The 64,367-nt window shown below is 36.5% G+C and overlaps 3 protein-coding genes across 4 annotated transcripts; 1 reads left to right on the forward strand and 2 right to left on the reverse strand.

Moving 5' to 3' along the window:
- Positions 1-31,167: 31,167 nt before the first annotated feature.
- Positions 31,168-42,108, forward strand: LOC144441491 (uncharacterized). Its single transcript, XM_078131074.1, has 4 exons — positions 31,168-31,370; positions 40,899-41,010; positions 41,260-41,382; positions 41,844-42,108. Exons 2-4 carry the CDS (start codon positions 40,899-40,901, stop codon positions 41,948-41,950), a joined length of 342 nt encoding a protein of 113 aa, XP_077987200.1. The 5' UTR covers positions 31,168-31,370; the 3' UTR covers positions 41,951-42,108.
- Positions 42,109-42,301: 193 nt separating this feature from the next.
- On the reverse strand, positions 42,302-49,991 carry LOC144440932 (cysteine-rich secretory protein 1-like). Its single transcript, XM_078130400.1, has 10 exons — positions 49,264-49,991; positions 47,291-47,397; positions 46,732-46,825; positions 46,270-46,355; positions 45,811-45,896; positions 45,049-45,084; positions 44,447-44,539; positions 43,722-43,835; positions 42,947-43,069; positions 42,302-42,765 (listed from the first exon to the last, which is right to left on the reverse strand). The coding sequence occupies exons 1-10, from the start codon at positions 49,507-49,509 to the stop codon at positions 42,578-42,580; spliced, it is 1,173 nt and encodes a 390-aa protein (XP_077986526.1). The 5' UTR covers positions 49,510-49,991; the 3' UTR covers positions 42,302-42,577.
- Positions 49,992-50,175: 184 nt separating this feature from the next.
- Positions 50,176-60,747, reverse strand: LOC144440930 (TNF receptor-associated factor 2-like). Of its 2 annotated transcripts, XM_078130398.1 has the most exons (7): positions 60,334-60,747; positions 59,399-59,471; positions 57,586-57,687; positions 56,663-56,827; positions 56,252-56,326; positions 54,548-54,634; positions 50,176-54,207 (listed from the first exon to the last, which is right to left on the reverse strand). In XM_078130398.1, the coding sequence occupies exons 1-7, from the start codon at positions 60,471-60,473 to the stop codon at positions 53,194-53,196; spliced, it is 1,656 nt and encodes a 551-aa protein (XP_077986524.1). In that variant the 5' UTR covers positions 60,474-60,747; the 3' UTR covers positions 50,176-53,193. The 2 variants fall into 2 exon arrangements, with proteins under 2 accessions (XP_077986524.1, XP_077986525.1); XM_078130399.1 differs by lacking the exons at positions 59,399-59,471; positions 60,334-60,747 and adding an exon at positions 58,167-58,290.
- Positions 60,748-64,367: the final 3,620 nt, after the last annotated feature.

A 64,367-nucleotide genomic window follows, 5' to 3' on the forward strand; every position in this document is an offset into this window, starting at 1 on the left:
TCAGCTCACTACGGTAGTAGTAAACTAAAGTCGATGTTGCAACATATTGATATAAGCTTTTGAATGGACGTTGGTTTAATTATGCTCATATTTCTGTGAAGAGTTTCTGATGATGACATACATGATCTTATCGTCTATTTTGAGTACTTATACAAGAAAGGCACCACTACCACTGACTAATACCTTTAGGTTGAGGTCTTAGCCAAAACTTTGGTTTCCACAGTAATAATAGTCAATCAAATAACACGTAAACTAAAACACATTTTAAAACCTACACCTTTTAAATTTTTAATCATTACAAATTTCTGAATAATTTTTTTTTCAAACAATATATCATTATTAGATTATCAAATATTCCATACTCAAAAAAATGAAGAATAGCCCAAACAATATAATCACTTTTGTCATTTCATGGAATATACAAAAATGGCCGTTTTATCTTTTATAAATGTTGGTGAAATGTTGTCCCATTACTAAACGAATCATACATTTTGTAAAAGAGGTAGAACAGAATCTTAAAATACACGGTAGTAGTACATGTTACCTCTGGCGTATGAAACGACTCACTTTAGGGACAAGATCAGTAATGTAGGATAAAAGCCTAAATTCTTCACTTTGGGGGTGGGGTGGTAGTGGGTGGTTGAGCCATTTTAGTTCTATCGTACAAAGTCAATTTTACTTTTAATTAATGGAATCTGTTTTGTACCCCAAAATACAGAGATCAAATTGAGAAATGGAAGAATTTTCACTATGGTAAATGCATGGTACTAAAATGACATTAAATGTAGTAAAGTGTTAACAAAAGACCTTTTTGTCCTCACTGCACACTGCCTTTCTATTCATAACACTACATACTACTACATACTGGCTTTGTATTCACAGTACTACATACTGGCTGTGTATTCATAGCACAACATACTACTACATACTGGCTTTGTATTCATAGCACTACATACTACTACAAATGGCTATGTATTCATAGAACTACATACTACTACATATTGGCTTTGTAGTCATAGCACTACATACTACCACACACGGCTTTGTATTCATAGCACTACATACTACTACATACTGGTTTTGTATTCATAGTACTACACACTACTACGTACTGGCTTTGTATTCATAGCACTACATACTACTTCTTACTGATATGAAACTGATTTGCTGTCTGAAACAATTTTCAATTTTGCCCAATTTAGTTGGGGGTCTGAGGCCTAAGTATAAGAGTTTAGTTTTGTATCCTACATTGAAGTATTGATCTCGCCCCTTAGGAAATTTCACAGCAACTATTTTTCCCTGTGAATATTTTGTTATCGTGCCAGTCTGAAAAAACATGGGTGCAACCATTTAAAAGTAGGTCCTTCTTACGATTCAAGCTCTTATAAGGTTTGAGTGATTAAAACTGTAACTACATGACGTTGATCCTGTAAAAAACATTACTATAAAACGAAAAATAGAAGATCATGTTTCAAGAATGCATCCTTTCTGAATAGTTAATTAGATCCCAAATTATTGTTATCGACGAAATCATTGAAATTTGTCATAAATCGGGATCCTTTGATTTGATATATATAAGTTGGTAAATTTGCTCTGGTACTTTCTATTAGGAGGTACACTTTATCGAAAATACAAATATTGAGAGTAAGCAAAGAACTTGGAAGACTTAGGAACGATCGCACAGTGTCACACAAGCTCAGTTACGTAAGCGAACTTTGTTCGTTTAGGAGGGAGGGGGTTTGGCGTCAACACGATTGCTGAACTTCATTTTCGCACTTCAATTCAAATTTCGACGGAAAACGTTACGTTCAATCCTAGAATGATAACAGCTTTTGTATTTACTACTGAGATGTTGATAAGTTGGTAAAAAATTACTTCTAATGTGCGATATGGTGGTGGGTTTTTGGTAGTATTTTAATGTGTTTACAATCATGTTTTTTACATTACGCCGATCGTAGAGGTGTGACCGCTGCAGTTTTCATCATATTTTACATCATATATAAACGTGTGATGTCACACTTGTGAACATTCGTTCAGGGGAGGAGGGTTTTAACCTAAACGAACGATGTTGGTTTGTTGAGCTTGTGCGATCGCCCCTTAACACTAATCAATATTCCACTGTAGTAAATCTGTAACAATCAAGATCATAGGGTTATGTCTGAAATATTGGTCTGAAAACGCCGCCCAGAGAAAGTCTGGGCGTCTATCCACGATCCCATAGTGCAACTGCTAGAGTGTAACTGCAACATTGTTTCACAATAGTGATAACCGATTTGGGTTACCAGACATAACACTTTCAACGCCAGATACAGTTGGAATGGCTTCAACAAATAATCCATGGCTGAGAAATGTGACATTGTAGCATTCTGTCGACAACAAATACAATATCATTGATATACGTTTACAACTATTTTCAATGACGTTCCCACTGTCGCGACACAGTCCAAAAAAAATGCATGGCTCCAGTTACAATGTTGTTGGGTAGACAAAAATATGATCTTGCTTGTAGACATACTTAGTGGACTCCAAAACTATTTTGAAAAATTAAACCTGAATCAACAAATGCATAATGCATAAAAATATTACTGAATAAAGGGAAGAAGTAACCAGTAAATACTTTCAGATATATATATATATATATATATATATATATATATATATATATATATATATATATATATATATATATATATATATATATATATATATATCATACATGGTTTCACTTTCAAATCATGATCATATTTTAGATCTTCGTTTACTACTGTTTTAAAAAACAGGTATAACGTTGCTTTTTCCTCGATTATGTTCCGAATAGAATTAAATGGGATTATTCACGGATTAAGATAAGGTATGTTAATAAATTCTAAAAAAGTGAAATTCATCATTTTTTCTGTTTTAATAATCGCAATAATTTTTTTTATACATTTAAAAGGCTCCATTTTAGTGGTGTTAACTGAAAATATGACAACTTGGGTAACATTTGGAATTTAAGACATTAATATTGCAGCTTGTAAGATTGTTGTGTGAGTCTAAGAAGGGCGATGTTCAAATTCTCGTTTATATTCTTTACAAGCAGGAAAAGGAAGGGAGTTATAATAAGACTCGCGAAGGGTTTTGGTGGTAGATTTACCCGGAAAGATAAATGTGTTCATATGCTGCAAAATATAATGACCGATTGTGAGCGAGGTCATTACTTACGGCATGTGTTCAAATAAACATTGGAGATAAATGGATTTAGTAAACGTTCTCGCTGTTGTATACGTTCCCTTTAGCTACGCCATCAAAAGAACGTATTTCAATTTCACCTGCCGAAGCAACGCTTGCATTCTTCTTTTTCAGATTCTTGAAACTGTTAGATAAAGAATAAACAAGCTGTCATTTGCAAGGGGCAAAGGTGATACTCGAAAATTTCATACAAGTAGTATTACTACCTGCATGTCTTTTTACTAATAACGTGCCTAATTTAAGCTGATTGATAGATCAATATTATATATTAAATCATTTCAATAAATTAAAAAGATGTTGAAGGCGATGATGATAATGATGATAATGATGCTGCTGCTGCTGTTGACGCTGATAATTCAATGGTGATGATAACGAGGACAATGTGATATATATATATATAAAAACAAACACACTTTCGCCTGCTTCGACATATGCGACTTTTACCCATCCATAACCGAAAAATTGTTATTAGAATCCCTCAAATTTGCCGGCCAATACACCACCATATCAGATGAAGACAAACAAATTATCATGCACGCGCGGAAATCTCTCCTCTTTGATAAAACCAAACCATGGGTAAAAAAGAATAGCAATGGATCATTTGACGTCACAATGGGAAGCAACGACGGGGCCGAAATATGCGAACTGGTCGGAATATTCATGCTACACAAATTAGCCAAAAAATACGGTAAAGAAAACATAGGTCTATATAGGGACGACGGACTAGCCGCCTTCAAGAACATCACCGGAAGTAAATCAGAAAGTATCAGAAAAGACATAACTAAAACCTTCAAAGCCATGGGGTTAAAAATAACCATACTCACCAATCTGAAAACCGTCAACTTTCTAGACATAACGCTCAACCTCAACAACGGTAAATATTACCCTTACAGGAAACCCAACGACAACCCCATGTACATACACACACAGTCTAACCACCCACCCAGCATCATCAAGAACATATCGTCAGCCATCGGCCGTAGAATTTCCGACATATCATCCGACGAACACATCTTCAACCAGGCAGCCCCACTGTACCAAAATGCACTAAAAACCAGCGGCCACAAAGAGAACATCACGTACACCAGCACCCCGACGCAGAAAAACAAGAAAAACAGAAATAGAAACACCATCTGGTTTAACCCACCATACAGCAAAAATGTAGCCACCAATGTAGGCAAACGATTCCTCAACCTAATCACAAAACATTTCCCAGCAGACTCTAAGTTACACAAAATATTCAACAGAAACAATGTCAAAGTCAGTTATAGCTGCATGCCAAACATGGCTACCATAATCAAAGCGCATAACGCCACCATCTCCAACAGCGAAACTAAACCCACTCAAAAACCCTGTAATTGCAGACAGAAAGACACCTGCCCTCTGAACGGCGAATGCCAAACGGAAAACATCGTATACCAAGCCACCGTCCACGGAAAACAAACAAAAGTATATATCGGTCTAACAGAGAACAACTTCAAACAGAGATACGCCAACCACAAACAGTCATTCAAACATGAAAAACACGAAAACAGCACAGAACTATCAAAACACATTTGGAAACTGAAAAGAAACAATGAGCCTTTTTCCGTATCCTGGTCCATCAACAAGAAAGCCCAAGCATACACCAATAAAACAAAACGATGCAACCTGTGTTTAACCGAAAAACTAACTATTATTAAAGCAGACAAAAGCTCCACACTAAACAAAAGAACTGAGTTGTTATCCAAATGCCGACACGAGAATAAGTTTTATTTGTCCAACTTCAATAGAGCATCTATCACCTAAACTATTAAACCCGTTAACTAACGGAACATCAAAGCCCAACATGGAACAACCCGCCAACACTTACTTGTCCGCACCCAATAACCCACACAATAACAACCAACACCTCCACACATACAACACCTACCCACCGACACAGACAATAGTGATGGTATTTCTATTGTCTACACTCTATATATACAGCACACCCAGAGAGTAGGCCTCAGAGTGTCTGATGATCGCAATATGCGTGAAACTCCGAGTTACACCCAAGAAAGAGTTCCAGTACTACCAAAACTATTACGCTCTGCCACTGCGGTATAGAGCACTGTCTTATAGCAGATTGATACTCACCGAGTTACATACGCTCCTCCTCCAAGTCGAGCACTCTACTCAACCAGCTACCAGACCCAGAATGGAACAGCCACGTAAGGTAAACCTGAACTACTCTCTAAAGAACATTCCCCTCCCACCTTCGAACACTTACACAAAAAAACTCATCGAAAAAACTGAAAGCGTCATCCGGAGAATGCGATGGAAGGCATTCTTCTTTCTCAAAAAACAATCAGGCGAAAACGATAGCACCACTACAAAAACAAATTTCGGTTTCAATAGCAAAAGATGCCCGCCACAAATCGACGAACTTCGACCATTCGAGAATGATATGTTAAAACTCATAGAAGACATCAAATTCCGTAAAATCAATGACCCATTCCAAACCACACTTAGAAACGATGTTAGAAAAATCAAAAACTCCCACGAAATGATCATCCCAGCCGATAAAACCAGAAACCTTTACCTCCTTCAAAAAGATCAATACAACAAACTCCTTAGAGATAATATAACCAAACACTACAAACCCGCCAGCGATAGAGCCTACAACAGCATTAACGCAGAAGCAAAAAGTATAGCACAAAACTCGATTTAGACGATAGGACTGAAATACTCGCCAAGAAAGAAGCTTTTATAACGTTAAAAGACCATAAAGACAATTTCGAACACAGTTTACCTTGCAGACTAATCAACCCCGCAAAAAGCGAGATAGGCATTATTAGCAAAAAAATACATGACACCATCCTACAAAACATAAGACCCATAGTCGCCGTCAACCAATGGAAAAATTCTATGTCAGTCATCGAATGGTTCAAGAACTTAGATGACAAAAACAAACACACTTTCGCCTGCTTCGACATATGCGACTTTTACCCATCCATAACCGAAAAATTGTTATTAGAATCCCTCAAATTTGCCGGCCAATACACCACCATATCAGATGAAGACAAACAAATTATCATGCACGCGCGGAAATCTCTCCTCTTTGATAAAACCAAACCATGGGTAAAAAAGAATAGCAATGGATCATTTGACGTCACAATGGGAAGCAACGACGGGGCCGAAATATGCGAACTGGTCGGAATATTCATGCTACACAAATTAGCCAAAAAATACGGTAAAGAAAACATAGGTCTATATAGGGACGACGGACTAGCCGCCTTCAAGAACATCACCGGAAGTAAATCAGAAAGTATCAGAAAAGACATAACTAAAACCTTCAAAGCCATGGGGTTAAAAATAACCATACTCACCAATCTGAAAACCGTCAACTTTCTAGACATAACGCTCAACCTCAACAACGGTAAATATTACCCTTACAGGAAACCCAACGACAACCCCATGTACATACACACACAGTCTAACCACCCACCCAGCATCATCAAGAACATATCGTCAGCCATCGGCCGTAGAATTTCCGACATATCATCCGACGAACACATCTTCAACCAGGCAGCCCCACTGTACCAAAATGCACTAAAAACCAGCGGCCACAAAGAGAACATCACGTACACCAGCACCCCGACGCAGAAAAACAAGAAAAACAGAAATAGAAACACCATCTGGTTTAACCCACCATACAGCAAAAATGTAGCCACCAATGTAGGCAAACGATTCCTCAACCTAATCACAAAACATTTCCCAGCAGACTCTAAGTTACACAAAATATTCAACAGAAACAATGTCAAAGTCAGTTATAGCTGCATGCCAAACATGGCTACCATAATCAAAGCGCATAACGCCACCATCTCCAACAGCGAAACTAAACCCACTCAAAAACCCTGTAATTGCAGACAGAAAGACACCTGCCCTCTGAACGGCGAATGCCAAACGGAAAACATCGTATACCAAGCCACCGTCCACGGAAAACAAACAAAAGTATATATCGGTCTAACAGAGAACAACTTCAAACAGAGATACGCCAACCACAAACAGTCATTCAAACATGAAAAACACGAAAACAGCACAGAACTATCAAAACACATTTGGAAACTGAAAAGAAACAATGAGCCTTTTTCCGTATCCTGGTCCATCAACAAGAAAGCCCAAGCATACACCAATAAAACAAAACGATGCAACCTGTGTTTAACCGAAAAACTAACTATTATTAAAGCAGACAAAAGCTCCACACTAAACAAAAGAACTGAGTTGTTATCCAAATGCCGACACGAGAATAAGTTTTATTTGTCCAACTTCAATAGAGCATCTATCACCTAAACTATTAAACCCGTTAACTAACGGAACATCAAAGCCCAACATGGAACAACCCGCCAACACTTACTTGTCCGCACCCAATAACCCACACAATAACAACCAACACCTCCACACATACAACACCTACCCACCGACACAGACAATAGTGATGGTATTTCTATTGTCTACACTCTATATATACAGCACACCCAGAGAGTAGGCCTCAGAGTGTCTGATGATCGCAATATGCGTGAAACTCCGAGTTACACCCAAGAAAGAGTTCCAGTACTACCAAAACTATTACGCTCTGCCACTGCGGTATAGAGCACTGTCTTATAGCAGATTGATACTCACCGAGTTACATACGCTCCTCCTCCAAGTCGAGCACTCTACTCAACCAGCTACCAGACCCAGAATGGAACAGCCACGTAAGGTAAACCTGAACTACTCTCTAAAGAACATTCCCCTCCCACCTTCGAACACTTACACAAAAAAACTCATCGAAAAAACTGAAAGCGTCATCCGGAGAATGCGATGGAAGGCATTCTTCTTTCTCAAAAAACAATCAGGCGAAAACGATAGCACCACTACAAAAACAAATTTCGGTTTCAATAGCAAAAGATGCCCGCCACAAATCGACGAACTTCGACCATTCGAGAATGATATGTTAAAACTCATAGAAGACATCAAATTCCGTAAAATCAATGACCCATTCCAAACCACACTTAGAAACGATGTTAGAAAAATCAAAAACTCCCACGAAATGATCATCCCAGCCGATAAAACCAGAAACCTTTACCTCCTTCAAAAAGATCAATACAACAAACTCCTTAGAGATAATATAACCAAACACTACAAACCCGCCAGCGATAGAGCCTACAACAGCATTAACGCAGAAGCAAAAAGTATAGCACAAAACTCGATTTAGACGATAGGACTGAAATACTCGCCAAGAAAGAAGCTTTTATAACGTTAAAAGACCATAAAGACAATTTCGAACACAGTTTACCTTGCAGACTAATCAACCCCGCAAAAAGCGAGATAGGCATTATTAGCAAAAAAATACATGACACCATCCTACAAAACATAAGACCCATAGTCGCCGTCAACCAATGGAAAAATTCTATGTCAGTCATCGAATGGTTCAAGAACTTAGATGACAAAAACAAACACACTTTCGCCTGCTTCGACATATGCGACTTTTACCCATCCATAACCGAAAAATTGTTATTAGAATCCCTCAAATTTGCCGGCCAATACACCACCATATCAGATGAAGACAAACAAATTATCATGCACGCGCGGAAATCTCTCCTCTTTGATAAAACCAAACCATGGGTAAAAAAGAATAGCAATGGATCATTTGACGTCACAATGGGAAGCAACGACGGGGCCGAAATATGCGAACTGGTCGGAATATTCATGCTACACAAATTAGCCAAAAAATACGGTAAAGAAAACATAGGTCTATATAGGGACGACGGACTAGCCGCCTTCAAGAACATCACCGGAAGTAAATCAGAAAGTATCAGAAAAGACATAACTAAAACCTTCAAAGCCATGGGGTTAAAAATAACCATACTCACCAATCTGAAAACCGTCAACTTTCTAGACATAACGCTCAACCTCAACAACGGTAAATATTACCCTTACAGGAAACCCAACGACAACCCCATGTACATACACACACAGTCTAACCACCCACCCAGCATCATCAAGAACATATCGTCAGCCATCGGCCGTAGAATTTCCGACATATCATCCGACGAACACATCTTCAACCAGGCAGCCCCACTGTACCAAAATGCACTAAAAACCAGCGGCCACAAAGAGAACATCACGTACACCAGCACCCCGACGCAGAAAAACAAGAAAAACAGAAATAGAAACACCATCTGGTTTAACCCACCATACAGCAAAAATGTAGCCACCAATGTAGGCAAACGATTCCTCAACCTAATCACAAAACATTTCCCAGCAGACTCTAAGTTACACAAAATATTCAACAGAAACAATGTCAAAGTCAGTTATAGCTGCATGCCAAACATGGCTACCATAATCAAAGCGCATAACGCCACCATCTCCAACAGCGAAACTAAACCCACTCAAAAACCCTGTAATTGCAGACAGAAAGACACCTGCCCTCTGAACGGCGAATGCCAAACGGAAAACATCGTATACCAAGCCACCGTCCACGGAAAACAAACAAAAGTATATATCGGTCTAACAGAGAACAACTTCAAACAGAGATACGCCAACCACAAACAGTCATTCAAACATGAAAAACACGAAAACAGCACAGAACTATCAAAACACATTTGGAAACTGAAAAGAAACAATGAGCCTTTTTCCGTATCCTGGTCCATCAACAAGAAAGCCCAAGCATACACCAATAAAACAAAACGATGCAACCTGTGTTTAACCGAAAAACTAACTATTATTAAAGCAGACAAAAGCTCCACACTAAACAAAAGAACTGAGTTGTTATCCAAATGCCGACACGAGAATAAGTTTTATTTGTCCAACTTCAATAGAGCATCTATCACCTAAACTATTAAACCCGTTAACTAACGGAACATCAAAGCCCAACATGGAACAACCCGCCAACACTTACTTGTCCGCACCCAATAACCCACACAATAACAACCAACACCTCCACACATACAACACCTACCCACCGACACAGACAATAGTGATGGTATTTCTATTGTCTACACTCTATATATACAGCACACCCAGAGAGTAGGCCTCAGAGTGTCTGATGATCGCAATATGCGTGAAACTCCGAGTTACACCCAAGAAAGAGTTCCAGTACTACCAAAACTATATATATATATATATATATATATATATATATATATATATATATATATATATATGAATAGTGTGAACTATTTCTTAATATTCCAATAATTATTAAAAAAGGATAAAAATGAGATTGGAAATGGAAACTTACTGCTTCCAGATACACCAAATTGTCAGTGCCATCAGCACAACGGCAACAAGAATAACGACAATAGTGATAGGTATCAACCATTTCTTATTTCCACCAGATCCACAGTTAACATCTATAAATTATAATAATAAATATTCATTAAGCGATGCACATGCAATGGCATCGTAAACAGTTGTTCTCGATTGATAAAAGTAATTTGAAGGCGCACAGAGACAGACCTAGACACATTTATGACACAAGACTGTCGTCATCACGGGCTAAACGGTCACTGACAGCAACACATCTACTGGTACCATTTAGGTAACTGCAATTGTTACATCATTGCAGTATATATTATTCAAATATTATACATGCTAGTTTTCCACATTTAAAATAAGAAAACCCCTTAAGAACGCAACAACTTTAGCTTATATCTGATATGTACGTACCCAGTGTTGAGCTCCAAGAAGTCGCACTTAATTCCGGCATACAGGATAAGCATTCGTCATAGGGATTGGTATCGAACGGTGAATAGCACAAACCATTTATCAAACACGTATTTTCCTTAAATAAAACCAAAGAAGAAGTACTAACATGAAACCAAAACAACTATCCTAATACGAGGTTTGAATTCAGTCAATTGCAAGTGCTGGTTAGGTGTACTTCAGTAGGTACAATAATGTGAGTAACTTTTAAATATACAGTAAAACTTTGCCAAAATACGTATGAACTCAGCTTTGCCCCTTTACTTATATGTAAATTGCATGTGAATTATCACAATACTTCATCCACATTGGCTGCTTCCGGATCCTCAACGTCCTACTGTTGCTCATCCTTGTCTTTGCACGACACGCCGATGCAAATAAATTGTCTGAAGCCGACAGTGAGGTCGGGGGTTATCGTGAACGATTTACAAAAAATCAAATCTGCCCCAACTGAACACTAAATTTTAGAAATTTAGCTTTAACTATTCCCAACTACAGCGATGTGTAAACTTCAGTTTGACAGTGGAAAGTAAGTGACTGAGCATGCGTAGTGAGACACTGTGACACACCATTAATTCACAGGGGTATCATAAAACATACTCGACTGGCCAAAGGTATTGGGCAGTAATTAAGCTAAATGACACATTTTTAATCAATTATCACTACACTTTGTTAGTCCTCCACTGTGCCATACAGCCACAACATACTTTTGCATACCTTTTGGAAACAAGCTGCATCACCAGTACAATTTACGCATAATGAATCGAAAATCTTCAGAAACACTTGGTTGCTGTCCACCTCTCCGTCGTTGCTCAGTGAAATTGCAAAATCCCTATACATGTTGGTCTGTGCGACATTTGGAGTGGAACGTTTGTTGACATGGGTCTTTGGCATATAACAATATGCTGTGAATGCAGTGATAAACTCCGCAGACGTTTTGGACATCTCTCCAGTCTCTGTCCATGACTTCGAATCTTTCGAAAACTATATACGAGAGAGAGAGAGAGAGAGAGAGAGAGAGAGAGAGAGAGAGAGAGAGAGAGAGAGAGAGAGAGAGAGAGAGAGAGAGAGAGAAGCATAAGTATGGTAGAGTCTACTAGTATCATCGTTCAAGTGATAGCTTGACGTAATTGATCCAGAAGCCATAATATACCGTGATCTATAGATTGAGTTACTTCCAATGTATGTGGGTCAATGTAATTCAGAGGACGATATCTGATATACCATTCACCAAGAGCTTTTAGAGTGTTTCATTTAACACGGTGAAGAATTCAGTAGGTAACCTCTGTTATATATAGGCCAAACAAATTATTATTTACAATGTATATCTTTTATTGAATGAGACAGAAAGAAAACGCATGAAAAACAGAATAAGTTATCTGTTTTCCCAGCATTATAGTAAATAAATATGTTACACTCAAATGCTCTGAAGAAAGAGAGTGGGAACTATATTTAGTAACTCATTCTTGAGATAAAAAAAATATTTTGGTGACCTACCTCCACTTCTATTATAATACACGTAAAGTTATTTGAATCAAGATGACCACTTGCAGCGAGGGTAATTCGTTCGCATGGTCTGGTTCTGACATCACACAGATCACCAGTTACAATCTTGTCCACTACAGGTGGCACACCAATCTCAATACTACAGTCTACCGCAGTGTAGCCCTCATCACACGTACAGTTGCCATCAATACCACACTGACCATGATCACTGCAATGACCCTCACAAACGGCATCGACGATGTATGTTGGTGGAGCGAAAACACCCTCGTCATTCTTTTCCCATCGCCTTGGATTACAGTAGATCTCAAACAGACAGGCATTCTCCATAACTGTACGTGGATCGTCGGCAATCTTTAGGTCGTCCATCACCTGGGTGTTCAAAAATAGCGCCAATAGCATTGTAGCACAACTGTACAGTTTTAAAAATGTTTATCCACATGGTGGGCCATGCTAGGTATAGGTGTTCATTTGCTGATGACTATCCAGTTGCCTATCCAATGCTGTCGTTATCTTTGCAATATACGTGATCATTTGACTGTTGCTATGGGCGTGGTTATGTTGCTAGACATATTTGCATACATTTTTAAAAAAATGTTCGTTCACTTATCTATGAATCCCTGATGTTATCTTTGCAATACACGTGATCATTTGGCTGTTGCTATGGGCTTGGTCTTGTTGCTAGGCACATTTACATACATTTGTTGAATGTTTATTCATTAATCATACATCAGGCCATTCTGCCCAGTAGTTTAGGAGTTTGAGGTTTTGGACCAAAAATGATGTGATTTCTGGTCAAAAAACTTAAACTCCATAACTCTGACCCAAAACACATCTCTCTCTAGAAGTGATCATTTTCTTTTGAACAATTTTCCATCTACACGCCATGCCTTTAGCACACTGATCCTCAGTCTGGTTGTGCTATAGAAAATATGTTAGTGATAGAAAATAGTATCCGCTTATTAGTCTCAAAACTCACATTTAACTTATGAACGTACCCCTATATCGAATATGCAATCATCTATGGCAGAGTCGATGACTAATTTGATAGCTTCAATTTCTTTGCACACAAGGTATACATTAGAACGAACTACACTTTCTTGGCATTTCTGTGTAGCTTCTATTTCGGTAATACCAGAAGGAGTTGGCCAGGTAACGTCATTGTCGTGAAATTCGTCGTTATCTTCCTCAACTTCAAATAGAAAAGGGTTATACACGTCGTTATCATTGTACCCTAGTTCGGGACTAACATCTCCACAAGAACTCCTAGGGGTTCCACCACTGAACCCACCCATAGGATCCCCGATGCTTCTATCACAATTTGCTATACCTTCCACGGTTTGGTCATTCTCTGTCTTAAGACATTCACATCTTGGCCGAGAGGACTGCGACTCGCTTGAAGTATGTCCGACGGCATTAAAAAACAGACTAGTTCCATAGTCTAACCTGAAGACAAAATGTATTTAAAACATTAATCATGAGAGAGAGAGAGAGAGAGAGAGAGAGAGAGAGAGAGAGAGAGAGAGAGAGAGAGAGAGAGAGAGAGAGAGAGAGAGAGTGTGTGTGTGTGTGTGTGGGGTGTATGTGTGTGTGTGTGTGTGTGTGTGTGTGTGTGCGCGCGCGTTTTAAACGCCACTCCAGGAAATAGAGACATTTTCATAAAATTTGGGATCTGGAGAGTCACTTCATGATTTTACATCACCTAACAATTAATTGCGATTTCTGAGAAACGTAAATTTGATCTTGTGTCGTTATATGTTATCTTTGCTATCACCTATTGCATCATGGATGAGAGTTATCAGCAATAATATATTCATGGCTGAACACTGAATTTGTATGAGTTGCCTATTCCCTTCAATGTAAAACATCTCTCATGAATATACAGCCATGAATATATTATTTCTGCCGATTGCCATGATGCAATAGCCCATTGCAAAGATACTTGTATCTTATATAAATACTCTAAATGAACTTGACATTTCTTCGAAATTGCAAAATCACCAAATAACTCTCAATAATACATAGTTTATGAAAATGACGTGATGTCCTGGAGTGATGTTCTCCTATAATGATGTAATAGACAGTAGTAACATTCCAACTGCTACTACTTGAAATACAACAACAACAACAACAACAATAATAATAATAATAATAATAATAATAATAATAATAATAATAATAATAATAACAACAACAACAACAACAACAATAACAACAACAAAATATAAGAGAGCTTGAGATTGAGTGTAAATGTCTAAACATTCAACATCTAACTTTACAGTGAGGTCAAACACAAGCACTTTATTGTGCTTATGTTTCCAATGGCCGCGGGTCTCGATAATTATTTCGTCTAATCGCCATTGTGTGCCTGTAAAAATACAATCTATAATGACGTTGGCATCGTGAATAAAGATTGATGCTGCATGAATACGGGTTTTCATACTAGTTTGGAGTGTAGTATGTATTTTTATCTAAGGGAGGGGGGGGGGGTTATACGAATGTCTTGTATCTTGCATCTGACTTTTTGTGAGTTGTATTCGGTTGAAAACACCGACAAATGAATTGATGGATTGACGGCACCTTACATTTAGTAAATTTACAAGGCAGTATTTATATGATCACTACATACTTATATGCCTTCGGAAATTCTTTTGGTAGACATCTTCCGCCGCTTCCACAGGTATCTTGTATCCATTGGTCCGTTTCGTCATCAAAATAACTAAGGTCATTGCTATAATCACCATCAAAAAGTCCGCAAAGACCTTCTATTTTACCAAACATGGCACCATTGACATCGACAAACACGTTCATGTAGCGACTGCGAACACTTATACGCACTCTTTGTCCACTCGGAGTATTTATCTAAAATGATATATAGTATTTGAAAACATATATGGATAAAAAAAAGAGATGAGCTATACGAAATCATCCGAACAAGCCATCAAATGAAGGCTGCTATAGACAATTATTCGTCGAACACATAGTCTTCAGTCAAGCACGTGATGTAAATATGTATAAGCGAATGAAATGGTTACCAATATTGGTCCTGTGATTTAGAGTACATGTATGTATGTATGTATGTATGTATGTATGTATGTATGTATGTATGTATGTATGTATGTATGTATGTATGTATGTGTGTGTGTATGTATGTATGTATGTATGTATGTATGTATGTATGTATGTATGTGTGTGTGTGTATGTATGTATGTATGTGTGTATGTATGTATGTATGTATGTATGTATGTGTGTGTGTGTGTGTGTGTATGTATGTATGTATGTATGTATGTATGTATGTATGTATGTATGTATGTATGCGTACATGTATGTATGTATGTATGTATGTATGTATGTATGTATGTATGTAAGTGGTGTATGTATGTATGTATGCATGTATGTATGTATGTATGTATGTATGTATGTATGTAAGTGGTGTATGTATGTATGTATGTATGTATGTATGTATGTATGTATGTATGTATGTATGTATGTATGTATGTATGTTTGTTGGTAGGTAGGTACAATGTAGGTAGGTAAATTACACGTACGTACGTGTATATATATCATTATATATGTATATATATATATATATATATATATATATATATATATATATTATGATAATAATAATAATAATAATGCGGATTTATAATGCGCCTTTCCTCTAGCTAGAGGTGCTCAAATATACATATTTATATATGTACCCTTATTTCTCTTCCGTTTCCTGAAGTTGTCACACTGAAGGCAGAATCACAATGCACCGGGTTACGGTAAACATGCATCTTCAAGTTCCTATTACAAACATCTACAATTGCGATGTCGTCACCTTCGCGAACTGCTGCAGCACAGTTACAGGAAGGGTTTGCTCGGCTCCTATAATTGCATTTTCTAAGACGAACATGTACCTAGGCGTATAAAGTGAAATAAAATTGCACTAATTACCACGAGTCATTATATGTGCAAGCGAAACAATAAAATTGTAAGCTGACACTGGGCAAAAATCAACGGATCACCACTACGAATTTACTATGTATTTGAGTAATGGTCCATCTGATGTGGTCTATTTATAGCCAACGCAACACGCAATGTAAACTTTCATAGAACGTTGGGTTATTCACGTTAGTATAGGTCACACCATACTATGTGTTTCCCAAGATCTAATTACCAAAAATATGCAAATAATTCGTCAACACTAAGATCTACAACAAATATATTTTCAGGACAGATGCAGTATGGTATCAGAAATGTACGTACCAAATTATATAGAATTTGAAAAAATTATTATTCCTAGGATATTTACCAAAATATAATCAGTTATTTCTGTTACCATAAGTGAGATGGGTAGCAATGTTCAATTTCATTAGAATCGATGTAACAGTTTGGGGTTTAAGTTTCTTTTTACCCAAAAGCGCACGTCTGATTCCATCATTTTCATTTGAACAATTTATTTCCCAACTAGACACCAAGTGTACTGTCCCCACCAAATACCAATGCAACTGGTCTTGTAGTTTTTTAAGTTTAAGACGTGCACACACATAGAGAGCCTGCCAGCCAGCCAGCCAGCCTGCCAGCCAGCCAGCCAGCCAGCCAAACAGACAGACAGGCAGACAGGCAGACGGAGACAGACAGACAGACACCGCACCATACGAGCAGCACTATTGAACCTCATCAGTTCAGTCGTGCTAAAAAAGAAATCTTATTAAAGATGACTTATTTACATACCATGAAATAGTTAACGTCATATCCTACTTTACCCTTAACCATAACATACTCAAAGGTACCATACCAATCATATTTCCTAATGATAATAACAAGATTGAGTAAAACACTGTGTGAAGATAAAATTTATTATTGCATATGAACCAGAGATTACTTGCACTGGTGTGCACGCATACTGGTGGTATTTTCAATGCACTGAAAATATTATTGCAAACCTACATGCAAATGATATGCAAATCAGGACCCGATCGTTCGTTCAACACGAAAGTCGAAAGCGCAAGATTGCAATGTGTCATTTTACCGAAATTTGTTGCTTCGGATAAACACATGTAATAATAACAGAACCCCGTGCTATGTGAGTTCCTGTGTGGGTACTCAGGGGTATTTGCACACGTGCTTGCGGTATTTTCTGCTTCAGTTTCACTCGCTATGTTCGTGAATTTACGACCCCAAAAAACACGTGCACTGCAAGCACTCGTGTAAATACCCCAAAATACGCCACACTTGCACTCACACGTAATGCGTTCTTTCTGTCATATTATTCATTACACACAAGGTGCTCTACAAATGGGGAATTTCACTGAATGTTGACATGTACAATCCTTTAATCAATTGAACTGTTCGAATAAAATGTAAAAAACAGAATATATCTATCATCTTTTCAGAAATTAATTTCAATGCTAACATGCTAATTCTTAGTACAGGTAACCTCGGGTACGCAGCCTCAACCCCAATAGTTCACTTGGAATCCTGAAATCACTTAGAAATAATAATAATTGTTTTTAATGAAAATTGCCTTTGTGCGAAGAATAACCGAAATAAGCTTATTCTCAGCACGAGTTGTACTACAGAGGTCATGCTGTGGGTCAGTTTCTCTGTGCAGTCAATCGCTGCTCGGGGTCTGGGTATCCGAGACTACCTAACATGGAGCTTGCAATCGAAACTGAACATGCTCAAATACAAACGACTATGGATTTACCCGAATTTAATGTAATACCCATTCTGTTGCATTCTTTACATCATCCTTGCATTAAGTTATTTGTGGTTAAGCAGAACATGACAAGATGGAATTGTGTTTATCATTCTTCGTATTTCCCACAATGCAGAATTCTGGATGTTCAAGTTGGCGGATTTGCAACTTCCTCTGCCTATTGCACTTACCTAGAGTCGAAGGTTCTGTAGTGAGGATCTCCCACGGACGAACATGTTGCTGATAGCTTGTCTATTGTATGAACCTGAAAACGATTTTATAATATAGTTATCACATGTATAAATGTGTCAAAATCTTCCAGGTACATGTACATGCTAACTTAACATGCAACCGTAATAAATAACAGTAAATGTATGTATTAAATGTAGATGCCTCTGACTGGTGAAATCTTAACCCCTGGACTGTCTCATATACTAATCTGGGTATTCATGTAGGCACGTGGTGTATTTCCCCTTACGAATGCCATTATAACAAAGATACTTTACGTATATGACACAGTTCAGGAATTAAAACGTAATGAGGTGTTAAAATTTAATCCCTGGAATGTTCGATATTTAGTATCCACATTCCACTAAATATTGTCCCCATGATAACACTCACCGAGAGAAACTATCTGAACTTACTATCTTTTTGACCTAGACTTTATCTAATGTTTGTTTACTGTAATTGCATAATCTAAAGTTCATGTATTTTAGTGTACATTTACGTAATTGAACTTGCAAAAATATTCTCATAAATACTCTCTTTCACACCTCTACAGTTCTCTTCTGGGTCGTTTATATTTACATGTTATGACAACTATCCCTGTTTCTTGACTTTTCAATTACTATGTATTTCGAGTTTGTGTGTCAGACTTGTCTCATTCAAGACATCATGCTAATCTCTTACGCCTCTTATTTCTCTTGTTTACTCTCCACTAACATCACTGCCAGAAGATCTAAATATCGATGTTCCATCATCATACCCAATATTGTCCTGTGTTGACTTACAGACTTATTTTCTCACTGGTTACTGATAGTTCAGTAGCAGTGTCTATGGAAGTGGGGAGATGCATTGTAGATAGCGCCCTCTGCGTGGAGAATGCGCATAGTATATGGAACGCGCATGCGTAGTCACTGCGCCGCAATGCATCCTTGGGTAAAACCACCAAAAAACTACACTTAGTATATAGGATATGCATATGTACTAGTCATTGAGCCGCTATGCGGCCGCTGCTTGAACTAATACAACTCTCATCACTGTAGTCTCGGTTTGGACCCACCAAGTGCTGGGCCAATAAAGATTATTCATGATTGTGTTTTGTTACCTTAATTGTTAAAATGATACTGATATTGATACCAATTGTTAGATATGTTTTGGAAACACCAAATCACAATTTGTAGGCCTTTTCAAAATATTACAATACAATTCTATCTAATAATAACTCACACCTCCTTCCTTTAAACCATTTGAAATGTGAAAGAGGGCACAGTGTCCATTCGATGACAGCAAATTGGAAAAAATTACCATAAGGCCTGAAGAAATTGTTTTACGTATTCGAGAAAAAATAAAATAAAATCGGGAAAGTTTTGAAGTCTCACGAGAAATAGTGGCTGTGGAACCTGACATCAACTTAAAAAGACAATATAAAACTATTCTTCCAATCATTAATGGTTGTACATCTGATGGGAAGAAACCAATAACACAGACCATAATATGGACAACCACCGGAAAACATAACTACCTGAACTAGACACTGACACATGAAAAAAAATCTACCTACCCCACCTATTGTAAAGTTGAGCGTAATCGGATCGGACCCACACAATATTTTAGGGCTAAGTATGTGTCACGCTCAACAGTAACATTTTCCTATTAGACTAAATAAAGGTCGTATCATTATTTTTAAACATCGTAGGAAAATACCATACATACCGTAATTTCAACTGGTTTGTGATTGTTGAAATATATTGCTGACCAATCCCTCGCCATGGAAAACTGTAGAACATATGTCTTGTCCTGAAATACTTGGTTTGGTCGACTGCTGATTGAGTAAGTCTTAACTGCATCCACAGCATCCAGGTTAGTAAAGGTGACGGAACAATCTTCTGCATTTGTCTTTTTCCCGTCCAACCACACTGGAACTATACAAGTCATATAGGGAAGCTCACACTCGACAGGGACTGTTGTGGTGAGACGTATAGACTGAGGAGGACCATTCTCTTCTAAATAAACAACATCATCGAGTGCCTGAAAAACATTAGAGCTAACAGTTACCATTACTTTATTTGAAGGCTTAATATTGTCTACAGTCTGGAGGTTCAATAATATCTGTACAATAAGAGTACAAAATTAATGAAACGTGAATGATATCACACTGAAGATATCTAAAACCAATAACATATACTAGATAGTCTCTTCTGACATGAAATTTGTTATACGATTCCATTTACTTTATTTCTAATTCAAACATATTTTTTCAAAAACACACCTTAGTGACATCATGTCCCAACATTCAGAACAGATTTAAATGATCTAGAGACTGGTACTGTATCGGAAAGTGTACATTGACAATTTTGGTGTAGACACGTGCACGTAAATCAGATTCCTGTGCATAATTTTTCCATAAAGTTTCGATGCACATATTCATGAATATAGTTCATTTTGAAATCTTCTAAAAATATCAGTGCCGAAAATTTGTGAATTGCACCATCATGGCCATTAGGTATGGCAAACTCTGAAACGAATGTTGTTACACTTTCTTAGCATGATCTACCTTTATATTAGCAGATTGTCGTCAGTTCATATACATTGTAACAACATATACTTTTTCAGACATGTCACAGGGCTAGAATGTAATAATTGTTCTTCATCTTTGTCATACCAGACGATAAGATGTAGCTATGTTAGTAAGAAATTTGTCAAGATAGACAATGCAATACAGCATTGCTGGTATTATTTTTGTTGACCTATACGATAACATTTGGCAATCTTTAGTAGGAGTTTTGTCACGCCAAGTGACGTTTTGTTTCTGCTCAACTAGCATTGTATATGTACAGTAAAGAAATAATAACAGTTGTGATTTGTTTACCTTTATTCCAGCATAAAATTCATCACTCTGGATAGCTGGACTTACAATACTGCCATGACCTTCAAACGTGGATTTGACAGCGCATTTCAGCTACCAAGAAAACAAAATAAGTCTTTTGATTTCTTCTCAACCAAATGATATATCAACAATAGACATGAGTTTTCCGTGCGTTACGTTTGTTTCATATTTGCCAAAGGTTTAATATTAAACATGTTTTCCTTTTTACCTTCCGTAAGGGAATGTTATAATTTAAGAGTGTGATGTCTGTCTGTCTGTCTGTCTGACTGTCTGTCTGTTTTTGGTAATCATACTAATAATATTGACGAGTCCTTTGCACAATTAACGATTTTTGGAATTTGACATGATTTGGTACATACAATGATAATAAGAAAGAGCACGTGTCCTATAAAGTTTGATAATGTCGCATTTAGTTGTAATGAGTAATTTGCATAATTAATGATTTTCAGTAATTGCATTATATCCTAATAAGAATGTACTCGTCAAATGCAATATATTTTGGTATATACGTCAAACATATCAAAGTGCACATGTCCTTAATATTTGCTAACAATGTTGCATAGCAAGTAAGCAATGTTTGGAAGCTCTCACCGTTTGACCAAGGGTATACAATCCACTATAACGTCTTAATACTGGATGTGTGAAGCTGGAAAATGTGGACGTATAGATTCCATTTATGCTGTCGTCTCCACTAAGGGTGTCTGGCCAAACCACTATGCCATCAACGTACCAGTCAATCATAAATACTGTTTGTTGGTCTAAATTGGAGTCGCTCTCGAATGTACAGTTGAAGATGGGGATTTTGACCGGATTATTTGCATCATAATGTTTTATCTGTATATCTACAGTTATCGAAGGACCAGATATAATGTTTGGGAATTCTGGGAAGAAATATTGAATTGGTAATGAGATGAAGAAGTGGCAATTTCAATGCATAAGGAAGAGAAGTTCATTTCAAATCTAAAATCTGGCTTTTTATCATAATTTAAAACACTAAACATCTAAAACACTAAACACTGTAAATAATTATAAAATGAAAAAAAGTAAATGTGATACTTTACTTCAAGACTTTGGCCTTTTTGTTTATGTGTAGCAATGATACTAATTATTCTTACCGTTAATATTGCACATGCCTATTTTTGGTAAATTACAGACTATAATGTCACCATTCTAGTGAAATGAATATTAAAATTACATAATATCCTAAGTATAAGTATTATGTCAAGAATTTTTCAAACTATTTTAGTTGAAAATGCTTCTCAGTCCACTTTAAATGAGATATTGAAAGATTTCGAAGGAAACAACAAAAGGGGATGGTAAAGACAGTACGGGGGGGAGGGGGTTAGAAAAGGCCGATGTCACTTACTCCTACAGCTAGGCGGAGTCGGATCCCAACTCCCATCGTTGCAAGTAATGCTAGCCTGTCCCAATAAGGCATATCCTTGGTCACATGTATACATTATTTGACTACCAGTCAAGAATGATTCCAGGGCATCTTCTTGTTGAAAGCCGTTTGTTATATCACCGGGAAAAGAACACGTCCCTTAAAGAAACAAATGATGAAATATTTAATCATTTTGAAATGAAATAGATTAATATGGTTTACTATTCTATCATTTTTAGAGGGCCACCCAAATTCATCTAAAGAATGAAATATTTTAACTATAGAACGTTATGCATAACAAACAAACAAACAAACAAACAAACAAACAAACAAACAAACACACACACACATACACACCATAATTTGTAATGCATAACCTAATATATTCAAGATAAGATGTCAACAAATGTCTCATCAAGACATAGGTATATTTTATGCCTTTATGAAGAAGCATTTTTCATGGTGCTCGGACAGACTTTATCGACATGCGACAAAACATACTCAACATGATATCTTACTTTGGCAACTTGGAGGAACAGCATCCCAATTTCCATCAATGCAGGTTATAGTGTCAGATGCATCTAATGCATAATCTTGCTCACAGGCATACGTAATTTGAGAACCAGCAAAGTAGGGTTCGACAAGAGAGTCAGACCGAAAGCCATTTAAAACATCACCAGGGTCAGAACATGTCACTGAAATACAATCAGGACACAAGCAAGGTGAAATATATGTTGACACGAAACAGATATACATTAATTTATTTTCCTTTCACTATTTATATATTCAGCGAGTCTTATTTCTTCACTTGCTGCTACATAAATTTATTCTCGATATACACCTGCCTTTTGTATCTTGATGTTGCTTGTGAACGAATATTATTGTTTTAGTACAAAGAATGAATTAGAGAGAGTTTTACTTACTTTCACAAGTTGGAGGCGAAGGATCCCAATTTCCATCGACGCATCTTATGCTGGCCTGACCCTGGATTACGAACCCTTCGTTACATGCATAAATGATTTGACTGCCACTGGTATAGGGTGCCAAGGTATCATCAGCCCGTAGACCATTTACTACGTCACTAGGTGTTGAACATGGCGCTGTGAACAAAAACAATATGTTCAAACTACGAAGATTATATCGAAGAAAGGGGGGGGGGGAATTGAGAGCAGAGGGGATACAAAGACAGAAACACTGAACAACTGAAGAAAGTAGACAAAACCAACAGACAAGATCTACGACATCAAAGGAAGGGAAAAACAGCCAATGATTACTTGGAGAAAAGGTCGAGATCTGGAATTTATTCTTATCCACAAGAAACGCAACAAACTTTTCAACAAAGTAGATACAGGATAACACCAATTCAAAGCAACACGATTTGCAATCTGCAAGACTTGAGAACAACAACACAAAATACACAATCTTAGGACACATAAACTGCAACACAACAAACATAATATATGGTATACATTGTGAGAAGTGTGGATAAATAATATATGTTTGAGAAACGAGAGACACCATCTAAACGTACACCCGCACGCAAAACCACTTACCCAGCCATTTCAACCCACCCAGCCACTCCCTTGCCGACTTCAAAATAGTAGGACTTGAAAAGGTATAGAAAGTAACAAATCATACAGAATAACACGTGAAAGCTTCTGGATAAAAAAACCCTCAATACATACGGAGAAAACGGAATAAATCGCAAACAACATAGCACGTGTTGTGATCCCAATTTTGGGTCACGTGACTGGACCACACGATGGAGTGTTGGGCCTACTAAGACAGCTCTGCAAACCCCGAGCAAAACGTGTTGGCCAGAAACACTTAACTGTTGACGTTCAAATGAAACTGCTTAGTGTGTCTATAATATATATATATATATATATATATATATATATATATATATATATATATATATATATATATATATATATATATATATATATATATATATATATATATACACACACACATATATATATAGTTTTGGTATATATACATGTATATGTATATGTGTGTGTGTGTGTGTGTGTGTGTGTGTGTGTGTGTGTGTGCGCACAATACTGTGTCTAAATGTGTGTCTGTCTTTGAAGGTGAAAAGCGGAATGTTGTATATTAAACTAAATGCTGAATTGTTTACTTTCAGGAATTCAGCATACCGTGATACAGTGTACTCTACTTATTTCTATCTCAGGTTCCCATATACATACATACATACATACATACATACATACATACATACATAGACACACACACACACATACATACATACATACATACATACATACATACATACATACATACATACATACATATCAGCAAAAACATATCTCTTCACCAGTATAATGAAGAAAATGTACCTTGACAACAATACTTGACACGGTAGTCCATGCAAAATCCATCACTTTGCAGAACATTCCAACAGCCGATTCCAAAACTTTGGTTTATTCTGAGAGTTTCACCAGTCAATGTAGCAGGCACTCCATCAAGAGTCTCTCCATACACAGCTGATGGAACTTCACAGGCTTGTCCAGGATAGTTTACTCGTACGGCAACCACGTTTTCATAATCGCCGTTGCCACTGGGATTGTCTACGTCGAAGAATCCAGTCCATGTACCACATACTACGATTAATAAGAAGGACAAATGTATGATGTTGCGACATTCAAGTTATATTTATATAAGGTTGTAAAATCGTATTTTGTAGCACACGATATTTCCTCGATTTACTTTGACTCTGAATGAATGGATGCGAATTGAGCCATGAGAAATAGCTATAAGCAATTGGCAGCACGTGGGCATAGTTTCTTTCAAGAGTATTACATTGCGCACATTCACTTTTACAGCATAATTGGTATTGATCAAAGAAGCTTGTTGTTTTTCTTTTGTGAGAAAATGGTAAACTAATTTCTTATATACTGAGAGGATCACTGGAATAGCAATGCAAATGTCAGATGATTTGTGTCCCTTGCAATGGGTGTATCACGGAAAAAAAGTGAAAAGTGACAAATTTAGGATATTCTGTTGCAAGAAAAAAATCCAAATTGGCACAATATACTACATACAACAAATACAGACTATTTGTATTAGGTACGTGCATACGTATGTAAGTTGCAGACTTGTTTTTTTTGAGGACATCTCAAGATGAATTAGCAAAATAAATGGGAATATAAAGGAACAAACAGAATTTACGGCAGGGGGCTTGTTACAACTAATAACGTAGCAATTAATCGATAATGTATATCAACCAAACATTGTAGTAACAATAACTGATAATGTATCAAATTAACCAACAATGTATTGATGTTTGTTAATGATAATGTATCACCCCCCCCCCCCACCACACACATCATAATTTGGAACGCGTAACCTAATCTATGCAGGATAAAGTTGTCAATAAAATGTCTCACCAGTGCATTGGAATATTTTATGGATCACGTTACATTTATGAATAAGTATTATTCATGGTGCATGGACAGACTTTATAGACATTCGACTAACCTATATTGAACATGATGTCTTATTTCGCAACATGGAGAAACAGCATCCCAATTTCAATTAATGCTAAGTTATAATGTCAAAACCATCTAACATATAATATTGGCCACAGGGATGCGTAATTTGAGACCCAGCATAATAGGGTTCGACGAGGAATTTAACCCAAAAGCCATTTGATACAGTGTCAAAACACGTCACTGAAACACAAACTGGACACATATACGTAGATAGTGATATAAGTCATATATATATATATATATATATATATATATATATATATATATATATATATATATATATATATATATATATAACTTTTCTACGTATATGTGTCCAGAAACAAATTTAAGACTAAAGTGGAGTGTAGTACAAAGTGGATAATGATCACTAACATTTAAAGATAGATCTGACATAATAGCACACCCATTAATGATATCCATTGCTGAACTAAAACAAAAAGCATGGTCAATGTAAGACTTAGAAATGACATTAAAGTAAGTATGTTTAACATTTTGTGCAAAATTTAAATTAACAACCTGGAAGTCGTTATTGCATAAGAAATCGTGCAAAATATAACTATGTTTAGTAAAAATATACAACTAAACGTGCACGCTTGTATCCTGTGTTAGTAAATGTATGCTCGCGTTAATTAACTCACAGTATTAGATTACATTTATTTGTTATAATAATATATTTTGATACTTACCGGTACATCTAGGCATAAAGCCAGTCTTTGAAATTGTTCCTAGTGGACATTCGTCAAGGGGCCCTAGTTAAAGATCACATTTAATGTTAATAGGTTGAAAAAGAGACATTTAATGGAACAGCAAGACAGAGAGTGTGAAAAACAGTGTGAGATGGAAAGTCATAGACAGAAGAAGTATGATTACTCATACAATCATGAAATTCTCCAGAAAATCAAAATTATTTTTCGTATATTCTATAACTGTCCAGATATTTTGGAGAGCTGAAGGCTCTTCGAAAAAAGTCCAGATTGTCCAATAAACTGAACCCAAATCTTAAACTTTTCTTGAAATCATATCAAATAGAATAATACATTAAACAAATTGAACATTCCAGAAACCTTTTGACAAATGATCTTTTGATCTCTAATAACTCTAATGTGAACTTTATTATCATCACTAATTTGATGTAATCTATAGAAAGGTAACTCTTTCTGCCACACTGCTTTATTGCCGTTTTTTCTCGTGTTGTCCATCTTACTGTCGATAACATGTTCATAACAGTCAACACACATACAAACATAAAAACGAGAAAGTAGAGTGGTTGAAATCATCAAGACGGACACGCATAAACAAACCAGCAGGCACACAAGCAAAAAACAAATCAAACAAACAAATCAAACAAACAAACAAACAGACAGACAGACAGACAGACAGACAGACAGACAGACAGACGGACGGACGGAAATAGGCACATATAGTAAGAGAGGGCAAGAGACGCATGCTACAACCTTTTTACGATCACTCCTAATAACTACCTGAGGCCAAACCTAACTAACATAACAACATGAAAATATGATATATTCTTTCTTCAAAACAGTGATCACATAAACATACAATGAGACACATTGCTCTGGAAACTACTAGTCATACCTGCACAATACGCCGTTGGACAGCTGTTGACACTTCCCAGCTTGTACACATAGTAATCAGTACACCGTTTAACTTGAATAGCATAAGTCTCGTAACAAGATACACCGAGTAAGTCGCCACAAACTGTTCGATCAACGATTTCATCAGTTTCATTATGACTTCCTAGCATGTATAACGGCACCTGGGTACCACATGTGAATTGTCCTGGTTTATTGTCTGATGTCGCTAATTGTTCCCCTGATACAGTCACAAAGCGATACCACTGAGTAGGTAAGTTGTCATCACATAATAATTCATTGTTCGGGCTCATCGATGGTGTAGCAGTTGTTCGAGTTTCATCGTTTATTTCGATGTAATTGCTGCATGGGTCAGCCACATCTTGACCTGAAACTATAGACAACAAGTTATTATTAGAGATTTAATTGAAACGGATAAAACGCATACCACAAATCTAGCAATTTCTAAATCGAGCAACGTATATGGTGTAATACTTTGACAAATAAACTAGTTGCTGGAAAGAGTTAATGAAAAATTAGTAATTTCCAGAGAAAGATGCGAGGATTTTAGAAGAATACGCAAATCTCACATGATTGTGAAACGCAGCCTCTGTGTGTGTGTGCGCGCGCGAAAGAAAACGACGTCGAATGTATGCTATTGCAACCTCTCAGTCGGTATATCCTATCCATGAACAATGGTGAATAGGTCAACAATTGTATTGCATAAACTCCTGTGGAAACCTAGTTTTCAGCAAAATGAAAATATTGTTAGCATCCATTCGATTTGATTGACACTGCCACTGGCAATATGTAATCAATAACAAAATAAGTCAGAACGACATCTTAATTGTATGATAATGGAATTGTGAGATTTTTAATCTTGCGTCAGAGATGTTTGATTAACATGAGAAGTGTGTAATATAATAAACAAAGAGAAATATTTAGAGGTGTAGGAGATTAGTGACATGCATATTTCCATCATACATTTGACATGTTTTATGTGGTAGATTACAAGTGGATGTTAATAGTGCCTTTGTTGTTGAGGTATGATCATATCAGTAGTGGAAGGCCCTAAAATGCATTCTTCGAGTACACGGAAGTTGTCGAATGAAAACTTACTGAGAGTACAATTATACCAGTATCTGCAATGGCTTATATCAACATACTTATACGTTTCAGTTTGTGAGTATCTAATAGTGTGTGAGAACTCAATGGGTACTTTGAGCCATTGTTTCATGGCTTGTCAAAACCTGTCAGTAGACTTAGAATCGCAAACGTATTTCAACGCATTGTCTTTCCCTTCACAGTAGCTACAAATATCTGAAATAACCAAAGTTCCACTTGAAGATCACTAAGCGTTACATGGAAATTTCATGTGCAACATTTTATAATGGCACGCAATTAGGTACATGACTGTGATGAAAGTCATTCAATGTATGTGGCATGTTGATAATCATTGTCCCTTTCTGACTTGTTTCATGAACAATGGCGTGGCAATTCCTTTGTAAATTTAACATGACAAAGTTAGTGGAGATCAAAATATAAAGTTCCGGGGTTACGCCAGAGCACGTGTGCGGTTGCTAAAAAGTGTCGGGTTCATGCTACAAGCGGGTCATTGTTTCCTTGTAGTATACAACAAAAATAAATTGTGACTTTACAAAGACTATGCCAGTCCAACTACAATAACCTGTGCTATAAATGCAGAAGTGGTGGTGGTACTATTTACAAGTGTTTGTAGCTATCAACAATTTGTTTTTCCCGATTGACCAGGATTTGTGCAACAGTCTAGATTTTCCACTGTGAATGTCATATTTGTGATTATCACCCCTCCGGCTCTCAACACTATTGTATGCTGACTATACACTTCCCATTCTAGTATACATACAAGTTGATATACAACGTAAACGAATTGCCCGGCAAACCATTGGAATACCCTAAGCTTCCGAGTTTAGATCGTACTAGTAATTTCTTACAGGACGAGACACTGTCAGGTAAAGACAACTTCGTTTGATTATTTGCCTTTGTTAGAAATATTCAAACATTATAAACCTGAAGTATATTTGAACATTATACAGCATCTAGTGAAGTCACATGAAAGGGATATTAAATCGTGGGTATTTTTTTCTTCATATTTTGGCACTGTTTACAGGTACAAAAGATTCGTAGTTTGCATTGCTTTCGATACACGCAGTTAGACATCATTCTGTACTAATCTGTTGTCACCATGTCGGCTGGTAGACATGGCGTCGTACTATCATTTTGCAAAAGAGCTCACAAATGCAACGTTTCGCGTTTCTATGCTGGCTTCGTCGCTGCCAGTGTGTATATGGTCCACTCGATCCAACCATAATTCGTCAATCTTCTCCACTCACACGGCAGCAACCGAATATTGCAGACTCGAAGGCTATCACACACGTTCCCTAAATATTGTAGAATTGGCAGGACTGTAGTTGCTTCAAAACTTACTTTCTCCCTAGTCACACCACAGATCAAAAGGTATACGCGGTACGCTTACGAAATATGTACGAGAAACTGTTGTACAAAAGTGATATTTCTATCGGCAAATGAATTAACCCGGAGGACAATATTATACTACTGGTATCTATTGGTCCCTTATGAATTTACATATGCAAGCTTAAGGTAAAAACGTCAGGGGCAAATTGCACCGAAATCAACAACTTAAAATCTCTCTAAACTTTGCCATGTGGAAGCTAGCTTCTGGTCCATTTTGAAATAATTAAAGAAATCTGGGATCCACAGTATTGTTTTCACAGTAGTCAAAAATCTTTTATTTTTCCTTGGAGTTCACACGGCCACAGATTGTGGTAAATCATTTATCAAATCTTGCCACATTGGAGATGTTATCCTCTGACCTTTGAATGGATTTACTCAGTAGATTGATGACAAGTTAAAATCTTGTGAAAAGTTCAAGGTTTCTCTCTAATGATATTTAGCTTGTGTCATAATGGCAGTGATCGGATGGAGGTTGGATGGGATGGAGGGGAGGGGGGTTGAGGGTCGCCGTCACTCTTCCCCTTCACTGTCGATACCTTATCCCAAAGAGAACTGTAGGGCGAAGTTCAGAATGCATCGTTAGAAGAAGGACATGTTAAACTGCCAAGAATGGTGTTTGAACGGATTCACGTGACTGTAATGGAAGTCTATCAAAGTATATGATAAGTCGACAATACTTTTCTGACTCCCCTCATGAACCATGACGTGTCAATTCCTTGGATGAGTCAACATTCGAAGCCCCAGGGTTGCGCCACGTGCCGGGTCAAAATAAAAGAGTTCCGGGGTTATGCTACCTCTGAATCATGGTTTCCTTGTAAACAGACATAAATATTGATTTTACAGGGCCCTGGCACTATGGTACTATTTACAAGTGTTTGTAGCTATCAACAATTGTTTTTGTTCGATTCACCAGGAGTTGTGCAATAGTCGAGATTTTCCCCTGAGAATTTCACATACGTGCGTGTTATCACCCCTCGAGCCCCTATTCACCGTGACACCATTACATGCTGACTATACACTTCCTGATATCGTTTAGACGGTAAACGAATTGAGGGGTAAACCATTGAATTTCTCTGGGTTAGCTCGTACTAGTAATGTCTTACAGGACGAGCGTCGACAGGTAAAGACAATTTCGTTTTGTTATTTGACTTTGTTAGAATTATTCAAACATTATCAACCTGAAGTACATTTTAACTTTAAATCATGGGTATTTATTCTGATAACATTACCGTTACTAATAATTTTCACATTTGGCACTGTTTACAGGTACAACAGATTTGTTGTCCACGTTGTTTTTTGATGCACTTTTAGACATCATTTTGTAATGTATCTCTCGATCTGTTGTCATCGTGTCGGCCGGCAGACATGGCGTACAATCATTTGGCAAAAGAGCACACAGACGTTTCTATGCTAGCTTCGTTGCTGCCAGAGTATATATACGGTCCACTCGCTCAACCCTCAATTCGTCAATTTTCTCCACACACACCACGTACAGCAACCAAATAATGCAGACTCAAAGGCCACCACACAAATGTTCCTAGATATATTTACAATAGTAGAATTGCCATTACTAGTTGCTTCAAACTTAACTTCCCCAAAGTCACAACCACGGATCGAAAGGTACACGTACCGCTTTACAAAATATGTACAAGAAATTGTTGTACAGAAGGGATATTTCTGTTCGCTCATGAATTAACCAGGAAAAAATATCATACTATCTATTGGTCAATTATGGATTTACTTAAGCAAAACGTTAGGAGTGAATTTCACTGAAAATCAACGACATAAAATCTCTCCAAACTTTGGCATGTGGAAGCAAGCTTCTGGTTCATTTGAAATAATGAAAAAAAATTGGGATCAGTAGTGTTGTTTTCTATGTAGTCAAACAAAAATTCCCATACAATTAACACAGTATTCAGCCACAAATTGTAGTAAATCATTTATCAAGTCATTTAAGATTTACAAGTTGAAATCTTGTTAGAAGTTCAATGTTCTCTCACATTCTACATAGCTTGTGTCATAATGGCAGTGATCGGATGGAGGTTGGATGGGATGGGGGGAGGTGGGGGGTGAGGGTCGCCGTCACTCTTCCCCTTCACTGTCGATACCTTATCCCGAAGAGAACTGTAGGACGAAGTTCAGAATGCATCGTTAGAAGAAGGACATGTTAAACTGCCAAGAATGGGGTTTGAACGGATTCACGTGACTGTAATGGAAGTCTATCAAAGTATATGATAAGTCGACAATACTTTTCTGACTCCCCTCATGAACCATGACGTGTCATTTCCTTGGATGAGTCAACATTTGAAGCCCCAGGGTTGCGCCACGTGCCGGGGTCAAAATAAAAGAGTTCCGGGGTTATGCTTCCTCTGAACTATGGTTTCCTTGTAAACAGACATAAATATTGATTTTACAGGGCCCTGGCACTATGCCAATCTAACTGCAATAAACTGTGGAGTAAAGGGAGAAGTGGTGGTACTATTTACAAGTGTTTGTAGCTATCAACAATTGTTTTTTTTTTATTCACCAGGAGTTGTGCAATAGTCGAGATTTTCCCCTGAGAATTTCACATTCATGATTATCACCCCTCAAGCCCCCTATTCACCGTGACACTATTATATGCAGTCTATACACTTCCTGATATCGTTTAGACGGTAAACGAATTGAGGGGTAAACCATTGAATTTCTCTGGGTTAGCTTGTACTAGTAATGTCTTACAGGACGAGACAGGTAAAGACAATTTCGTTTTGTTATTTGACTTTGTTAGAATTATTCAAACATTACCAACCTGAAGTATATTTTAACTTTATACAGCGTCTAGTGCGGTCACATGAAAGGGATATTAAATCGTGGGTTTTTATTCTGATAATGTTACTTACTGTGTAATAATTGTCATATTTTGGCACCGCTTACAGGTACAATAGATTTGTTGTCCACGTTGTTTTTTATGCACTTTTAGACATCATTCTGTACTAATCTGTTGTCATCATGTCGGCCGGTAGACATGGCGTACTATCATTTGGCAAAAGAGCTCACAAACGTAACGTTTCGCATTTCTATGCTGGCTTCGTTGCTGCCAGAGTATATATACGGTCCACTCGCTCCACCCTCAATTCGTCAATTTTCTCCTCACAAACAGCAGCAACCAAATAATGCAGACTCGACAAATTTTCCTAAATATATTTACAATAGTAGAATAGCCAATATTAGTTGCTTCAAAATTCACCATCTTCCATATCACAACCACGGATCGAAAGGTATACGTACCGCTTACAAAATATGTACAAGAGATTGTTGTACAGAAGTGATATTTCTGTCAGCACATGAATTAATCCTGAGGTTAATAACGTCAGGAGCAAATTTCACCGAAAATCAACAACTTAAAATCTCTCTAAACTTTGTCATATGGGAGTCAGCTTCTGGTTCATTTCAAATAATGAAAGAAATTTGGGATCCACAGAGTTATTTTCAAGGTAGTCAAAAATCTGTTTTCCCCAATATAATTAACACGTTAACATTGTAGTCATATTGTAGTAAATCATATATTAAATCTTGCCACATTAGAGATTTTATCCTCTCGAGCCTCGAATGAAATCACTCAGTAGACAATTTAGCACCTTGTCAAAAGTTCAAGAATTCTCTCCAATCATACTTAGCTGGTGTCAAAATGGCAATGATCGGATGGCGGTTGTGTGGGATGGGGGGGGAGGGATCGCCCCCACTCTTCCCCTTCATTACCAATGCTTTCACCAAAAGAGAACTGTAGGTCGGAGTTCAGAATACATTGTTACAATTCCTTGGCAGTTCCGGGGTTGAGACAAGTGCCCGGGTAAAAAATAAAAGAGTTCCGGGGTTATACTTCCGCTGAATCATGGTTTCCTTGTAGACAGAAATAATATTGTTACTTTAGCGGGACTATGTCAGTCCAACTACAATAACCTGTGTTATAAATGCAGAAGTGGTGGTACTATTTACAAGTGTTTGTAGCTAGCAACAATTGTTTTTGTCCGATTCACCAGATTTTCCCCTTAGAATACTTTAGCAGGTAAAAGTTGTTAATCCGTGTTGCCCGGTAGACATGGCATACAATCATTTGACAAAAGAGCTCACAACTGGTTCCGGGGGTAAGCGGGGAGGGGGTTGTTGCTAATTTGCCACATTGCATAAGGAGTGTGTAGCTTCAGACAAAACTCCAGAACCTGGGTGATCTGTTTCCTATCGAGTTCAAGTTTTCAATTTGTTTTCGGTTACTTCAAGTGCTTCGCAAATAGGGAGACATTTTGGCCAGGCGGAACGTTAACTCGGATCATATGTACTTTTAATTGTTTTACTGACACACGTAAAATAATGCTTTCAGTAAAGATGATCACTGATGTTTCCGTCTTTCTACAAATCTTTCAGGATATTTACTGGTTATTTTGATTTGGTTATTTTTGTAGCCTTGATCTTAATTGTCACATGAGGGTCATCCTTGCCCAATAATTTGGAGGGCTACCCGCTCTTCCTTGGTGATACGATAGGTAATTTAGCTCACCCGACCACTCTTACCATTCAACTTCTCAGTCCTAACTTTCAACTTCTCAGTCCTACCTGTCTGTTTTCTGGTACTTCACTTCACACCAACTCAGTACCAATTATGATCTCCACATCTTGTAATGCCGTAAATGTTAGTTCAGAGTTTATTTTCTTCGCCTTTTGTAAAAAGTAACGGTCTTTAATTATGATCTGGGCGGCTTAGGTTTAGGTTGGCGATTAATCTGTGTTCAAAGTAGCGCCAATCACACTGTTTTTCAGATGTTTTTTGTTCTTCTGATTTTCAAATGTCAACTTCAAAGGTGTTTTCAGAAGTGTTCGATGTGATTTCAGAAAATGTTTTTGTCTCACCTCCATGTTTGGGACTAACGATAGCGACAAGTTGTTGTCGATATACACCCAGAAAATCCCCAAACTTACTGATGGAAAACACGAAGACTGAGTATTTGTTTCTCAGCTATGACGATAACATGGCCAGTTCCTTTTCCAATGACAGTGGAGCTGAGTCTGACGCTAGTTTATTTTTGTGGTTACACATTTCGACGGAAAGAGTTAACACATAAAAAAAAATAAATACTTTTTAAGTGCTGAGAAAGTTTAGCTGGAATATTTGCCAGAGAAGGAATTTTCATCTACTAAATTCCCTGGTGTTGTGACCAACCACAATTATATCAAATAGCACAATCATCTGAATGTTTAACATTGTTCATCTTTGGATATTTGGCACTATATAAGTTTGTTAGAAAGAAATAAAGAGAGAGAGAGAGAGAGAGAGAGAGAGAGAGAGAGAGAGAGAGAGAGAGAGAGAGAGAGAGAGAGAGAGAGAGAGAGAGAGAGAGAGAGAGAGAGAGGGGGGGGAAGGAGGGAGGGAGAGAGAGAGAGAGAGAGGGAAGGAGGGAGGGAGTGAAGGAGAGAGATAGTTTTTTGGTTTTAAGAGTAACATTCTAAGACTCCGATATTTTTCCACAATGAAAGACACATCTGTGACAACAAGGTACACATTACGATCTATTTATTCAGAACTTAAATTTCATGTCATCCGCCAGGACTGGATTTTTAGTAGAAAATCGCAGCTCAGTTGTCATGGCAATGACAACAACTTGGCAGAGTCACGCGTCCAACAGAATATAGTGAAGATGTATCTCACGACATCTAAGTAGTTTGTTTGTGTCGCTTTTGCCTAGAGCTTATGACTCATAATGTTCACAAACTTGATTTATTCCTGAGTCGTGTTATTGCACAAATGAAACACATTGTGATCAGGATATAAACAGAACAAAGGCACTCTATCCTTGGTACCTCAATAATGAGAGAATACTACTGTTGTGTCGAGGTAGCTGTATTCAGTTACAAAGTATTCACCTCTTTAAAATTCGTCGATTATCCCTATGAGTAATCTGAATTATCTTTTCAACTTTATTTAAAAATCCAAGCACATCATTTCCCACTTTGCTTTTGTTTTTTTCATTTATAGTCAACGCGTTTCCGTTGACACTGCCATTTTTCAGTCCACTCAAACGTTTGCAAGTACAATATTTGGGTTTGTTCTTAATATGGATGAGGATTGGTATTGATTTTTAATTTTTGATTTAGAAAACAATTTTAGCATGGCTTCCTACCTGAAACATCAATGTGAAAGAACCTATGCTAAGTCCTTGTTTGTAACTCAATACAAAAGCATAAAACTGTGTAAAATCTTTGTTATTGAGTACGTACGTTAACAAACTTTTTACACTTTTTATAAAGCATTTTGCAATGCATTGAGTTACAAACACAGACTTTGCCAATGTTATTTCACGTTGATTTTTCGTAGGCCATGGTAACATTGTTTTATGAATTAAATATCCAAAATAAAATACCCAAGCCTCATCCATATGGCCTCTTTAACTTGTACCATCTAACAATGATTTTGAATATTTGTATTGTAGTCTTGTTGTGTACAAGACACTGTATCACTGACACTGTATCATCACCTTCCAATGATACGTGTATGAGCCGCTCACGGCTAGCGGCTTTCCCGGTCACATTTCAAGTGCCTAAATTTTAGAGATGAGCCTAAGCCAGTATGCGAGACTCATTAGCCGTAATACCGACTGCACAACAGGGTTGCACAGTTAGTTTGCATTGGTCCGCGATGACATCATACTGTAAAGTTACACATGCAACAAAGGGTGGATATTATATTCTTAGACTTAGTAGTTTGTCTACATTGATTTCCTAGATTGCCTTTATCTTCCTTCTTGCTCCTCAGTTGACGAATTGTCCATGGCCTGTCAATCATCTTTATTCAAAATTCTGAGCCATTGTGTGGAAAAAGTATGGATGCTGGCCACACATACAAGAAAAAGATGGCTCAGGGGAGTCTTTATTCATAACCTCGCACATACATACAGTAAACTTGTCATAAAATCAACTGTTTTTAAAATGTATTTTCCGTTAATTAATGTAAGCGTCATCCTTTAGCAATACAGATGACACAAAAATGATGTATTTCAAACACTGTTCGCGTTCATATTGATTGCTGTAAGATCACTCCACGGTTACTTTGATATGATCGGTTTATTGTATTTTTGTTAGATTTATGAACAATCAATCGGCAATATGCAGACGAAAAAAAACACATTGTATACCGGCAATGTTCTCGATCGATCAATTAGCGAAGAGACAAATTTCACTCAGAGAGAGAGAGAGAGAGAGAGAGAGAGAGAGAGAGAGAGAGAGAGAGAGAGAGAGAGAGAGAGAGAGAGAGAGAGAGAGAGAGAGAGAGAGAGAGAGAGAGAGAGAGAGAGAGAGAGAGAGAGAGAGAGAGAGAGAGACTGACACTAAATGTTTTTTAAAAGTCAGAAAACCAACGATACAGCTTTTCTTATCTTCTTTTCGGTAACATCGACAAAAAATCCAGACGGAATGAGAATAACACAAGTTAATCTAGTCAATGTTATTTTGATATTGGGGTTTTGACAAAACATGGTGGGAAAGGCTTTCTCCCGTGTTTGCTGAGGTGCCGAACTATTATAACATTGATAATCTGGATGTGTCATTCCTATTACAAGATATCACTACATGCGTCTAGAGATAATGCGCGAAATGGTAATGAATCTTTGAAGATCCGAAATTATATAACACTATAACAACTTAAGTGAACGAATATCGGTGAAATGCAATAAATAATGTCACTTATACTCGACATGGAAAATCGTGGGGATATAAGTATAATATCACTTGAGAGAAAAAAAATATCTTTCACATTAGTGTACACTGTCCGAACCTCTGCAGCGAAAAGCTAGAACCGTGTCTTTTTTCACAAGGAATTCATGTCAAATACATTCAGCAAACACTATACAGCTCTCTCAACAGCATTTGTGTACATTGATTATTTTCTGTCCTGTCTCCATAACCGTATATATTACAAGAGCAGTTTTCAGGGATCAGAGACTTTAAGAATAAAGTTAACGAAACAAAAATAAACCTACCAGAAATAATGAACGCAGCAGCGATGACTGGCCAGCAAAACAATGCCATTGCAAACGAAGAAGAAGAGAAGCATACAGTGGCCACTTCATTCACAGATGATGGTGTCCTGTACGGTCTGACGAAAGCTTTGACAGCACAGCTATTTTAAACAAATTCTGTTATTTTGTCTTAACAGTGAGTCGTGACCATCGTCATCACATCACTTTGTGATTTTCGCTTTGATATGGAAATGAAAAAGAACAATCTTTCGATGTTTTTTACCTGTACAATGTGGGTATTGTTAAACTTACAAGGAACTTACTTTTCTATGTTCGATAAACAACACTACTTTTAAATTAAAAAAAACTACTAAAAGGAGATACGTGTGGTATCTAAGAAATTGTATCTATTAACAAACTATGTACATATATCAAATATGCAGGATGTTTGTGAGTATTTGTGAAAAAAGAGACGACCCTTTAAATGTATCAATATGAGCCATTTCGTAGAAAAAGTGACGAATCACAAATTCAAAACAACAAATAAAAATAGCAAAGCTAGGCACTTCCATCTTCACCTTCCACTATTCATCATTCTTAATTTTGTCTCCCCATCCTCTCTGTATCTTTTCATCGACTGCTCTCTCTTTTCAGAGATTCAAAAGACACAGATGCGACCCCACTTTTCAGGACTTGTGACTTTTTGGAATAGTATGCCATATGTTTTCTTCAAACTTTCTCCCCTCACATGCGAGGATATTTAACCATAAAATTAGATAGAGAGGTTACAGCGAGATTAGAAAATATTTAAACAGTTTACTGCCGTTATCATCACGACTTGGTCGAAAGTAACCAATATGACATAATTACAAAATGGCAGCGACAAACACTTCAAGTTTCACGGAATTGCTACAATTCTATTTTTTTTAAAGTAATCGTTGGTACATGTATTACTATTCCCTAGTCATATTAGCTCTGTGTTTATTTATGTATATCCTTACAAATTGTATAATTTATTCATTCATATGTATCTCTTTTTTCTTTTCTAGAAAACAGTAACAAAATTTTCATCATTACATGTACTGCATATGTTTTGCTTTGATCCACATATAGCATCTAATGAAATTTACAAGGGTTTCGTCCGCCATGTCGTTCTACCAGGCACCTTTCTTCTTAATAAATGGCGATGTCATCTTCAAGTCACGTGAGCAAAGGAACTGTTTTGATTGGTTCGGAACCTACTCAATATACTGCAAACCGGAACACACTCTTCGCGGTCGGACCGGTTTTTCAAAGTGCGTCCGTAAGCAGTGCTTAGGAGAACAAGACAGCGTCGTCGTTCCTACGTCGACCGAGCAGTGCCCATTGGAGCTAGTAATCAGTTATAAATAAAAAAAATGTTATAAGGTTTTTAGCATTTAAGACCAATTTGCATATTTTCAACAGACGATTTATGATCAATGTAGTCAGTGAGGTCAAAAAACGTGGAATGGCATTTCGGAGAAGCGGGAAACCAAATGTAGCGAAGCAGCTGAAACGACTAATCTCAAGCAAGTTAGTTAGATAGACATGAGAGACGATTAGCTGAGAAATAAACGATATAGTATCGAGACTTTAAAAGAGAAAACATGACCAACAGAAAACGTAAAGGAGAGGCATCAACATAGCCCATTGAATCAATACATGGCTAGTTAGGGGTTAGCACACACCAACAAGGTAAAATTGGCTCAAAGCCCAACAATTACCAACGTCGGCCACAACCTGCAACAAATCAATAAACTGTTTTCGACGTGTTTCAACCCGGAAACAACTCAGGGCCACTTGTCCAAAATACGTATACCAGATACAAGAAATGACAAATACATGTGATATAATGCATTTCATTTGATATTACTGACAAAGCACTGAGGACGACTTTTTGTATGCACGTGCGCCCTCACAATGTCAGAAAATTGTAGACGTGTAAGATGGCATTTAGTCGGCCATACCGCAATATTATGAGCAATTGAACTTCACCCTACTACAGTAACCTTTGGCTTTTCCTCTATGTAAAGAAATGCGTACAAGTTCTCCTCGACTTATTCCAACAGCTATATACCTTTTTACTCAAGGCACTCATAAGTTTTTGAATGTACACACACTGGTCACGCCCGCGCACGCACACACCCACAGACAGACAGAAAAATTGCTGAGTACCTGTATGGCGCTATGTAGATTGATTGTATTAAACTTAATAGATAATGTTTCCATATTTCCGTGCATATTTAACCCAAATCTGACCTCGCACAGTGCTTAGCAGCGACTATCTACAAAGTATGAGACTACACAGGTTTGTATTAGTGGGAAGTTGTTGGCACTATAGTAACAACGTCGACGTACGGGCTAGTACAAAGTATACATCAGCCTCGAAAAAAACATGAATACGTGACTTGTATTTGTGTTATTTCAAAGTGCAGTAACCGTATAATTTGTCACACTACTTGAGACGACAAGATAGAAGTTAACTATCGCTAAAAAGTACATCTTTTCCCTAACTGATGTAACCACATCCTCTATAATTTTTGTCGGTAGCTTAGCCACAGATGCTTATATTGCATAATTTTACACCAAATAAAAGTCACAGGTGTTTTCATATAGGGTTATTTTATTTCATAATATTTTAGATGTATGTCAAGACAAAGATGACAGATGAGGTACAGGATGGCCACCTGTACTTTGTGGACAACCCAACCGTTCTTATAGACGATAGTTGTCCACTCATGTGTGGTCATTGTGGTAAGTCGAGAACATTTTCTTTGAATAGCGTCCTCATGTGATATACTCGGATAGTAGTGTACGTCAGAAACGAATCCCCTTCCGGGCCCGTTACCGTGTACTGTTCATATTTTAGTATTCCTCGATTCTGATTTCGTATATTATAACAAAGTCAAATTTGACTCGAGAGGGCGGTATTTCATAACTACCATTGGTCACTTGCCAGTGACGGTTTTCTATATAGAATTTGGATTCGTTTTGATCATACAGATGGTGAGCCGTACAATCCCAGTGACCATTGCTGTGGTAGTAAACAATGCAGTACTGGTTTGATTAATGGTGAGACCTGTGAATGTCTGTGTTACGATAGACATGGCGTAGAGACAGAGTGTGGTAGGTACTCGATCGTAGTCTTTTTTCTCCATTTGATGATCGTCATGTAAGATCTGCTGCTGATAATATAACATGGTTCAAATTTCTAAAAGTTTTCACACTTTTCAAGTTTTTTGGGTGATCTTTATTTTAGTTGTTGTTGAGTTGTTTTGTTGTTGTTGCTGCTGGTGGTGGTGGTGGTGGTATTAGTGGTCAAGTTAGTGGTGGTGGTGGTGGTGATGGTGATGATGATGATGATGATGATGGTGGTGGTGGTGGTGGTACGTGATGATAATGGAATTAGGATAGTAATGGCGTTGCTTTAAGTGACTTAAACATCGGAAACAAAAACATTGCTGTACTCTATTAACACCTCTTAAAAACCAAACATTTATGAGGAAAAGCTATGTGTCTGTGTCTGTGTAAAAAAATGAATGTAAGGATTACTAGTACCAATTTTTGTTCTTTTCCCTTTTTTTCAGTTGTTGGTGGAAGCACGAGGTATTCCTTCAAAATTGAGGAAATGATACTTACTACGCCGGGCTGTATTGCTCATACAAACCATACTCAGATCATAGACTCTAGGTGAACCGTTGTAAACATGTATCTCACTTTAAGCAGTTTTTAAATACAGAATAGTGCTTTAGGATTATATATACACGGGTTCATATTCAGGAATTTCAAATATTACACAACTATACAGGCATTAGTACCATAGGGTGTTTTGTTTGTGTGTAGTACGTATTTTAGACATAAAATTATAATCATGAGTATTTTTGATACAAGTTGTTCTCTTATTTCCTAATGGGATTTCACAATAATTAATCACAAGTTAGCATTTCACAAAAGACAAACACTAATACCAACTTTCAATTTTCATAAGTACATTTTATTAATATGTAAAATCTTATATAATGTTACATGTGCTATGTATGATAAAAAATAATTCTCTTTTGAAACCTCTTTTGGCTCATCCTTTATGTTTGTGCGTTAAGTTTGTTTAAACATACGTAACGTGGAAATTAAATTTCTTTTTTGATAGAAATCCTTATGTGAATTCTTATACTTTGATGAAAATATGGCATTTTATTATATACTGCAAATCAGTGTATAAATTCAGAGTGTAAGTGCAAGACTTAGTGTAGATATGTATATACATGTAATTGGCTACAGAAAAGTTACACACACTGATGAAAACGTAAATGTTTCAATATGGTTACGATATATAACTCATTCCGAGTGACATTAGAATTATCTTTATGTTGAGGGCGATGTAACTACCCGAACTATAATCTGTAGTCTCTGATAGCAGAGGGGTTGTACTTGTGACGACTCTACCGGGAGTAGAGTGTTCGGTAACTTCTGATCTAAGTTCGGTCGACGTTGGTGGCGCTGTGGTGAACTCTGGAAGGAGAAATGTTACACCAAGTTACAGTAAGAATTTACAATTGCATTAGCCTTCTTCTATATATAAAGTTCTCTCAGTTTTCTGACATTGTTCTCTAAGGCTTCATTCAATAACAAAACATGATGACACCTTCACTTTCATTTCAAAAAACGAGAAAAATTAAACAGAAATACCTACCACACTCGTATTCCTTGCCATATCCCTCAAAGCATTCACAGTCACAAGTTCGTCCATCAATAACACCTTGCTGACATTCTTTTCCCTGACAGCAGTGACTGGCTGGGTCGTAAGGACCCTCATCTATTTAGGAAACGTGTACATGTTTTATAAACATAAATTCTCGTGTTTTTTACAGCAGATAATCTCAGTGCACACACTTTAGGATTCTTGGCTGAGAGGCGGGGTATTTTGAGTTACGAAAGTACAGACGACATGAGAGAGCTACAGATTGAAATTGAGATACATCAACATGTAGTATGAACAGAAAAAAATGTCTGTTTTTATAATTTTGGTAAAAAAAACATGGCCAATCCCAAGCCCCTTTTGGTTATTTTAATTGCAATAATAATGAGTATTCAAAGTGCAACTGTTCTCAGAAAAGCTCCGGGCGCTAACAAATTTAAAGAATAAATTACAAACTGTAAGAGCATTTTTCGGGTAACAAATGGAATAATGACAACTACACAAACAAGTGGTAGCGAATAAAAAACAGTTACTATAATGAAGAGGTCATTTTTAGATAACTTTGAGTGCAAATAACGAAGGTTGTTGGTAAAATTCAATGTTTCAGATATAAGGAGCAGTGTAAGAAAATGAACGCTGATCAAATTTCTTAGTGACGTATTAGCATACGGGTATAAGAGGATCTAAATTGTCTAGGGGAGCATACAAACTGAAGAAGTCAAGAAAGATACATTGGCGACAATAATAATAATTATATTTGATTAGTTACCACAGTGTTTACACATTAGAGGACAGAGGTCGTCAACGAAATCATACTCGTCAACTCCACACCACATTGGAGGCCAACCATTCCCACATCGACTGTCTGTATCTTCACATAAATCTGTGAAAAGATGCATGGACCGGAAGCGATCCACATTATCAGCTTACTTATCTTTTGGGCCATTTCATGAAAGCCCCAATTGCCGTTTACAAAGATATAAATGAGTACATTAATATTCCAATATTAAATATTATCATAAATACAATGTTATTTTACTACAAAAGGTTATTAGATATACTATGGAAAGAGGATCTTATGTAGTTGCCTATAGCAACAGATGTAACCAAGTAAAATACTACAAATGAAACTTTATGAATGGTATTGTCCCATTGTAATCGTTTATAGCTGTGTTAAATGATAACGTGATGATAACGTTTAGAGAATAGTATCGCGAGGTTATCTACAATACATGTGTTTGAATGTGGCTGCCACACATCAGACAAATGTTTACCTTAAACAATTCCAAAAAGCTCACATGGAAAACGTTCTTTCTAATTAAATAAAAAAATAATTAAAAGATGTAAAGTGTAGAATCATAAACACTAACAGTCAATCGTGGATACATATATATTGAACAATCAGATCTTACACTTTAGTATGAATACACTATCATATTACATCTCAACACCATTACATTGTACACTATATATCAAATAATGTAGGGTGTTTACCGTGACAGTCAATACCATTCCAACCTGGTTTACAAGTACAAGTGCAGTTTTCTTCAACTTTTAAACCACAGTTTAAACACAGTAGATTACATTCTGAAAGAATATTGGCTTTTTTAAACAACAGTTTAATATGTAAAGATGGGTCGAATGAAAACATAATTTCTAAACAATTTCTTTTAACAGATTTAGCCTGCAAGCAAAACGGTATTACTGCTGATATATAGCTTCAGATTAGTTCATTCTTAAATCATGAAAATAGATATACCAATCCAGTTAACAGTAAATATTTAATATATGGAGCTATCCTATTTTTTAAAATGCAAAGATTTTCAGGTCCGTAACAGGTCGCGGTCAACCTATTTCCAATTTTATTTATGATAATCGAAAATGTGAAATAACGCTAATTAGTATTTTCGATAATGCGAATTCTCGTATTGCGATAAAAGTAACCGGGAAATAGGTTGACGGCGATTGGTAACGGACCCTTTCAATACCCCCAATGGTATTTAAAATCAAATATATAATAGGATGAAGTTAATAAGTATACTGACTTCTGTTATCTCGAAAACGAAAGTGATGCTTCTTGATAATGACTAACTTACCACAAATGTCTACATTATCCTCCTTACAACCAGGATCTAGGGGCAAAATGGTGAAAAATGGATTGAAAAAACAGGTCTACAACAAAGTCATCCCATTTTGCATAGTAGTTAATTAGCAGAACTGTGTTGGAAATATTTTGTTGTATGTCTGTAAACGTTGTAGAAAGTGTGGTGTATGCAAATGTTATTGATTTATTTAAAATCAGAGTCATAGCCTCATCTACACGTAGGTCGTCCTACCTGAGGCAGTCCCAAGTCCTACCTGAGGTAGGATAGATTTGTGTCTACACGTAGGAAGGTTACAGGCTGAGCGGCGAGCGTAGATGTCGCGCGTTCCGTCCTGACAGTACTATAGGACGAAGTCAGGAGGGTCTCAGGAAACCTCTCAAAGGTGTCCTAAGTCAGGACGGTTTCAGGACAGGTTCAGGACGTGTTTGCGTCTACACGGGCTTCAAACTATCCTGAATCCTACCTCAGGTAGGATTTTTAGTGCCGTGTAGACGGGGCTAGTGTGTTCTAACTGTAAATGAATCCTGGCAATATATTATATTATGTGACATAAGAAATGATTTGTGAAATATCAGTTCTTAACCAAACACCGTAAGAATAACATGATCGTTGGTAATCATTTCCGTTCATCATCTTGTTGAAGTCATCTCTTGGTTTGAAGACTGCAGCATGTGCCATTATTAGTAGATGCAGAATTTGAAACGTCCAGAACTAGCTCAAATGAATGTAAATGACTAAATGCACCATACTTACCACACAGTTTTTGGTCGCACCAGCTTGGGTTACTACACTGTGAACAATAGTGACCACTCTGGTAAGGTTGACTTGGGTAATTGCCACTAAAATATAATGAAAAAACGATTTCTTATGAATAATCTGTTTTACAAATATAAGAAACTTGAATCGGTGACAATTTGCGTCCATGCCATAATTATCATGAAATGTAACAGGTTTAATACAAATAGAGCGAGGATCTCAAAGACTCAAATATCAACATAAAAGTAAACCTTTTAGATCTGACATTTTCAAGAGAACAACTGAGATATGCATTTTCTCTTCTTTTGTGGTTAAATGGTTAAATTTTTTACAGAACGATGCCTGATACCATATGAACGATAAGCATACATCTAAACTGAAGGTAACATTGTAATTCGCCATCAACGACAAATCATAAACCTGCGATCCGAGATACTTTAATTTCACACTACTTACGCGGGGCGATAGTTACACGTAGTGACAGACATGCCAGTACACTCTTTTGTTCCACAACCAACTTCGAACGAGGTTGCCCATACGACCTGTCAAATTTCACATCAGATTTTTAACATTGTTGTAAGCTAACAGGGATAGAGTTTCATCGTTAGATTTACCACGGGAACTACACGCCAAGTATGGCGACCTGTGGGATGACTAATTCATTCAACGTGGATGGTTCTACAATCCGTCAGAGATATGGTATGCCGGCACATGTAACACAATCCTTTGCATGGCATCAAAGAAACCACCCAAGTCAAATATCTTCATCCCAATCCAATATTATAATTGCAATCTTTCACACTTGTTTATATTTATGTATTCTTAACGCCTCCAGTAGACAGATTGAAAAGCAAGTTAGGACCAGTACTTTGTAGGTATTATTAGATTTACGCAAATCTAAATAAATATTCTATTTACCTGTTTATAATGACCGCAGATTTGACTACACGTGTCGTTTTCGTAGTCGTAGAACACGTGTTCACTGTACCAGGAGTTAATAGCAGCGATTACACTATTGGAAAAAGGAAAATAAACCTCTCAGTTAATTAAGCATTAGAAAAATCACTAGGTATTGGTGTTTGAGCAATAATTACACTGTCTGAAGTAACTATGAAATATAGACAAAAGACTATTACACTAAGATAGAAACCTCACAATGTTTTCGCTACATTTTACCTATTATCAAGTAAACCATTTAAAGGCACTGTAACTAGACGCAGACATGCGGGCGCCATTGTTTTGACATCTGCATGTTGACGTCCACACGTTGACACTTTGACTCATATCATTTAGACAATTGTCGCAAGAAACTGTGTCCATTCAATCTTGCTACCTTAAAGTTTAGCATGTGTAGTTTCTTATTGGTGTCTGTCTGTGCGTGGTTGTATCAAACAGAGCCGACTTGAAATGGGCTGTACTATACAGAAGTCACAGTGTATCTACGGAAGCGGTTTTTACATAAAGAAAAACTTCATACTCAGCATGTGTGGCCAGATTTTGTCCATAATCAATATCCGGGGTGTGTTCAAATGAACAGTTTTCTGACCAATCTTGGGCAAGCTGTGCCAAGTCTTCATCCCAAACCTAAAATAGAACGTTAAGATTTCGTTACAGATGTTACGAGAATACATTATCGAGGAATAAATATGCTATATACAATATTTTTAAGTGTGTTAACTTGTAATGTACCAAAATACAGTTTATATGTGTGAAAACAGACTTACTATTTTGGTGAGCGATATGAATACTTTGAAGGAACTGTCTACAATTTTTGTACTCTGATACATATCGGAATATATAGCCTGTGACAATTTCCGAAACGTGTGTTCGGGCTTATCGACATCACCCAAATGCATTTAAGGGGAAAAACTTTCAACTTATGTCAAACGTCCTTTTAGGATTGTCATAGAAAAATAAACGTTCTGTCTAACTTTCTATCTAAATTCAAATCACTAAACTCACTACAGCGGAATTCAAAATACCGTTCAGGAGCTCTGTTTGATACAATGTTGCAGGAACTAGATAAGAACCCACACATCATGCTACTTTTAAAGATATGATTGAATGATTACAGTTTCTTGCAACATTTTGTCTAAATGAAATGACGTGTCATGCCACCATGCAGACATATGTCTGTGTCTTTCAGTATTTTTTTTAATGGGTTGTTTCATTCAGACAAAATGTAGCAATAAATTGGGATCTTGCTATTAAAGTGTATAGCATGTACTGTAAAGTAATTTTTAAGCTGTAATTTGAAAACCACCATAGTTTAGCGACACACAACCACAAAGTCCTTGCCTTCATTTATTTAACTCGAAAATTTATTTTGATTTAGCTATCGATGACGAAATCTCTTATTTGAAACAAGGTCCATTTGTTACACGGATTTGAGTTATTTAAACCGTCAAGCATGTGGAAATGGTCATGCATTGTAGTGACGATAATCAAGGAACGTATCAGTTACAGAATAAGAACACTGTTATAATTCTAACAAAATCCTACCTGCGCCACGAAAATGCGAACAAAATCCGATTAAATCATTTTCTACACGACCAAAGAAAAACAAACCATTAAGATGTTTTCTACAGAGATAGGTAGGTATTCTCAATATTCTCAACCACAAAAATAATCCAACACGATTAATTTACTAATTCGTTGCGTAGGCACCAATGACTTCCATAACATTTGGGACATCCAATTGTCCGCTATTCAATAACACTGCGATAACATTCTTTTAGTTCTGTGCAATAGTTATCATCTCGGTAGTTTATCAACCCAAACTAACATAATTATAGAGGATCGGAACTGTAAGACCACGACAACTTAACGTTTGGCATAATCATTGGTATGTATACTGTGTGTACTAACAACTTGTTGTTCTGTATACAGCCTTGAAGGCTAACATGTGTGTCATTTTGTTCGAAAAAAGTACCGCGTTCTTTGTTTATGTAACTGAAAATATACATTCATGGCACTTGATACAACATGGGGTGAACATTTAGCTCTTCTTTGTAAAGTTTTGGTCGCATTAATAGTAAATTTTTGAACCTATGGATCAGGCAAATACAAGTTCTAAAATGTATTCCTTCACACAGACTCCGAATTTTAATTGTATAATGTATTACCAGTTTATATAGTGAATATTTTCCTACGTGTCTCATATTGCACAAATACAGCCTTCTCATGAAGTTTGAGTGTTTTTTGTTTTTCCCCTTTCTGGACTTCATGCGATCGTCCTAATAAGCTTGTTGGAAAGAGAAAATGTACACAAATAATGCTAGGAGTATGAATTTAGTCTTTCCAATATCCCCTTGGAACTGTTCTGAGAGTATAGTAGTATAAGCCCAACAGAATCTAAATTTAGAGTCATGTTCTTAAACTTGCAACGCACAAAATGAATGCATCGACCAAAATTGATCCAAATCGAACAACTCATCAGTCTCTACTTACCATTTTTCGCATGTTTGAAGCTTCGGGTTCGACGAGTCTTCTGAGATCATTGTGCGTATCAACTATGGCTTGCTTTTGTACATCACTGAATGGCCAAATCCATGGACCAAATTCAGCTTTACTGTACGATGTGGCACTTGCAAATGCGTCATTATTAATGTCCTTTTGGTTTTGGACATGATTTGCATGTATTAATGACACGGTTACGAAGAGAACCAACACATTTCCAAATTTAAGGACTGCCATTGATCCGAGTCTATACGGCCTCGCTCGCCTTTGACAAACTTCAAGAATACAGACGGCTAATGGTATATGAACAATTTGACTACCTTATATATGTGTCGTTTGATTAACTAACCTATTGTCAGTCAAATAGCTACCAACGACGTGTATGATTATAACTGAAGTCAAACAGATTTAACGAAATTATATTAAGTCCAAAAGGCTAATACGTGTGTGTAGTAACTTCTGATATAATTACATTCCTGTGATGTCAGCTTGCCCGAAATTCTTTATGACATGAGCAGTATTATGTACGTCACAGCATTTTGAAAAATCTAGAGAAGTGCGTGATATTTTATTCCTTATACGCCACAACTTTGAATAATATTCATTACTATGGCAATGGTGAAAAGCGGAACTGAAGGACTGGCGAAATGCCATCGAATAGTTATACCAGGCGAATGTACCAGGCCTCGTTACCATCAGTGATACTTGCCATGCGCTCAGCTCGTGGGATTGGTATTTCTAAATTTGAAATGTTTTTGTTTGATAACATGTTGACAAGATGAACGTATGATGCTTTTGTTACTACGATATGAGCATGAGTGAATTATATTTATTTATTTATTTATTGATATTATACAAAGATTGTAAAATGAACAAGAATTATGAGATTAACATTGACCTATTTCTGTAAGGCGCCATCAATTACTTTCTTTGTTTGTTTAGGTTTTTAGATATTTTCAGTTGGTTTAAAAAAATAGGAAAATAAATTTCGTTTGTTCAAAATTTCTGCGGAGAGATGGTTTGTCCATTTACGATAGAATAAAATACGTTCAAATATCTTCAGAATAAGTACACATATATCTAAATTGTTTAAGACAATTCAATCAAACTTTGGCATTTGACGTTTGTATTTCACCAGAGCTGTAGATATATTTGCAAATTAAACAGAAAACAAATCAACAGAAACTTTGGACTTTTATATTTATATTACACCAGAGCTTTCACAAAAGCATATCCCCCCCCCCATATTTTTAATAGATACAATTATAGCATTGTCCAATGTTTTTCTTCATTCAGTAGGAAAATACTTGTGAACTAAGGGGCCTTGTCACTGCTAGTCTTTGATTCGTATTGGCAAGACCCCTTAGGCCATTCATATTTTAATTGCCTGAACGAAGAAAAATATTCCGGAATGATACATATTATTCCACATTTGGAAATTTTTCAGACCCTCAAATGTTCTCTTCCAAATTGATATATTCTCTTCTGTCTGGAAATAATTATGAATTACCAAATCTTACCAATCAATAAATGTCTTTGTTATGGAAGAAAATTTAATTGTTTCAATTCTAGATATATTGTACAAATTGTAGAAAATATAGAATGTTATTAACTAGGAATATACATTTTACTGTTAGTATCTAAGAAATGTTGCCTTATAAAAATGAACTTATAATATATCTAACTTTTATAAACCTTTTAAATGTAGCTTTACAACAAGCACAAACAGATGTTCAGAAAATAATGACTCAAGTATTTGCTTCTAAACATGCAAATGGTTAATTGATAAATTCAAGAGGGACATCAAGACATATCTGTTTTCTAACGTTTTTACAATGATCTGCTATTTGTTCCTGTTCAGCGCAATAGAAAATTACGTCGTATTGGATTTTGCGCTATGAGGTTTAAATCAAAGGCGATTCTAATATAAATGCCCAACACCACAACCTTGAAAATTGTTCTTTATATATGTCTTAACCAGTAAATGCAAAGTTAGCTATATTTAAAAGTGAATGACAAAAGAAAGTCCAAACAAACTATCGAAATTGAAAAAGTCGAACCTGGTTAGTAACATTACAAGAAAGACAAAATTCTGTAACTAACGGTGTAAGCTGTATTTTATAAGTGTTTGAGGCGTTAGTGATTCGTCTTTAAAACAGACAAAATATTTAATGGTGCCTAATGTAGGACAGTGTGTGACAACTTTCATGCTTTATTCTGGTTATCACAAATATCATCACTAGGATTCTGATATAAAATAGAAAAGTAATAGTATTAACTTATTTCACCAGTAATATAAGATAATACCAAGAGAAAATAATAACAAACAATTATGGTGAGAATCATCGGTATACTTCACTTATAATTACACAATTATATTGTCCTATAAAATTAAGAACAATATAATAATGTGTTTGATGTTCTCGTAGAAAACACGTACATATGTATATGCTTACATTAGCTTTGTCGAAAACGAAACAATACTAAACAATGAAAGACACAATATGGTAATGCAGAATATAAAAACAAAACTAAACCAATGCAAATCAAACAAAAGAAAATAAGACAAGTCAAAAACAAAATAAAATAAAATAAAATGAAATAAAACAACATAGAATAAACTAGAGTAAATTAAACCAAAACAAACCACACTAATAAAAAACGAAACAAAATTGTCACAAAAAAGGATATTTACATATTCCAAACTTACAGCTAAAATGATGTAGGCTTGGTATTTCACTCATGGGACATTACAGCTAAAATGATGTAGGCTTGGTATTTCACTCATGGGACATTACAGGGAAAAATGATGTAGGCTTCGTATTTCACTCATGGGACATTATGTTTTGGACAGAGAAAGAGACACATTTAAACTCTAGACCAATAATAACAGTGACACAATCAACACAGCAGGACCCATTGCCCACATTGAACACTGATAAGAAGGACTATTCTTTCAACTGCCAGTAAAAAGCAGGCTTCTAATGACAACATTACATGAACTTGATAATTTTAATGGCGGCAATTGTTTATTTTCTAACTGATAATCAACATTTCAACTTGGCTGCTCTACATCCCCACCCGCACCTATGCAATTGGTTCTTTTGCATTAGAGATTGTCTGAGGGTGTGTATTAAATGTCATGTTACATGAGTGAACCACCAAGCATACATCATTTTAGCTGTAAAAAATGAACATTTTGATTGCATTCATTACACACGTCATTATTCTATAGAACAACAACAACAACATGATTGTATTAAATTATATAGTCGTGCTTTTCAAGTTATAAATTGACTTATAAATATAACCACCCAATCACATTTGTTTATGTAAAAATGTGCTATGGGCTTTCTGTACAACAACTGTACAACATCCAAAATAATAGTGTTTTTTTAATATTCACCATAAAAACAGTATTTAAAACAATGAGTTCATAGCATATCTAATGACATGACCTGTTATTACTCTTACTGTTGTATAAAGTTGCCATGCTTACAAATATACAATACAACCTAGCGAACATGCAATACAACCCTTTTGAATTGCAACCTAATGTTGGCATTCTATTATCATATACCACACCTGCACATTATATTACAACCATATAGTGGATCCTTATGCAGTAAAGGGATAAAAATACACGACATACCATGACTTTAACAGTCTTAAACACGAAGACACGAGTTACATTGAGAAATTTAATACCTAGCCTATTTACATTTGAACTGTTGTCAATGTTCTTCTGTACAAGTAGGAGAGACCTATCACCAAATATGTTACTGAACCTAGTTATACGTTCAGAATTGTGTACAGTCGTGCCAATCAAATTCTGGCGCATATATCGTTCTAAACTTTACAACTGTATAAAGTATGTACGTGGAGAACGAACACATGCGTTCGACACGGACGAATGATCGCTTAAAATGATAAGTCGCTGGTGTCCACAATAATTTTCAGAAACGCTACATCATCCTTAATGTACGCATGACGTGGGCTATCTAGTTGTGATATAGGCATGAACAGAGGACATCCACTAGCGATATTCATATCCTGTGTTGGACGTTTAAATGAACTTGACGTTGGATCAGGGCGGAAGGCGTCAATAACATGCTCTCTGTTATTTTGATCCAACCACATCAATGTGACCTTTTGACGGAAAGGCCACCTCAAGAGGGCGTCAAATGTGCTTTTCATTACAACGAAGAACAAGGACACGTGATTGCCTTTGCCCATGCCATCGCCATTTAAGTAGACACGGGCACACAGTTTGTAACCATGGCGACTTGTATAGAAGCAAGGCGAATAGATCGAAGTGGTTCTGCCACTGAGAGCTTCTTGACGTTTCCTGTTGAAATCAGAGATTTTCCACATCAAGACACCATCATAGGAAGCCATTTCTAGGGACTGAATTCTGAGGTCTTGTTCTGCTAGAGCCACATCTTTCAAAGCTATGATCCTATCCTGTGCCTTGATTTTCCTCTCTAAGGATTCAATAAGCTCTCGCTCTGTTCGACACCTGTGCTGAATATCAAGCATCGTACTCGCATCTTGTTCTATTTGATTGTTGAGTACGGCAACAATGCCTTCATATGTGGTCACCTTTGTTTCAATGACTCTTAGTTTGTTCTTTGTTTCCTCAACTACCTTTGTTTGTTTGTCGATGTTGTCTTGGAAGGAAGCCGGAAGCTTACCTTCCTCTTTTGATTTTTTATCACCGACTTGTTGAATTTGTACACCGAGTTTCTTTGTATCTTTGGTCAGCTGTTCAATCGATCTTTGATGATTGTCAACAGTCTGCTTGACCTTGTCAATGTCCTTTCTAACTGGGACCTCCTTCACAAGTCTAAGCAGTGACAAAATGGCATACAACAGAAGGAGCATGTGTTGACACAGTGATGACTGGTTGTGTTGCTTTTTCTTGTCTTTGTCAACCTAAGTAGCCAAAGAGTTTACATAAGTCAGGCTTACATTAAAAGTAACAAAACATTCTAAATATTTCCACCTGCCTTAAAGTCATTATCCTCAAGTCACAAAGGGAATCGATTTGTTGATGCTGGATATTTTGTGTGTGTTTTAATAATAAAAACGTACAATATTTTCCAAGCTTAGCAAGGCTTGAAAAGCATGATTTATTCGCTTAACGTCCAGAAAAGAGATGAAAGCTTTTAGATGAGTGCGGGTTATTTTTGGTCTGTTTTGAAAATATTTAGTATATTTTTCCGAGCGTCTATTTATTTGGAACGTTTACAATCAAACATTTACGGAAGCTCACCAGTGTCTCACATCCTAGCTGTTTGAATTCACAATGTACACGCTTCTTTGAGCAATCTCCGAGTTCTTCATCTTGGTGCTTTTCCAACTGTAATTAATGAAATAATTGTAAAATATTTTCCTACAGGAAAGAAATAACAATTGTGCTCTATGTGCAATTAACTTTTGCGGCCAAAATTGTCATGTCCATCAAACAAGAAAATGAAACATATTATAGATACTAAGCTATTTTTGTTATATATGAAAGGGTGTTTCCTTGCTAAATCTTTGACTTTAGTATTTCCAATGTAGCAAGAAATGTGTTTTCCATGTATAAAATCAGTCTTATACCTGACATGTGAAAAACAAAATTCATATAACCTTATACTATTAAGGTCAACGTCGGTGATTGCATACTATGTATAAATACGATGTTATGTATTTCATAAAAGCTTCGTATGAAGGCCATTTGTACATGTTTATGACGTGTTTATGTTACCTTGAGTTTTAGCTACTATTGGTACTCTAACATCTGATGCAAGCTTGAAAAGTCAGCTGCGATGCAAAGCGTTTACTACTTGAAGAAAGGTCTTCTTTGAGCATTGGTTTAGACGAATATTACTTCCAGCTAGAAGTTGATCCCATCAAACTTTTGGAAATTCTGTTATTCACTGTGGAAGCGTCAGCTCTGTCAAAGAACGGTACCGTTGGTTGAGCCAATATGCATTAAGTCATACCTTATGCAAATATATACTCTGACATCAGAGACAAAGCCTCGAAAACTGTTTACCCTGTGATAGTTTATGATGTATGTATGTATGTATGTATGTATGTATGTATGTATGTATGTATGTATGTGTGTGTGGAATTAGTTGGCAGCCGAGGAATATCTTTACTCGAACGCTACTTGGGAACATTTCGCACCATTCAACAAATTTTCTTTGGACCATTCTGGCATTGTAGAACTATCGGCCTATATTGCACTGCCACTAAACTCACCTATCCGTCAAGTGGTTATCTTCATGGATTCGGAATATCTCGTCTGTTCTTCTTTATCTGCCCAGATTGAGACTAAATCTGCGAGAAGAGCCATTACCAAACAATACAAATGTTTCTGTAAATTTATCATGTAGTTACATCATCGTAGTAGTGCAGCAGTTGTATTCCGACGAAACAGTACAATTCATGCGGTCAGTAAGAGTCGTATATATAGCGTTTAAGTTGTTGGTTACCATAGCAAGTAGAGTATAACTGGTGTATGATAACCGATAGATATTGCACCATAGAAATGTGGCTGGTTTCTCCTTGCCCCTGGATGACATCCAGCTGACTATTATTTCTGGCATCAGATGTTTGAGTTCCATGGTTATATGTATTACATGTCGAATGTGTTGTTTTTACTATTGTCAGAATCCTATTACCTATCACGGCATTAATTGTGCATGATAAAATATCTAAAAGCCTCTAAAGTTGATTAATATAACTGAAAGAAATGACTAATTGACATTGATAGTTTTGCTTAAATTTACAATTTGCACAGACTTGTTAGGTCATCACTTATATATGTCTATGTCACCTCCTCAAGCTATGTAATCCTTCTTTGTGCTGTCACAGTGTTTATGATGTACGTTGAGTGTCGTGGCAAAAATTATATGTGAGTTTTCATTTCCTCCAGCAACTGGATTTTTTATATACATTGCGAAGACTGATATTTGATTGTACTAACCTGATCCCTCGGTATATTTGCTTCATCACAATAAGAACAGGTAGTGGGATATTTCAAACATGTTTTGTAGTGTGCCTGCAATACAAAGAGTTTGTCACACATTCTGACATGTACAACATGCTACATTCAGCATCTTAGGCGCATGAGATACTAGTACTACCTAAAATCAAGATCACACCTAAGTACCTATACCCGAGTGCATTGATGCAGAAATCTTCCAAAGTGGTTGTTGCTAAGCATAATTTTAGAAACGTTCTTTCTCACGATCTTTCAAAGTAACACAGTACACAATCGGTTTCCCATTAGTATAATTTATTGGTGGTGTCTAACATATCTATGCTTTTGAGATAATTTAAAAACGTTTCATTTTTCACATTACAAGTTAACAAGATGTCCATAGTTCAAACTGACCTTAAGTTGGTTGTAACTCAAAGTATCACCACAGTACTGACACGTTGTCATTCTCACGGCACACTCATTCTCTAGATGATCAGCCAGCCGTCCTCTAGGAAGTCGTATACTGCAGCCAGTGTTGAGACACTTTATCAACTCCATGGGACAACTTGACGCGTGCTCCTACAGAAAATAAACCTACGAACATGAAACTTCTTTAGTTATAAAGATAGTGTTCATATTGGACTACTTAATGACAAGCGCAATTAAGTTTGTTGAATAAAATGCTTACATTCCGCAATGATATAATATAAGTTGTGTAAAACCTTCACTTGTGAATGACAAATATTTTAGGTATAATTATATCGCACGCACTTTGTATCGCACGCAGTTTATGTTACTAAGATGTTTAAAAATAATTATAATAGTAAGGTGATGTGTAGATATGACATCACGTAATATGATTTCAAGACATAATTGTTTCTGTCTCACGTAAATTTAGCATATCGTATCGTATCATATAATGTCATATCATATATCACATATCTCATATAATATATCATATCATATATCATATCATATCATATCATATCATATATCTCATGTCATGTCATGTCATGTCATGTCATGTCATGGCATGTCATGTGTCATTTGTGGTAAATACATGGTGGGTGTATATTTTAGTATTGCTGATAGTGTCATATAATTGGATTTGCATATTATATGACTGAATGCCATTTCATACGTTGTTACACAAAATAGGACTGTCGACATCACTTCAAGCATTTAATAATACTGTCAAGAAATTGCGTGAAATTAAGGCGATTGTGTGTTTTTACACGCATGTTTTATAGTCGTCATCTATCGTTTTATGTCTGTAATCTGTATTTACATTTACGTCCATTGTTGAGCTTGTTAAACAGAATTATTAGTTACGTCACCTGGTCATACTCCTGGTACCCTCCCAACCAGTTGCATCCATCATTAGGACATCGAATTCGAAGTTTCTTTAGTTCCCGTTCTATCGCTTTATCAGGATACACCTGTAAGTTAATGTACGAGAAATCGTATTTGAGAAAAGTAATGGCATAGACATAGAGTACAGGGAAAATCCCACTGCAGTTTTTTTCCGCGAATAGATCATCAAAATAATGCTTTAGAATTTAAAAAAAAAAATGAGATCAATGACGCAAATGCAGTTATATAAAAAACACATTGATGTATCACGTCATTTCAAAAGGTTTATTCGTTTCAACGTCAAGACAAAACTCACGAGAACTATAAGAATTATAACTGAACAGGATACAGAATATCGGTCCATTCAGTACATTTCAACATCTTAACAAAGTTTAACTTGTTCAGGGCAAACACGATAAATCAATTGAAGTTACAACATTTAAATTCTTAAGCTTGTGTTGACACGTTTATGTTTCTCCTTATAACTAAGCAATGTGATAAGATGACATCGAGGTTTTTTATTTGGTTGTTAATTTATAGGCCATAACATGAAAATCCCACCTACACGGTTGAACATCCAGCGGGACAAAAATGGAGATGTATGATAAATCATGCATTTTCCGATATTGCACCACCTGCTTTTCCTTCGGAAACATAACTCATCTAAATAAACCGAAACTGGATTAGAGGAAAAACAACATGCAATGATGAAATAAAACAACAACAACAACAACAACAACAACAACAACAACAACAACAATTAGAGCAACAACAACGACTTGACATCTTCTATCAATTATCTAAGGTCAACGGATGATATTGAGGATTTTGTTCGCCCTGATTGAGTATATATATATATATATATATATATATATATATATATATATATATATATATATATATATATATATATATATATATATATATATATATAGCGGAAAGATATAAAAGATTTCAGAAAAAGAGTGAATACTTGTTTGCGTTACTTGCGTAATTATACAGGTTGTCGATTAGTTTTATTCGTAATGGGAGCCCCTTGCAGTTAGATGAACATGGTGAACATGTACCATTTTCGATGTACACAGACAGCGGCGCAGTTCCTAGTTTTTGCTTAGGCCTAACAAAATAATTAGTGGTTCCGATTACGCTCAATTTTAGGATAGGTGGTGGGTAGATTTTTAATTTTTTAAATTTTATTTTATTTTCGTATGTGAGTGTCCATTTGAGGTAATTATGTTTTCCATTGTTTACCATATGGTCTCTGTGTCATTGGTTTCTTCCAATCAGATGTACAGCCGTTACAGATTGGAAGGACAGTTTTGTATTGTTTTTTAAGATGATGTCAATTTCCACATCCACTATTTCTTGCAAGACTTCACTTCACATTATATTATTTTTTCTCGAATATGTAAAACAAATTTAGGGTCGGCGTGAAAAACTAGATGGGTTCGGGTAACTGGAAGCAAAATTTTTTTCAGGCCTCAGAGGATATTAGATGGCTTCTGGCGTAAATCATTGTTTATATAAATATGCACAGTACAGTTAGATTCATTATTTACACTGGCTCTATAAATGTACAGCACTTGAGAGGGAGTTTTTGCACGGTAGGTCGCGATACGATGCCTGGATCAATTTTATGGGATTTCCATGCCAGTGCAGACTCAACCTTTTGACACCATAAAGTAACAACCTCAGTTTTTCACAAGCTTATATTTTTTTCTCAACATTTTGCATTTCTTTAAGAATGAAACGTAAACTGATTAAAAGAGTTCACACACAACCCACTAATTAGCTCACCTTCTCTGACGTCAACAGAGAATCCGAAATACCTTCATCTTCACAGGCTTTGCAAAGTCGATGAGACAATTCGCTATATCAAAGGGAAACATCTTTTAGTATGGTGCATTTATAATAGCTAGTTAGATAATGTCTGACCATTTAGCATTGTCAAATTAATATCTACTATATTTGGCTTATTAGAGGGGAATGTTATTCAATAAGACATCATGCGAGCTTTACTCCATACACGATCACAAACCGCGGCCATGGATTAATTATTAGACACCGCGTGCTATTGATATAATTATGTATCATGAAAGATTAAAATAGACCACGTTTTTATTCTAGAAAATTCCCGTGTTTTGATAATTGGAACCTGTACACTCTACACTACAAACTAGTTACCCAAAAAAGTAATATTACCAGGTACCTGCCATCTCAGACCACTCAGTCTCGATCTGGCATTATGCCAGTTCAATTCTGCATCGTAAACAAACAAAAGTTCACCACGCATGCGCTTTCATCCAGGGCTTTGAACTATATGAAACATTACGTCAACTGTATGGTGGGGGATCTCCCGCTAACACAGAGCTAGTTTCATCTGGTTTTAACCAGCCTTGGTCAAAAGTGCTTACTGAGAAATACTGGTAATATCTTGACTGTATAAGCTGCGATCGACTGCGTGATACTACGAAAGTTACAGGATTTAAATAGACTAGTAGGTAAAAACTGTTAGTACAAAGAGTTTGAATCGTCTTTATGATATAAATGGAACATTTGAACGGCCAATAACAATCTCCTTTCTGATTAATGATTCATGATTTCGTTGTGATGGTTTGTGTACACATTGAGAAGTTGACACATGCGTACGGCAGAAACGCCACAATTTGCCTAGTGCGGTATGGTACAGTACATTTGTTCGCAATAGTATAAAAATTTGAACTGTGGCCTACCTTTTCAACAGCTGTTGCAAGCAGTCATTGCTGTATCTATGTCCGCAATATGTCTGAATCGGGTTTCTTAAGACCTTCCTGCAGTGGCTGCATAAATATTTTGCTTCCACTTCATAACTGTTACTTGTACTGCCAGCCATATTTGGAAATGTAAACTAAAATTTGCTTTTCACATACAGGTCAAAATCAAACTTCAGCTCTTTAAGACTGACAAGTTGTCGATTAGGTTTGCAAAACATACGCTTATGTCCACAGAATCTTAGAAAATGAGATTTTTCATAACACCATACATGCTTTGCCGGAGTGTCAAGTTTGTTCATGTCACAAGAATTGTAATAAAGAGTGCGATTTTACACAATGTTTTCCACCATTTGTGTCAAGCAACTTGTTCTCCCTAAAAAGAATGCGATGTTGGCAGGTCTGTTTTGGTAAAGCGTGTGTCGCAATATCTTGTGACGCATGTATAAAACAGATATTATATCGACCAAACTCAACAACTGAGAACTTCCATTGGTCGAATCTAGGCCCACTTGTGCGTACATACTATGGTGACGTCAACAGCTAGCTGTTGTAAATAGAGTTCAGATGAGGCCAGGCACTGTATGTAGAACACTGTATGCAAGTAAAAACTATGGGATAGTCCTGTGCACTTCTTTCAAATGATCATGTCAACTGCATATTAGCGAGTTGCTTTCAAAAACTGTATGTTTTTAAACCGATAACTTTGTATAAAAACAACGCTTGTCGTCTTGTAGACTTACTATCAAACACAGTATCTCCTCTGAATGTGTAAATATTTAACTCAAGCACATTGCATCATATATTTATATGTGTGGGTAAGTACCACACCTGATATGTACAAAGCAATATGTACACACACATACGCAGTGCGAAAACCAGTTTATGCATATACACAGAGAAACACACGTACGCACTGCACTCTCTACACATATAAATCGAACAACCATTTTCATTAATTACTCAATATGACCTAGCATAAGTAGGTTAATTTAGTCACGAACAAGTCTTTATAGAATACATTCTACCGTAAATATTTTATTTTGTGGATAATGGATTGTATTTTTTTGAACTTTTGACTCCGAAGGTCGACGTCAAACACAATAATATTGGCTGGAGGATAGGATCAGACACTTATTAGAGTACACAAGTGTAAGTGTCTTTATTCCTGATAAATGTATACATGAAGTACTAATTTGTTTACACCAAATACGGCCGTCATGTTTCAGTAATTTATGATATAAGCATCAAAATGTTGCCCATGCGCCTGTTCTTGATTGGCATCAATTTTGAAAAAAAATTGGTCACATAGTCATATACCAAGAATTGCCTACAATATACAAGGATTTTGTTGATTCTGTACTTGACCTTAATGGGTTATAGTCCAAGGTCATGTTGTTAGATGAAAGCTTGGATATGATAATTAGTCCCCGACTTATGGATTGGGTTCCGTCTGTCCGTGCGTCCGTCCGTCCGTCCGCAGCCGTTTCTTGGAGATGCCTGGACCGACTGCCTGGCAGCCATTTTGTTTGTGAATTTTCCATGTCCAAAGCCATAACTCAGACATGCTTGAACAAATTAGGACAGTGTTCTATGGCATACATGTGCATATTCATTGTTGCTGTGATACGATCCAATATGGCCGCCTGGCAGCCATTTTGTTTGCGATTTTTCTATGTCCAAAGCCGTTACTCAGACCACAGGGTAAAGGACAAATGATCAGTTTTGTACTCGCTATTTTCCGGATTTCTAATATCATTTTCTGTATATTTCAAATAAAGTTTTAAATACTGTTTCCTCTCACTTTTTTTTTCTGTGTATTACCATTAGTCGTATCAGTAGATGTTTACACTCACAGCATAATGCGTTAATTTGGGCAAATAGTGAGTTTGTTCTAGCAAGCTACTAATTAATGCAAAGCTGATAAACACAGATGAGACATTGATATCAGGTAGGAAATAGAAAAAAACAGTGAGAGGAAACAGTATTTAAAACTTTATTTGAAATATACAGAAAATAATATTAGAAATCCGGAAAATCGCGAGTACAAAATTGATCATTTGTCCTTTACCCTGTGCTCAGACAAGCTTGAACAGATCACATTCAAAGTTGGTATTAGGACAGTGTTCTGTGACATACATGTGCATATCCATTTTCATCGTGATATGATCCTCCATACCTGACCAATCCTTTATTGTTGTAGGCATGTTCCATGTCCAACAAGCAGACACAACATATCAAGTCTGTTTGATTTAGGTTCACAAGTGTTGTTGCATAATCAGAGTAGTGATAATTCCTTAAAACCCAATCATAGCAGGGACTATGTCATTCTCAATGACTTGTAGTAGTAGAAAATGGAACGGAAAACTTTATTACTATTCTGGAGTTAAGGGGGAAGGGGTTCCTTTTTGGACAAACAAATATGGCTGTCATTCGGTCAAACCTGATAATTGTATGTGAAACAAAGTTGTGTTCTTTTATAGTATGTCGCCTTTTTGGGTGTTGAAGAAATCGGCGTCTAAATGTTAAAGATGTGGCTGTGCATGGACGGCACCCACATTGCAATAGTTCTGATTCTCCTCCCTTGATGTGATGAATGATGGATAGTAATGCAATCAGTTGCCATTATTTCAGTTCCGATTGTGAACGTCAGATCAGAATCAGAAAGAGAATACACCGAATGCGTCACATTGCCAGCGTTAATGGTGTTGTCTCCATAGTCACAATGAAGTCATGACATAATCTGTTTAAGCACATTCAGGCAGTCCAAATCGTACGGGACTTCCCCTTCTATGTATAGTGGTGATCAAATAGTCCATGTTTTTTTTTTTATACTACTGTACATTCTGCATACACATTGTTATGATGTTCGTAGCATATGAGGTTATCTGGATCAAAATTGAACAAAATAATAAATTTATTATGGCCTTGTCACTGTCCATTTCAAGTTATGTAATATGTTCCCTGAAAGCAATAGATCTTTGATAAATTCGTTTTAGGCTTCTTATTGAACAATAATAGCTAGACGTGTATTGTATGTATGTATGTATGTATGTATGTATGTATGTATGTATGTATGTGTGTGTGTATGTATGTATGTATGTATGTATGTATGTATGTATGTATGTATGTATGTATGTATGTATGTATGTATGCATGCATGCCCGTCCGTCCGTCCGCCCGTCTGTCTGATTGTCTATCTGTCTGTATGACAGTATGTATATGTCGTTTGTGTATGTATACGTTTGTGTATGTATATGTGTAGTTGTGTGTGATATGTTTCGCGCACAAAGAGCATTTGTGTGATAATTACGAATAGTGACAAACTCCTGTATGTTTGCTATGTAATAATGCAAGTTAACATTTCTGTATTGTATTTTCCAATAAAAATATTTCTCTATAGTTAGTAATGAAAAGTGAAAAAATTGATTTTGAAAAAAGGACTACCAATAATATTTTATTAGAAAAGCCAAATTAAAAATAAACCCAATTCATAAGTATATCAAAATGTAATAGAACACATTTTTACGGAAATTATTTAATGCACACTGTGTATTTGGTTATAGTAAGTATTTTTGTTACTAACCGTTGGTTAACTATGCGTATGAAAGGAAACATATCACACAGACCGATACATTAGCTAATTTTTAAAAAATGCAAAATTACTAAGCGTAATAATAATTGCAGTATTATTTTACTATCGTAGTCTATAGAGAACGTGCGAAAATCCATTCTGAAAAGTAGTCACTGAAAATATTACACACTTGTATAAAATAAATAAAGTTAAGAAAATAACAACTGACAAATCTATACATAATACAAATATTCCGTAAGACGTGACTGTTGTACTCGTTTATGCTTTATCTAAACATGCAGTATTGGAGTAAATTATAGATAATGCAAGATATAGTATGTCACTCATATCTGTTTAAACGCATGCACAATTGTTTCGGGGGTGGCAAAGAGTCGCGAGGGGGTAGATGTATATATGCCTGGAAGGTGAAATTTGTGTATTG

This window comes from Glandiceps talaboti, chromosome 10 (genome assembly GCF_964340395.1).
Source record: "Glandiceps talaboti chromosome 10, keGlaTala1.1, whole genome shotgun sequence".
Taxonomy (NCBI): Eukaryota; Metazoa; Hemichordata; class Enteropneusta; family Spengelidae; genus Glandiceps; species Glandiceps talaboti.

What these genes read in the sequence shown, in the direction of transcription:
- LOC144440930 (XM_078130398.1), bottom strand. Translation starts at nt 60,473, where the DNA reads ATGGCTGGCAGTACAAGTAACAGTTATGAAGTGGAAGCAAAATATTTA. An exon ending in CAAATATACCGAGGGATCAG is followed by an intron (nt 54,635 to 56,251) that starts GTTAGTACAATC and finishes CATTAATTACAG; the next exon opens with TTGGAAAAGCACCAAGATGA. An exon ending in AGCTAGGATGTGAGACACTG is followed by an intron (nt 54,208 to 54,547) that starts GTGAGCTTCCGT and finishes TTGGCTACTTAG; the next exon opens with GTTGACAAAGACAAGAAAAA.
- LOC144440932 (XM_078130400.1), bottom strand. Translation starts at nt 49,509, where the DNA reads ATGGCAGTCCTTAAATTTGGAAATGTGTTGGTTCTCTTCGTAACCGTG. An exon ending in ACGTGTAACTATCGCCCCGC is followed by an intron (nt 45,897 to 46,269) that starts GTAAGTAGTGTG and finishes ATTATATTTTAG; the next exon opens with TGGCAATTACCCAAGTCAAC. An exon ending in TGGCAAGGAATACGAGTGTG is followed by an intron (nt 42,766 to 42,946) that starts GTAGGTATTTCT and finishes TTCTCCTTCCAG; the next exon opens with AGTTCACCACAGCGCCACCA.
- LOC144441491 (XM_078131074.1), top strand. Translation starts at nt 40,899, where the DNA reads ATGTATGTCAAGACAAAGATGACAGATGAGGTACAGGATGGCCACCTG. An exon ending in ACTCATGTGTGGTCATTGTG is followed by an intron (nt 41,011 to 41,259) that starts GTAAGTCGAGAA and finishes TTGATCATACAG; the next exon opens with ATGGTGAGCCGTACAATCCC. An exon ending in TGGCGTAGAGACAGAGTGTG is followed by an intron (nt 41,383 to 41,843) that starts GTAGGTACTCGA and finishes CCTTTTTTTCAG; the next exon opens with TTGTTGGTGGAAGCACGAGG.